Consider the following 66,854-nt stretch of genomic DNA (forward strand, 5'->3'; position numbering starts at 1 on the left):
GAAACACCAATGTAAATCAACTATACTCCAATAAAGTAAAAAAGAAAAAAAAAGGCCAGAGAGTAAATATTTTAGGCTTTGCAGACCACAGGGTCTCTGTCATAATTATGCACCTCCTCTGGTGACATGAAAACAGCCACAGACAAAATGGAAATACACGGACTTGCAAAATCAGGTGGCAGTCGGATTTAGCCCACAGGTCGTAGTTTGCCGACTCCCCATCTGGACAGTGGAAGCACATCAACAGCAGTACCTGGCTACAAACTTCTAAGAACTTACGACACTTGCTGTACAGCACAGGGAACTCTGTCCAATCACCTGTGATGGACATGATGGAGCATAATGTGAGACAAAAGAATGTGTGTGTGTGTGTGTGTGTGTGTGTATGACTGGGTCATTTTGCTGTACAGCAGAAATTGACAGACCACTATAAATCAACTCTAATAAAAAATTAAAAAAAAAAAAAAAAGAATTCACAACACTTTATTCTGACATTTCCTCAGAATCCTATCTACCAGAACCACCCAGATCCTTTTAAGCTGAATGAAGCAGGAGTTCCTCCAGCTGCCTTAGGAGTATAAAATATTCAAAGGCTAAAATGCAGCTCTGGACCACTTACAGCGGGGGAGGAAGATGACCAGACAAAGCTGTGGAGGCCACTTCAAAGGGGGCAGTGTCCCGCCACAACCCTGCAAACCTGCAGGGCAAGGTGTCCCCTCGCCCAACAGAGAGCCTTGCCCACGGCAGGTCCAACCAAGCAGTGCCTTCTGGGGAACTGAAGCAAACAAACAACAGCAAGCGGCCCCTGGCCGCGTCAGATTTGTAAACCAACCTCTGTACAGCAAGTGAGGCAACCTCTGCTTTCAGTGGTGTATTCATCACTCTCAGAATAAATACTGATGATCTCCTCTCCCAGCCCACTCTGCTCCGCAAAGAACAGACATTCACAAGGCTAAAGACCGGAGAGTTCGCACAGAGGAAACAGGCTGCCTTGAGCGGCACAAGCAGAGTGGACGCCAGCACCCACCGTTCAAGCTTTGACAGAAGATGACTCTTGGACACCCAGAACCGTTGAAAATGAAGATGCCTGGTTCACTCTGCGCTCGGCTATTCCATTTGGAAGGGGCAGAAATAAAGTGGTGATAGCAATTTACAAATTAGTGCGTCCCAAAGTCCAACAGAAGGACGGACTTTATCTGGAAGGCACAGCCTACTCGGGCCAGGACACTTCCTGAGGCAGCCGCGCAGGACATAAAAGCTGACTTAGTGGCGAGGCAAAGCCACAGGCCTGCCTTCGGCTCTTGAAGCCTGATACCATGGCTGCAGAGTGAGAGTTATTTGCAAGGATGTGATTGCCTGGAATGTTCAAAACGATGTTACTTCCAAAATTCAAGAGTACAAATCTTCAGCACTCCCCAGACTCAGGCTCCTCAACGGTAGAGGGACCCACAGAGGGGCCAGGCGGAGCTGAGGGCAGTTTCCGAGGGAAGGTTCAAGGCGGCGAAATGGGGTGGGGGAGGAGGCCTGAGACCTTCCCCACCGTCCTTCCCGGCCTGTGTGTTATGATCTGCCAACAAATGGGACTGGACCCTGGGCAGCTACTTGCAGGGTCTGCAAAACAGGTCAAGGTCCACAGGAAGGGACGCCTCTCAGGGCAAAGAGCTGTCAAGACGCAGAGTTTCTTCAAAGAGGTCAGAGGTCCCGACCTGCAAGCCATTTGTTCTCAGTGCTTCTCCTGTCCGACCGGGACTCAATACCCAAGGACACACAGCTCACTGCATCCCCTGGACCAATGCCATCAGCCCTGGGTTACGATGTCAGAAACCTGACCTTGCAAACCATAGGCAGAGCTGCAGCCAGACCCAAAGGTCTGCCATCCAGCGTCGGAGAGAGTCCAGTTTGAACACCTAAGCAGAAAACCATCAGCCGTCACGCATCCTACCCAGGAAAGGGAAAAACCATCTATCCCAAGATGAAGGGAATGAGACCTTTCAGTTAATTTTCAGGCAGAGTGTTGGGAGTTCCTACTGTGCTGCAGAGGAAACCAATCTGAGTAGTTCGATTCCTGGCCTCACTCAGTGGGTTGAGGATCCGGCGTTGCTGTGAGCCATGGTGTAGGCCGGCAGCCGTAGCTCTGATTTGACCCCTAGCCTGGGAATCTCCATATGCCTTGGGTGCAGGCCTGAAAAAGACCAAAAAAAAAAAAAAATTTTTTTCTGACAGTGTTAAATACTAAAAAAAAAAAAAAGTATTTCACTTAGGTCCTTACTTTTTCTTAATTATCCTACACTGTCTTGGTCCACGCCCTCACCTAACCATCAGCAACACTATTCACACAACATACTGTTTTCGGGATGGAGGAACCAGCCGTTATTTCTAACTAATTCAGCATCATGGGTTTTTCTATCAATGACAATTACAGAGAATCAACCCCAAAGCAGTTCAGAAAATTGGAGTGAACAAACCCTCAGCCTAGGATAAGGTCTGAGAGTTGATTTTCAATAAAGCCCTCTCCAATTTAAAAAAAAAAATCCCATTTGCTTCTTTGCGTTCATCAAGAAATACAGCACAGGCTCTGCAGTGGGACTGGGGCTTGTTAGGTTTCAGACCCTGGGCTAGTTCACAACGGAGCCTCTACAAATTTATTTCCCCTCATGATACCTGGGAATGTTTCCCCAAGTTCAGGAAGGGGTCACTGGAAATTAAGAAAGACCAAGAAGGAGTTCCCGTCGTGGCGCAGTGGTTAACGAATCCAACTAGGAACCATGAGGTTGCGGGTTCGGTCCCTGCCCTCGCTCAGTGGGTTGACGATCCGGCGTTGCCGTGAGCTGTGGTGTAGGTTGCAGACGCGGCTCGGATCCCGCATTGCTGTGGCTCTGGTGTAGGCTGGTGGCTAGCCTGGGAATCTCCATATGCCGCGGGAGAGGCCCAAGAAATAGCAAAAAAAAAAGACAAAAAAAAAAGACCAAGAAAGGAAAAGCACAGGAGATGGATGGAAAAGGGATCGAGGAGACCAGGGGCTGTGAAGGGCCAAAAGGACAGAGAGAACCTGCCAGCCGACAGCTGAAGCCCAGGCCACAGTCCCTTTTCTTGTCTCCGTAAATTAACCTAAAGACGCAGATCCTTATCCACAGCAGCTGGTTCCTACTGATTCAGAAACTGATGGCAATGGACCAAGAAGAAAATCAAACGGCGACGGACGGCACGAGCATCTGCGTCGCCGTGGTTCCTTTACGGGCCCATGATGCCAGGGAGAGGACGCCCTCCCTGCTGTCACCGTGGTTCAACGTGGTCAACTCAGAGGGTTAATGGAGAGGTCAAGGCAACGATTAATTCTCCACCTCTGCTAAGAAATAAGATCCTGTTGCCAAAGGAAAATGACACTGGCAGTGACCAGCTGACACCAGCTTTGTTCCAGAGCCCTGACATGCTGCTGCTCCCCCCGACAGTCCACTACCCATCAACGCTGGGCCGGACGTGTCCTCACGCCACCACGCAGTCCACGCCAGAAACTCCTCGACAGAGCCTGCCGCCTCCAATCCTTGCACACCAAAATAGCCACGGCCTTGTGCTGAGCGGTCAGCTTTCAGAGAATTCAAGGTCAGCCCTTCCTTCCCCGCTCACACCGGGCCTGACCAAGAGGCTCTAAGTACCTTGTTAAGGGAGAGACTCACTCATGAGCATTTCCTTAGAGTCGGATGTAAGCGGATGTCACCCGAGCAGTGACAAGAGGAGTCACAACACCGCGGTCAGTTCACGGCCTACCTATTCCTGAGTTGGCGCCCGTCACCACGACCACTTTGCCACTGAAATCCCGGCCCTGGAGTATCTCCATGGCGGTCGTGCTGCTGTCATACCGCTGCCTGGTGGTCGGTTTCGTAGGATTTTCGTCCACGGTAAATGCCAGTCTTGGGTCCAAATAGGTCGTTCTCTTATTTATGTGGCTGCAAAGGAACCCGTGGGAGTGAACACAGGCGTGTCTAACAAGGTAAGCTTCCAGCTAAGGCTACAGGCAAGGCCCATTTTTTCCCATTCTAAGAAAAAGGCTTATTTTTAGCCCCAGAAAGACCTGGGGTCCACTTAGTCCATCCTCTGGTCTCCAGAAGGACGACATTCCTGCCCAGGAAGAAGAGGTCTCAAACCCGTGTCTTTGCATCTGTTCGTAAGATAGGCTGTGACAGACAAGGCCACTGGCCATGTACCCTCAGATCTCAAGAACAGAGACGGCTTTCGAGTTTCATTTTAATTCATGTAAATGTGGCTCTAAGATTAGGTGGGCACTCCTATCGGTGGATTTCAATTAAATCTCTTATGTGCCAGAGCCTAAGAAGATGGGCAGACAAGTAGAAAACTCAGAATGATAAAGGACTTGACAGCATTTACGAGACCAGCCAACCACTAAAACTCTATGAATTTTCCATTTAAGATTGTACTCACACACACACTCTAATCTCGATTCGCAGTTGATCTAAATCTTGTAGAAACAATACTAAAATATATCGGTATGTATAGATTAATATATAATACATAAATATAAATTTTTTTTTTTGGCCATACCTAGAGCATATGGATGTTGCAGCTACTAGCAGGGCAATCCTTATATAATAGAATTTATTTTTTACATTTTTTTGGCTGCACCCATGGCAGGTTCTGCGCCCCCACGGTGACCCAAGCCACTGCAGTGACAACGCTGGATCCTTAACCCGCTGTGCCACCAGGGAACTCCTATTTTTTACATTTTAAATGTCATCTTGGGATTTGAGGTAGACCTCAGAAGATGTTAAAAACTATTAAAAATGCCCCAGAAAGAGATTTCCTGAGTTAAAATGCATTTGTTATGCGAGTGTGTTATAAAATGATATACAGTTTAAAATCTATACACATCACTCCATAAATATTAAGACCCAGGAATAACCCAACTTTCCCTCTGATTTGTAACCAGAGCTGCCAGGGAAGCCTTTTGCCCTCCATTTCAATACAGAGGTCAGAGCAGACCTGGAGCCAGCTCCTCCGTGACTTCACCTCAGGAGTGTGAATAAGCTGTGGCGAAAGTATTTCCACCACAGGAACAAATCTGGGCTTGTTCCCGGAGGGAACTGGTTGCTGAGCATCTCTTGGCATGTCACTCTAGCAGGATTGGGGGACGACTGGCCAGCCAGCCAGCACCCGCCTCCCTTAGGGCACCCTGGGGAATGAGGGAGCGAATATTCCAGGCATAAGGTGGTGAAAATTACATCTGGCTCCTGTTAGGTGCTGGGCAGGCGGTTACTACTATTTTTTGTTATTGGAATTATTCTAAATATAGTTTTATAGACAAGGCTGCTCAAAACATTATTTACCTTTACAGGCACACCCTGCATTGCAGGGTCAGTTCCAGACCAATGCAATAAAGTGAACACAGCAACAAACCGTGTCACACAAAAGCTGTGGTTCCCTAGAGCACGTTACACTTACACCACGCTGCCAGCTATTACGTCTGCAACAGCATCATGTCTAAAAAAAAAAAACTACATACCTTAATTAACAAATGCTTGACTGCTTAAAAAAAACTGCTAACCAGGAGTTCTCTGATGGCCTAGTGGGTTGAGGCTCCTGCCTTCCCACCACTGTGGCTCTGGTTGCTGCTGTGCAGCGTAAGTTCAATCCCTGGCCCAGGAATTCCCACCTATTGGCTATGTGACCAAAAAGGAAAAAAAAAAAAAATACCAAAAAAAAAACAACAACAAAAAGAGAGAACCTGAAATAAACATTGCACCTCTCATTAAAAAAAAAAAAAAAAAAAAAAAACGCTAACCATCATTGGAGGCTTCAGTGAGTCAATCTTTGCTGGTGGGGGGTTTGAAGTATCTCAAAAATTACCAAAATGTGACAGAGACATAAACTGAGCAAATGCTGTTGGAAAAATGGAGCCAACAGACTGACTCGAGGAGAGGCTGCAACAAACCTTCAATTTGTCAAAAAAAAAAAAAAAAAAAAAAAAAAACAGTATCAGGTGTGCCCGCTATGGCTTAAGAATCCAGCTGCACCAGCTAGGGTCACTGCAGAGGATGCGGGTTCAATCTGCGGCCTGAGGCAGTGGGTTAAAGGGTGTAGCATTGCTGCAGTTGTGCCACAGGTCACAGCTGTGGCTCAGATTCAGCCCCTGGCCTGGGAACTTCCATACGTCACAGGTGCGGCCATTAAAAAAAAAAAAATAGTAGTATCTGTCAAGTGCAGTAAAACCACTCCTGCCTGTATGGAGCCTATCACAGGATTTCACAACATCAACGCCCCCAGGAGGAAATGGGATAAATTACACTCTATCACATGAAACAATTCTCTATTGCCATTAAACATCATTTTCTTGAAAAAGTTATAAGGATGTAAGAAAATGCTCACAAGAAAAATGTGGGAAAAAAGGTTTACTAAACAGTGCACACAATATAGTCTTTTGTTTTTAAGCATGTATATACAAAGACTGGAAGGAAAAAAATCCAAAAATTGTTCAAAGCAGTTATTTCTGCTAACAATTAACTTTTAATTATTAAAAGCAGTTATTTCTAAGGAGTTATTTCTGCTAACTACTAAAAGTAGTTATTTTTTCTAAGAACTAAGTAGTTATTTCTGCTAAGAAAACATCCAAAAATTGTTAAAACTAATTATTTCTGCTAAGAAATAATTGCTAAAAAGAAGTTATTTCTGCTATTCTGCTTATTTCTGTTTAAAGTTTTAACAATTTTAAAATTGTTAAAAGCAGTTATTTCCACTATTCCTGTTAAAAGCTATAACTGGACTGCCATTATAAACTACATTATTTTTCTACAAGGTATAATCTTTTCACACAAAAAAAAATTCCTATTAGAAAGCAAAACCGGCTGAGCATCAGTTTCCTTTTGGACACTTACTCGACAAAAAACACTTGTCCTTTCTCATCGGTTTCTTGCTCCCATCCATAGGGCAAATCTGAAACAGAAAAAGAGCAAGGGTCCGTGTGGGGTGAACTGAAGCCCCCGGCCCAGGGCAGGAGAGGCCACGCCCTCCCTGACCCAGCCCAGCAGACCAAAAGGACAGGACACGGGTTCCCGCTGCGACAGACACAGACGGCCCTTCACCCCCACCCGACTCCGCCTTTCTCCCTCTTGCTCCAAAGTAGCCTCTTTCACTCCTAATGACTCTCCAACACTCTATTCAGCTCCTGCTTTGGACAAAACCCCTTCCTGATGGATCCCATCCACATGGATTCTCCCTTGAATGACTTCCCACATTTCCACCCTCGTTTGGGCACCCAATCCCACTCCTGTTGGGACTTGTGATAACTCTTACATGGTATCATAGTTTCCTTTCCTTTTCCTGTGACTGTATGTTGTCCTTTCAAACAGACCCCAAACCTCTTGAAGGTTTTGGACCCTAAACCTCCCTAGACGTCTATTCCATGGATCACTTACTCGGAAGCACCGACCAATCACAACAAGCTTTACAGAATTCTGGTGTATTTCATTCCGAGACGGGAACCAAGAACAATTTCGCCAACAGTGCAACTACAGAAAAACTTACTAAACTGTGAGTTCAAGGCTGCGATTAACTTAATGCCGTTTTATGAAAGGCCAGGAAGAAATCCTCCTTACTACCCCAACCCAAGACCTTACCACTTCCTTCTGCCAAGTTCCCCAAGGTCCCCAGAAGGAGAACTCCGCTCCACCAGGGTTCCCTCTCTGCCTGTGACAGTTCTCCCATCAAGGCTTTCAATGCAAGGTCCTCTCTGCTTTATGACAGCATACAGACCTCCTGCTATTCGCTTTCTTTTCCCAGTCTTCGGATGTTCCCATTGCGTCTTCTCCTCTGTGTGACTGTTTAAAAAAAAAAAAAAATCCACAGAATAGTAAGTCCCCATTAATCAGAAATTAATCAATTGCATTCATTTTCTCTCTCCCAAACAATACTCTCAAGAACAGTCAAGTCAGAGGTTCAGAAAGAAAAATTCAGAATATAAAATTGCTGTTTGCATCAGGTTAGATTTTCTAGGTTGGAAGATGAGATTTTCTAGCAGTCTGTGGAACGCTCCAGCATTTATGCGCTGGAGGAACCGACGCCCACCTCGGCTGGAGGCCAATCCTAGGAACCTCCATCAGACACTCAAACTATCTCGAGAGGAGTTCAGCTTTGCATCTGTTTTAGTTTCATTCCAGGTTAGACTGAAAAACTATAGTCTAATACACAAGGCTGATATGTAGATGTCATTTAGATATAAGCTGCTTCTCCTTAAATATGAATTCTTTTCACAGATACTACTCCGAGTGTTGGGTTTTTAAGGGTTTTGGGGTTTTTTTGCCCCCATCTTACACCTCATTCTTCATCACCTCAGACGCAATTAGAACCGAACTGCATCCGAGGTGATCAGGCACGCAGGAAGGCGACCCCGTAGGTCACCCAGCCGTGTGCCTCTGGGTCAAGTCACTCAACTTGCTCATCTGCAAAACGGAAATAATCCTCATACTGACGTCACGAGACTGTTACGAGGCTACTGTACCTAAAGGGTCGAACCCAGCACTTACTGCATGAAACGCCCTACCACTGTGAACCAATCAGATATGCGCACCCCTCTGATTTCCACGCCGCACCAGCGCGTCACCTCAGAAGCACTAGGTTATCACGAACACCATGAGCCAGTAACTGACCAGTGATGCGTGTCCACAGGTAAGGATCAAGTCCCGAGAAAAACGTAACATTGCTTCTTCACAGAAACAGCTAGATGTTGCGGGAGGCACGCAAAGTTCCCACGCTCAGGCCACAGTAGAAAATACTATTTCATGGAGTTCCCGTCGTGGCACAGTGGTTAACGAGTCCGACTAGGAACCATGAGGTTGCAGGTTCGGGCCCTGCCCTTGCTCAGTGGGTTAACGATCCGGCGTTGCCGTGAGCTGTGGTGTAGGTTGCAGACACGGCTCGGATCCCGCGTTGCTGTGGCTCAGGCATAGGCCAGTGGCTATGGCTCTGATTAGACCCCTAGCCTGGGAACCTCCATATGCCGCGGGAGCGGCCAAAGAAATAGCAACAACAACAACAAAAAAGACAAAAAAAAAGACAAAAAAGAAAATACTATTTCATCACTGGCAGCCAGGTCCTTCCCGACCCCTTACTGTAAAGAGGATAAATACAGGCACGTGCAACCGTGCCTGTGAGATGATGCAAGTCATTTCGGAGCTCCCCGGTGGCCTAGCAGTTGAAGAGTCAGTATCGTCACCACAGCAGCGCGTGCCGGTTTGGTCCCCGGCCCAGGGACGTCCACGGGCGCAACAAAAAAATTTTAAAAATTAAAAAATGTTTTTAAAAGCAGGGTCCTTCCAAACACTGTGGCTTCCGGGGTTCTCGCCAACTTTTAGTGGCCAGCACAGGGACACCATCGACACTGGACACAAAAGGCCAGAGACCTGAGTTCCCACACAGCCTGCACGCAGTCACCAGTCTCCCGGCTCCACACCCACCTGCCGGAGCCGCTGGAAGGTAAGAAACACACACCTGGGACAGCGAGTGGTGAACAACACTGTCACCCTACAAGGAGAGGGTGTCTGCAGTGAGGACCAGCTGCCACCTGTCCACCTACCAGCGTCCAACCCTGCCGGCCCCGGGGAGTCCTGACTCCCCAGAAGGATAACCCTCTCCTGGAGAGCCTGACTCCAGCCCCTGCCCAAGGCACTCCCGAACATGGGCCCAAATCACTCTTTTGCCATGAAGACCAACCCTGGTCTCTACCTGCCAGATGCCAATACAGCTGTGACAACAAGTGTCTCCAGGTTGCCCACCAACCCCACCCCTTACCCGCTAGGTACGGGGTCCCGGGGGAGAGCCTGACGTCTAACCAAACAAAACTGCGTTTGGCAGCGAGGCTTTCAGAGCCTGAGGCCACATTTTCTGCTCCTTCCACCCACTTCCCTGTGCCTCAGTTTCCCCATCAGTGAAAAGGGGATAATGATGGCCCAACAGAGGACTGAGGGTGTTAACACAGGTGCAGAACGAAGAACTGTGCCTTCCCCCCCCCCCCCCCGAAGAAGGAGCCTTTTAAATAAACTTTTATATAAAAATTCATTAAAAGGTGTTCCTTTTTAACTGTAACCTAGAATGACTTTTTAATGAGCCAAAAATTACAATGCATGTCCCCAAATTGTTATCTTATTCTCCCTTAAATGGGAGCCCTCTTTTATTTTCCTTTTCTTTCACTAAGCTCTTTGTCATTTAAAGAGATAATTAACACTGAATTTAATTTAAAGCAAAGGGACCAAAATTAAATTCACAGCACATTACACGGGTATCACTTTCAAATATGCTCTCTTCTAAGGCTTTTTTTTAACCCCCTTTTTGGGACCAGGGGTCAAATCAGACCTACAGCTGCAGGCCTACACCACAGCCATAGCCCCATGGGATCTGAGCCACATCTGTGACCTAGACCCAAGCTCACAGCAACACCTGCCAGATCCCTGACCCACTGAGCCAGGCCACAGATCAAACCCACATCCTCATGGATACTCGGCAGATTCACTTCTGCTGCACCACAACAGGAACGCCTCTGAAGCACCATTTCTTGAAGGTAACTAGGAGATCCAGAGCCAGTGGATAGGGACCAGCCCGCACTGGGACAGGCCAGCTGTCCCTCTGCTGCCAAGAGGCCTGGGCTTCAGAAGAAAAGCAGTGGGGGAGGAGGGGACCCAGGAAGGCCAGGCACCTAACTAGAGCAACAGCCCCAACTTCATCCTCTTGTCCCCAGCCCCTGGTTAAGGAACACAGAAAGGCCCACCTGTGCTCTCTGGTGACAGGTCTGCTCTCAGCAGCAACAACATCCCCTCCCTGGAGCCCAGCCTGGGGGGACCTCGAGCCATGTGACCGGAGTGCCCTTGAGGTCTGACTGCACAGTGGGGCGTGTGCGGAAGCCTGAGGGGCTGACAACCCACAGGAGAGAAGAGGGCCGCGGCTACAAGCGGTGGTTCCCAAAAGACACCAGAGGTCTCCTGGGGAGCTCCGTGCTCCATCCTGGCGAGACCCTGAGGAACTGGGAGGAAGACCACGTGGACTCCGAGGGCAAATCTCCGGACGGCCCCTGAGCCACATCCCCAAACCTCAAGGGCTGAGTGGCCTTCCAGAGTCAGGAGAGAGAAGAAAAACCAGGAGGCTTGCAGGTCAGGAGAGATCCAGGGGGACTTCTGGGAATCCAGGGTCAGGACCAGTCAGAGGTATCCTTCAACCATGAGCCAAAGAAAAGAGGGCCAGAAGGACTCAAGGGACATCTAGAGACAGGTACCTCGCCCCCAGCTGGGAGCCCACCAAGCCTTGTCACCAGTCAGTGTAAACACCGGGACCAGATACTGCTGTGGGGGGGATTTTTCAGACCATATATGCACCACTGACCCCCAGAAGCTGTGGGAGAGCTGGCTGGGGTGCACAGGTCTTATTTAGTGGAAGCAGGGACACCATTCAGAAAGCAAGCAGATGGGCAAGGCCACCCAACATAAGGTGAGGCGCAGGAGAAAAGATGGGGTGAGCACAGGGAAAAGAGCCCCCAGATCTAACTTGAGGCTCTAGGCACCTCGAAAGGAAGCCGGGGAGCTCCCTGGTGGCCGAGCAGTTAAGGATCCAGTGTTGTCACTGCCGTGGCACAGGTTTGATCCCTGGCCCGGGAACTTCTGCATGCCACAGGTGCAGCCAAAAAAAAAAAAAAAAAAAGAAGAAGAAGGAAGCCAGGGAGCAGAGGAGCCCCCAAAAACTGGAGCTGGGAAGCAGGCTGTGTGCCTCTCTGCACTCCTGGGGCCTAAGGCCACCTGGCCAGGGAGACCCGCAGGAAACCCTCGCCAGATGAACTCATGCACTCACTCTTCCCCATGGACTTGTTCCATGGCTCCTGCAAGCAAAGCATGGGGCATAGGGAGGGGAACGAGAAAAGGTCTCTGCCCTCGTGAACTTGACAACTTGGGGACGGCCAGAGAGCAAACGGGGCCAAGTAGAGCACAGAAAACCACATACAAGGGATCGCAAGGTGCCAGGAAGAGGGCACAGACCCCCGTGCCTGTGGATGCTCTCAGGGGGGGAGCAACATTTAAGCTCAGCTTCCAGGGCTGAACATGCCCTTCAGGCAAAAGCTGAGGGAACAGCAAACTCCTGTTCTGGAGCTGCCTGCAGCCCCCACATTCCAAGAATGTCCATTCTAGAGCAGAAGTCCTCCTTCTAAGGACATAAACCCGGAGTTCCCGTCACGGCTCAGCAGAAAGGGATTTGACTTGTATCTGTGAGGACGCAGGTTCAATCCCTGGCCTTGCTGAGTGGGTTAAGGATCCAGCGTTGCTGTGAGCTGTGGTGTAGATCACTGAGGCAGTTCAGATCTGGCACAGCTGTGGCGTAGGACAGCAGCTACAGCTTCTATTCGACCTTTACCCTGGGAACTTCCATACATCGCGAAAGCAGCCCTGAAAAGGAAAAAAAAAAAAAAAGTTTTAAAAAATGAAGACGCAAACCCGAGGTCACCCCCTGGCTCCAAGTCTTCAGTGGACCCTCGAGCCCTGACAATGGAGCCTGGCTCCTTCATAAATAACCTGGGTCCTTCCTGCCTCATTCCTCAAGGTCTTGCAGCAACACAGGCCAGGCCCAGGACCCTGTCTCCCTGGGCTGCCCTCCTGCCCTTGGACTTGACCTCAGCTGCCAATCCCCCCCCCCCCCCCCCCCCAGGCACCTCCTCACCTCCCCCAGCCCTGGAAAGACAGGAGGGCACTCAGGAAAGTGACAGTGGGTCTTATTTCTCTCCATATAACCAGAGCCCAGCAAAGAGCCTGGTGCAGGATATGTTCCCACTGTATCCTGAGTAAACTCACCAAGGGTTTTTTTTTTTTTGGTACCAAACCACCACAGGCAGGAGTGGCCCACAACCTAGGGTAGATCAGAAGCACCTGAGAAAATTTTACAACCTACCAATTAGGGTGGGGGGAGGGGCAAGGAAATTACATGAGGATCTCTGGAGGTGGGAGACAGAAGAAGAGTATTTAAGTTTTCCAAGTGATGAGCTATACTTCAAAAAATTAAAAGAAAAAAAAAAAAGTCTTCCAGGTGTTGAAAATCACTGGTTTACACCTGTGTTCCTCAAAGCCAAGGGGTAACCTGCCTCACCTGGAAAGCTTCAAAGATAAAGATCCCCTATGTTGGGCATTCTGCTGCATGAGGGTCTCCGTGGCGACCCCAAAGCTCTATTTAAGATAGACCCCAGCTGATTCTAATATCGGGCCTAGAAGGTTCACAGCTGCAGAGAGCGGGAAAGAGGAACAGTTATCCAGCACTGAGTATTTTCAGACCCATGCTAAGCGCTTTATGTACAGAAACTCACCTGAAACTCTATCAACATATTTTGCAGATTTGAAAACCATGCCTGAGAGCTCTTCCCAAGACTCAAGGTCACATAGCCAGTGATAGGAAAACGGTGTTTCCAAAACTTTCCTGAGAACTATAATAAATCAGCTATGTGTTTTATACATGTGCATACACGTGTACACACACATACACACATAGGATACTAAGATATTTGCTAAAAATACACACACCTAGGTCCCCACCCCAGACCCCCCAAGGAAGGAGCTAGACATGAGCATTTTTGTAAGGGTAAGGGGATGAGGCCGGTCTGCCATCCTGCACTGTGCAGGCTGCCTACTGGGCAGCACCGCGCGAGCAGGGACGCCAAGTAACCCTCTGCTGGACCAAGAGTCAGAGGGGGCCGGCCGGTCCTCAGGACTCCAGCAGCCCTCTATGTGAAACTCTTCAACCAACACTGCCACTTCGCCCGCCCAGGCCAAGCCGAAGCGCGAGCCCGTGGCCCTCCCGGCGGAGGTGGCGTTCGAGGGTAGCGCGGCGTCCCGGGCAGGTGAGTAGTCAGGGTTCCAGGTGCGCCCCAGGCCCGGCGGCCCCCTTACTTGGCATAGTAAACCCAGCCGTCCTTGGTGGTTCTCTGCTCCCAGCCCGGCGGCAGCTCGTCCTCGCTGTCCGTGTCGTCCAGGCCCGCGTAGCGTAGAGCTGCCATGGCTGCAGAGGAGGCGCCGGGTCACCCGCTCGCTCAACTGCCCACTGCCGGGTCTCTGCGCCCAGGAACTCACTCCTGCTACAACCGAGCGCCGCGCGCCGCGGGTCCCGAACGCTCGCGCCTGCGCACTGCGCCTCCCGGTGCCCCTCAGCCGACACGGCAGCTGTAATCCACGCTCCGCAGTTTCGCAGCTGCCGGAGAGAAAGGGGGCGGGGCCCAGGAAGCCTTGTGGGGAAAGCACGGACGAGCTCGCACGGCCGCTCGGCTGCAAGTAAAAAGCGGTAAACCCTCCGTGGCGCTGGAGATGGAGCCGAGCCTCCAGACCTCCTCTCCGCAGGCAAGGGGCGTGGGCATCCAGTCAAGGTCCAGGACTCCGCCCGTTGCTGGGCGACCCGTAGTCACTTCCGCGTTGTTCTAGCCAATCCTGCACGGGCGCCAGCAATTGGGCATCCTGGGAAATGTAGTCCAGACCTGGTCGGCATAGACAGTGGAGTCTAAAACAAGCAGGCAGAAGCTGCCTCTCTGGGTTCTAGCCTCTCCTTTTAGGACTTTACCAAACGCGAATGAACCCGCTCAAGAACGTTCCAGAACTTCCTATGACCCAGGCTGACTCGCAGACTTTGTTGCAACACTGTAAAACGTGGGAAACATCAGAAACATAAATCCCGGCACCTTCTGCTGCCCTAACTTGGATACGTTTCTTCCAACCCCAGCACGGTTCCATTGATTTCTCCTGACTCGGTTTCAGCCTCCAGCAGAGAAATTACAAATTTGAAAGGAGGGAAAGTGGGGAAAAGGCAGTGTTGCTTTTTCTCTTCTTCATGCCTTGAGACTGATAGTGCTTTGGGATTCCTGCTCTGCGTGTTTTTTAGGGGAGAGACTTGCTTTCCTTGGAAACCTCCCCAACCAAAAGCTAACTTAACAAAAGCGTATTTTAGTTTTAACGAACCCACTATCCCATCTTAGATCTGTCATAACATCACTCTGCAAATCCATGTATGTTTAAGTAAGCTACTATTGACTTGCCGATCTTCTGCTCACCCCACTTTAACTCCTTGCCCCTGTCACCTAAGGCAAATTATTCCTTTGATATGAATAGGCAATTAGGTCACAAAGTCCCCTAATGGGGAGGGGGATGAACACAGTCAAATGGCTCAGCCTCTGTTTCTCCAATCGTTATCTGTAGCCTCTGCTCAGCTTCTCAAGAAACTAGTGCTTAGATTTATTTTGGTTTGCCCTGACCAGGGCCTCTACTAGCACCAATTGCCTGTGACATGACATTATTCCACAGACAATGCTAGAGCACAGCGTCTTCCCCCAACCTGGGTTGTGCCCAAGCAGGATTCTCAACTTCTTCAACCCTCTGCTTTTCCTACCACTTCAACAGTTCCGCCCAGGCTTCTCCTGCCACGGGCACTAGGGTTCCTCAATCTCAACACTACGGACATTTGGGGCCACATGATTCTTTCTGGGGGAAGGGGGGATGTTCTGTAAGATGTTTAACCTCTAGCCTCTGCCCACTAGATCCAGTATCATCCCCTCCCCCACAGCTATAACAACCAGAAATGTCTCCAGGCTTTGTCAATTGTGCCTCTAGTTGAGAACCACTAAGCCACCCTTAATCAGGAAATTGCTAACAAGTGAATCAAATGCTGAGCTTTACCGAGGCATTGAAGAGCCAATTTCGGGCCAGAGATTCACGACGTGGTACTCAGATGCTGCTGGTTCTGAGCGTTGAGTTGTCTGGCATTATCTGAGGGCACCTGCCTTTCCAATTCCTCGGCCATCTTCAGGTGAAAGATGTGGGCTGACAAGGCTGTCTGGTGGCCCAGATACCAGTAATGGTCCCAAATTGTTACAATGACTCATTTTATTCCTCTCTTCCTACCTCTTATATGTGGCCTTTATCAGAAGGTCAAATAAAGACATTCAGACATTTGGGGAATTGGGTAAGCATGCCAGATTTTAGGATTTATAGTCTTTTGTCTTCACTGGCACTAATATGTTTTAATTAGGCTTATTTGATTGCAAACAACAGAGACTCGCTCAAAACCTTATGATGAAGTTGCAAATGAGCTAAATTAGATTGTTGTCAGGACCTGCTGGAGCCCAAGAACAGGCGCTTTTTCTGGGCGACCTTTTTTGTTTCTCTTTCCTTACTGGCTTCCTCTGTATTTTCTGCTCCTCTTTAGCTTTGATGAGACTTTGACTTCGGATCTCTCCAAGGGTGAACGCTATTTAACTGGTAAGATTATTATGGTTTTGCAGAATCTTAAGTTTGTAAATGAGGGAAGATCTCGACATGTGCTTCCGAAAGCCTAAAGAATGTTTTTATAAAACCAACTGCATCACATTGATTATTAGAAGAGGTTAAAAAAGTTCAACATGTGATTATACAATAAAACACCAGATGGCGCTATGCACTAACCTTTTTAAGGCTATAGACCAATTCCTAACAAGGATTTTTTACATTTGAACTTTTTCTTTTCTTTCCTTTTCTTTTCTTTTTTTTTTTTGCCGCGACCATGGCTGGCAGAGTTCAGAAGGTCCCAGGCGAAGGGTCGAACCTGCGCCACAGCAGCAACCTGAGCTGCTGCAGTGACAACACTGGATCCTTAACCTGCTGCACCACAGAACTTGACATTTGAACTTCATGACTGATCACTTCTGCAGTAACTGATGTTATGAACATAAGGTTGATCAGTTTTTTTTGTTGTTTGTTTGTTTGTTGCTTTTTAGGACTGCACCTGCAGCATATGGAGGTTCCCAGGCTAGGGGTCTAATCGGAGCTACAGCTGCCAGCCTACACCACAGCCACAGCAAAGCAGGATCCGAGCTGCATCTGCGACCTACACCACAGCTCACGGCAAGGCCAGATCCTTAACCCACTGAGCAAGGGCAGGGACCCAACCTGTGTCCTCGTGGATGCTAGTCAGATTTGTTTCCACTGAGCCAGGACAGGAACTTCTACGATGACACTTTTCAAACATCCAGAAAAGCTGAGCGATGACTAAGATGAATATCCGTACCACCCCCCCCAGTGCAAACCTAGATGTCGTCATGCTTAGCCTTCCACCATATTTGCTTTAAGGAATCTGCTTGCTTGAGTCCCCACATCCGAGGGACTAAGCACTAAGGCTGATTTTCTCCTGGGCCACAGGCAGGCACCTTCCTCTGGGGAGCTCATCACCTCCAGGGCAATGGCTTCTGGAAATTAGACTCTTAACTCTGGAAACTGCATTCATTCACTTTCTGTGTCAAGGCCTCAAGCTCCCATGTCGCGTTAGCATGTCATTGCTAACCTGCCAACATTCACAAAATTCTATTTCAGCCTCATCTCACTCCTGGCACCTTTCTGTCCTGCAAGGAGACACCCTACAGGGGCCAGTCCTGTTGCCATGAGGAGTGCATTCTGTTTCAAGTTTTTTGCCACCTGTTTAGGGCATCTTATTTTGGCAACCAGAGCTTCCCAGATGTCACTCTAACCCACAGCGGCCACCGTTTTGCGCATGAATTCTTCCAAAGACTCGAGGTCCTGGAGGCCAGGTTTTACCCCAGATCCTGGCTGCCATGCATGCGGAAATACACGAGGGGGGAGCAGGGGGAGCAGCATCAAGAGAAAGAAATGGAGACCACGGCCCAGGGCCAGATGAGTGAACTGTGTTTATTTGCATTTGTGGAAACTTCCACCAGATTCATAGTAAACTCAAGAAAGCAGAGAATACCACACTCTCAACAAGGACCTACGCAAGAGCACAGGTAACTATACTCAGGATTTTGCAATAATCTTTAAGGGGAAAGACTCTGAAAAAGAATCACTGAATCACTTTGCTTTGGAAAGTGTACATCTGAAACTAACACGACGTTGTAAACCAGCAATACTCGAAGAGAAAATTTTAAAGTAGGAGTACTACTCTTTTTTTTTTTTTTTGGCCTTTTTGCCTTTTCTAGAGCCGCTCCTGTAGCATATGGAGGTTCCCAGGCTAGGGGTCTAATCAGAGCTTTAGCCACTGGCCTACACCAGAGCCCAACAACAGGGGATCCAAGCCACGTCTGCAACCTACACCACAGCTCACAGAAACCCCGGATTCTTAACCCACAGAGCAAGGCCAGGGATTGAATCCGCAACCTCATGGTTCCTAGTCGGAATTCGTTAACCACTGAGCCACGACGGGACTCCAAAGTAGGAGTTCTTCTGTGGTGCAGTGGGTTAAGGATCTGGTGTTGTCACTGAAGTGGCTCAGATTGCTGCTGTAGCATGGGTTCGATCCCTTGGCCTGGGAACTTCCACGTGTAGCAGGCACAGCTAAAAAAAATTAATTAAAAAAAGAATACCGGGAGTTCCTGTCGTGGCGCAGTGGTTAACGAATCCGACTAGGAACCATGAGGTTGCGGGTTCGGTCCCTGCCCTTGCTCAGTGGGTTGACGATCCGGCGTTGCCGTGAGCTGTGGTGTAGGTTGCAGACACGGCTGGGATCCCGCGTTGCTGTGGCTCTGGCGTAGGCTGGTGGCTACAGCTCCAATTCAACCCCTAGCCTGGGAACCTCCATATGCCGTGGGAGCGGCCCAAGAAATAGCAACAACAACAAAAAAGACCAAAAAAAAATTAATTAAAAAAAGAATACCATACTTTCCCTAACATTCCGGCATTCTCTCTCACCCTCGCCATTGGCTTCTCCCCGAAGCCTTGCTGTTTAAAATGCCCATCTAAACAGCCACTCCCTTACATGAAAATGTTGTCCTAAGGATATAAAATAAATTGGTAGCATCCATAGTGGCTTCTGTTTTCCCAAACATTCCAGAGTAGTAACAGTGAGAAATGAGAAGAAAGGCTTTCACTATATAAACTGAAATCTGCGTTCATGCATCAATTATGTATTTGTAAAAAAAAACAAAAACAAAAACTTTTAATTACATGCATGAATAAATACATAAAGAAAGAGCAGAAGTTCCCTTTGTGGCTCAGCGGTGAATGAACCTGACTAGGAACCATGAGGTTGCGGGTTCAATCCCTGGCCTCACTCCGTGGGTTAAGGATGCACATTGCCATAAGCTGTGGTGTAGGTCACAGACACAGCTCGGATTCCACATTGCTGTGGCTGTGGTGTAGGCCAGCAGCTGTGCCTCCAATTTCACCCCTAGCCTGGGAACTTCCATATGCCATGGATACAGCCCTAAAAAGCCAAAAAAAAAAGAAGAAGAAAGAAAAGAACACATACTCTTGGCTCCCCACCCCAGTTCTTTCCCACCACAATGGTACTGAGTCCAAGTTTTAAAGTCTCATCTTTTGTGAAATGGTCCTTATTTATTTTTACAGCCTCAGCCACCTCCTTCCCCTTCTTGTTCTCGAGGCTCTTAGTAACATCCGTACCCAAGAGCCTACCTCTCGCCTCCTGTGTTTTCTCTGCCTTTAATGTCCTTCCTTTCTTCGGCTGCCTGATTCCTACTTTCCTCCACCACTCTCTGTCTTACAGACCTGTTTCGCAATCTCGTGACATGTACAGTTTCTTTCTCAGAATAATGTCTTCAAATGTATAAACTTAAATATGTATGGAGTTCCCCATTGTGGCTCAGGGGTGTGAACCCAAGTAGTATCCAGGAGGATGCAGGTTTGATTCCTGGCCTCGCTGAGTGGGTTAAGGATCCGGCATTGCTGTGAGCTGTGATGTAGGTTGCAGATGTGGCTCGCATCAGGCGTTGCTGTGGTGTAGGCCAGTGGCTACAGCTCCAGTTCGCCCCCTAGCCTGGTAACTTCCATATGCCTCGGGTGCAGCCCTGAAAAGACAAAAATAAAATAAAATGTGTAGAATTACAAAGACAAGCATATTTAAAATAGAATTATTAAAATATTAAAAACAGGGGAGTTCCCTTTGTGGCTCAGCTGTTGACGAACCTGACTAGGATCCATGGGGACGTGGGTTTGATTCCTAGCCTTGCTCAGTGGGTTGGGGATCCGGCATTGCCATGGGCTGTGGTGTAGGTTGCAGACAAGTCTCCAACCTCCATTGCTATGGCTGTGGTATAGGATGGTGGCTACAGCTCTGATTCAACCCCTAGCCTGGGAACTTCCATATGCCACAGATGTGACTGAAAAGCAAAAAAAAAAAAAAAAAAAAAAAGAAAAGAAAAAAAATTAAGTACAGGAGTTCCCACTGTGGCAAAGTGGGTTAAGAACCCAGCAGGAGGTTAAAAGAATCTGACAGCAGTGGCTCAGGTTAGATCCCTGGCCTGGCACAGTGGGTTAATATTCTGACATTGCCATGGCTGTAGGTCACAAGTGTGGATTGGATTTAATCTCTGCCCTGGGGAACTTCCATATGACTCGGGTGTGGCCAAAAACATATATGTATATCAAAACCAAATTATAATATGGTAGTGTATTATATAATTATCATATAGTAATACCTGTACTTCATTAATTATACATCAAATATCAAGATCTAGTGGCAGGTCTATCAATCACCATAATTTTGAAGCACAGATTAGCATAAGCAATATTTCAATATAACTGCCACCAAAATCATACAGAGAAGAAAACAGCTGTGATCTTTAATGGTGACAAGGCCACAGGTACTAAAACCACCTGCGTTGCTTTCTTGCACTCATAATTGAGGGAGATACTACATTGAAGTCATAGGTTGTGAAAAATCCAGAAGGAATTTTCCTCCCCCCGAGGACACAGATTCCTCACGTTCTACCCCCAGACCCTTAGGTTAGGAATACTTGTTTCTGACCCAGGTTTCCCAGGCATCACTTCTTCCAGAAAGTCTTCCTTGAATTCCCAGACACGGCTAACCGACCTCAGCGGACGCCAGCCTCCAGGATGGCCCAGTGGCATCCATCACCTGGTGTTCTCACTTATGTATAGTCCCCCCCAGTCCCACACCACATAGGGCTCACCTGTGTAATAGGGAGAATCTCGTGCAGAGGACAGAGTGTGATTTGCAAGGATATGTCATAAAAGACCTGCTGGCTTCCTCCTTGCTCTCCTTTGAGCTCTTTCTGTCGGTAAACCAGCCACCAGGACATGAGGAAGCTCAAGCAGCCCACTGGAGAGAACCCCAGGGTGAGGAGCTGAGACCTCCTCCCAGGATCACCTTGCTCGCCACGAGCGAACCATCTTAGCAACAAGTCCTCCAGCTCTGATCAAACCTTCAGGCGCCTGCAGTCTTGATCAATATCTTTTTTTTTTTTTTTTTGGCTTTTCTAGGGAAGTTCCCGCAGCATATGGAGGTTCCCAGGCTAGCCGCCAGCCTACGCCAGAGCCACAGCAATGTGGGATCCGAGCCACATCTGTGACTCACACCACAGCTCACGGCAACGCCAGATCCTTAACCCACTGAGCGAGGCCAGGGATCGAACCACAACCTCATGGTTCCTAGTTGGATTCCTTAACCACTGCACCACAATGGGAACTCCTCTTGATCAGTATCTTGATGTAACGCCATGACAACCCCCCTGAGCCAGAACCATCCTGCTAAGCCACTCCTGAATTCCTGACCCTCAGAAACTTTGTGAGATGTTAGGTATGTATTATTGTTTTACCTGTTGGGGTCATTTGTTAAACATCAAAACTTATACCATAATCCACACACCCTCCTTTTCCTTTCACGAGAGGAGGAATCACATACTTTCTGCAGAGCATTCAGTAAGTAACCCTGAAATCGTCTGGTTATGTTTCTCTGTCTCCTTGTCTTAAGAACCATCATATTAAACACTGCATCCAACTCCACACATCCTGGAGAGATTATCACCCCGTATGAAGTCCGACACAGAGCTTTGCCCACATAGACATTAGTCAAAGCTAAAAACGGCTCCCAGTCTCCTTAAAAGAAAAGTTCTATTAATCTTTCATCATTGCTTGCCCTTCTCCTAGTCCCAATACTTTCTACCTGTCTGATGATCACTAAAAATAGCCCTACCAGTTGGAAACAGTGTAAGCAGATGCTTCACACTTGTGTTCAAGTCAAGCTCTGCCACTAGCTGGGTAATCACATTAGACCTCAGTTTTCCCATCCAGAAATTGGGGTTAATGTTAATGCCTGCCCCTAGGGGATGAGGTAAAGATTACATGAAAAAATGCACAGAGACTGCCACAGAGTAAACATAAAGTAACAGTGAACAAATAATATTATGTATCAGGCCCTGCGCTAAAACTTTTACATGGATCATTTAATTATCACAAACCCTCATCATATGGGTACTATTTTTTCTGCATTTTACTGGAGAGGTAAGGAAAGGCTAGTAACTTTCCCAGTTTAATCCCATATCCCAAGCGATGGAAACTGGGTTTGATCCGAGGCTCTCTGACCCAACAACCACGATCTTATTCACGATTCATATAGTGTGATTTGAATCCACTAAGGGTTGTTAACTCAATTATTGTACTTTCTTCAGTTTTTTGCTCTTTTTTCACATCAGTGAAAAATTATTAAGAGATTGTTTTCATTTTCTACAGGTTTAAAGAGATGGAAAATAATGACCCAAAATGACTCAGTTTTACCAAGCATTTTAGATGCATTAACTCACTGAATCTGAACAACCCTGGGAAGAATGTACCATTAACAGGCCCATTACAGAGTGGAGGAGACTGAGGTTAAGAGGAAGATGATCTTTACTGCCTACAAAGAGAGGGCCAGGGAATGAGAACCTGGATCTCGGCTTCTGGAAATCCATCACACAACAATTTTTTTTTGGGGGGGGTGGGCAGGGGCTGGCATATGGAGGTTCCCAGGCTGGCAGGCAAACTGGAGCTACAGCTGCTGGCCTATGCCACAGCCACAGCAATGCAGGATCCAAGCTGCATCTGAGACCTACACCACAGATCACAGCAATGCCAGATCCTTAATCCACTGAGAGGCCAGGGATGGAATCTGTGTCCTCATGGACACTAATCAGATTCATTTCCGCTGAGCCACAACAGGAACTCCCAGGCCCCAACTCTTGGTCATAATGCTAAGCTGCCTCCTAAGACATTGTCCCTCCCCTTAAGGAATTTATCATCTGCTGAGAAAGATTTGTTCTACTTGCCTTACTCTTTCCTCCGCAATTCCATTTCCTATCCTACTCCCAGCCCAAGGGAGGTTTCTCTATTGTTATCTCATTCCACCAAAAAATAAAGGCAGATGGATTGTGATTAAATTCAGGTAATGTACTGAGAAGGGTTTAATCTACCTAAGACTCTCTTGGGCAGATCCTAGGCTAAGAGGCATCTAAATGAACTTTTCTGGGAGTTCCCATCATGTTGCAGTGGAAACAAATCCTACTAGTATCCGTGAGAAGCCAGGTTCTATCCCCGGCCTTGCGTGGTGGGTTAAGGATCCGGCACTGCCGTGAGCTGTGGTGTAGGTCACAGATGCGGCTCGGATCCCGAGTTGCTGTGGCTGTGGTGCAGGCCGGCAGCTGTAGCTCCCATTGGACCCCTTGCCTGGGAGCTTCCATAGGCTGCAGGTGTGGCCCGAAAAAGACAAAAACGAACAAGAGAAAGAAAGAAACTTAAGGATAAAGTGAGAACGCATTCTACACTGGCAAGTAAAAGGGACTTCCAAGGTGAAGAGTTTCTGCTGATGAATTAGGATGCGCGCTAGTGCCCACTCGGGAGATCCACCAACAGCTCTCCCCCCTCCTCACCAACTGCTGCATTCAGCTGGCAGCAAAGTATACTGGTCCCAGGAATCCAAGCTTTTTGATCTGAGTCAGTAAAGGCAACCCATTGTCTCTGCTGGCGATTGCCCAGTGGGTAAGCCTGTAACCTAGTTCTGGCCAATGAGGTGTTAGGGGCCATCTGGGAGCTTCTGGAAAGAATTTCCTGAGAAGAGAGAGACTTTGGAAAAGAAAACGTGCTTTCCACTTGGACTCTGTCCTGGAAAGACGGATGCTTAGGAGTTCCTGTCATGGCTCAGTGGAAATGAATCTGACTAGTATCCATAAAGACACAGGTTTGACCCCTGGCCTCACTCAGTGGGTTAAGGATCTGGTGTTGCTGTGAGCTGTGGTGTAGGTCGCAGACACCATAGATCCCGTGTTGCTGTGTCGGTGGCATAGGCCAGCGATTGCAGTTCCCGTTCGACACCTAGCCTGGGATCCTCCACATGCCCTCGGTGTGGCCCTAAAAAGACAAAAGAGAAAGAAAGAAAGAAAAATAGACAGACGTGATGCTTAGAATTAAGGCAGCCATCTTAGGAACATAATGGAGACAGGGCTTACACTAAAGTTAGCAGGACATGGAGTTCCCTGGTGGCACAGGGGGTTAGGGATCCAGCATTGTCACTGCTGCGGCTCTGGTTACTGCTGTGGCGTGTGTTTGATCCTTGGCCCTGGAACTTCAACCCACTGAGCGAGGCCAGGGATTAAACTCGAGTCCTCATGGATACTAGTCAGGTTCATTACGTCTGGGCCACGACAGGCACTCCTAGATTGCTCTCAATGGCCTGGCATAACCAGGGTCTGATGTGCAGTGGCCATAAGCCAGTCAAGGGCTATTTCTTCCATCATAGCTTCTGTGCAACCAACCCTAAGTACATAGTGGGTACTAGGATGAGGGGCAGAGGGGTGGAACTGGGACCCTAACCTTGGCCTCTGGGAGCCAGCATGATTTGACTTCTGCTCCCCTCCCTCCAGGCTCGGCTCTGCCACTCAGTCACTGCTCTTCGTCCTGCAATGATTCATGGCCACTGAACGGCCTTCATACGTGCTGTTCTCTCTGACCAATTGCTCCCCGTTCCTCCTGGCCTCAGTTAAGACCCAAGCCCAGTCCCTCAAGGCTCAGGGCAAACATACTTTTCTCCAGGAAGCCTTCCCAGCTCCATACCTTTCGTTATAGTTAATTAAACACCCCATATGCCTCTTTCCAGTACTTACCTTCAGTGAAAAACGTTATTTTAAGAGTTCCTACTGTGGCTCAGTGGGTTAAAAGCCTGGCATAGCGCCCATGAGGATGCGGGTTTGATCCTCAATGGGTTGGGTATCCCGCGTAGGTTGCAGATCCCTGGGGTTGCTGGGGCTGTGGTGTACGCCGGCAGCTGTAGCTCTGATTTGACCCTTAGCCTGGGAACTTCCAAATGCAGCAGGTGTGGTCTTAAAAAGAGGAAAAAAACTGTATTATTTTAAGTGGGTCAGTCATTTAATGTCTGTTTCACTCAACAGAATGTCAGTGACATGAGGCAGGGACCAGATCTCAGTCACCCCTGTATCCCTAGATCTAGCACAGTGCCTGGCACATAATAGGCACAGGTATTTACGGAGCCAACGACAGCTCGACAAAGAGAAGTTAAAATGACGCAGACCCTTCATCACCGACAAAGTTCTCAGGTGCAATTGATGAGTCGAAATTAGGAGCTGCTTTCGTTAGGACAAAAATATCTCTTGTGACAAGAACATGTGATTTAGAGGGGTTTGGGGCTGGTAATTTAAGGACCCCGGTTCTTTATATCTTTCCATCCTGCTCTTCCTTTCGGAGCATCATCTGTCATCTCGCACCTGTTCCATTCATACCTAGGAGATGCTGCCCCCAATTCCAATGTGCGAGATGATTTCCAGAGGCGGAAAAAAGAAACATCCTTTTCATGCGCCCTTGTTCGAGACGGAGGGAGATCCTTCAGGACACCCTCGTTAGCCAGAACTCCGTGCCAGCCACCTGTCCTAGAGCTGAGCTTGTCGTTAGCAAGGGGAATAGCCCTGTGATTATCAAGTTCAAACAAACAGGATTCGCCCTGAGGCCAGGGAGGGGCCCGATCCATTATTAAATGGCCCTTGAACACAGTCACAACTGCTTTGGCGAGGAAGAAGCTAGGTGCATGTGGAGGTGTGAGCCTGTGTCGTGATGATGCTCAGAGAGCAGTCTTACAAGCATGTAAGGATTCCTGCCACCCTCCTCCTTGTGCATCCACAAGATGAAATTCATTAGAAGAAATATTGGCATCAAAAACACCCTGTGCAGCCGAGGGAGAAAAGTATAATTAAAAAAAAAAAAAAAAAAAGCCCTAGAAGTTCCCTTTGTAACTCAGCAGGTTAAGAACCCAACGAGTATCCATGAGGATATGGGTTCAACCCCCAACCTTGTTCAGTGGGCATAGATCACAGATGCAGCTCTGATCCCAGATGGCTGTGGCTGAGTTGCAAGCGAGCAGCAGCAGCTCTGATCTGAACCCTAGCCTGGGCACTTCCATATGCTGCAGGTGCAACTCTAAAATTTTTTTTAAAAAAGGAAAAAAAATCCTGATATGAAATTATTCAATAATGAATTCAGCACCTATAAAATACCCTTTAATCATCTATTCGTCATTAACAGTAACTTCCAATTTATCTTTGCCCATAGTCAATATCTTTTTGATTGGTCTGACTGGTAATCAACTATAGTCAATTCTAACAATATAATGCAAATAAAATCAATATAAATTGATTAGAAAGTAGAATTGCAAATCTCTCCAAAAGTGTGAGCTTTCAGGAAATCGATGTGAAGGATTTCAGAGAATTGCTTCATTTGCAGGCAAAGGAACTCACAGAAAAACACCCATCAACAGCTGAGTTGGGGAGTTCCCGTTGTGGCTCAGTGGGTTAGGAATCCAACTAGTATCCATGAGGATGGGGGTTCGATCCCTGGCCTTGCTCAGTGGGTTCAGGATCTGGTGTTGCCACAAGCTGTGGTGTAGGTTGCAGTTGCAGCTAGGATCTGGCGTGACTGTGGTGTAGTCAGAAGTTGCAACTCTAATTCAGCCCCTAGCCTGGGGACTTCCATATGCCACAGGTGTGGCCCTAAACAGCAAAATAAATAAATACACAACAAAAATTCTGTTCTGTGTCATTTCAGAGTCTCATACAGACTGGCCTTTTATGGGACTTCTATAAAATATCTCTTGAAGTCAGTGCCCACCTCAAACATTTTAGTTCACATCCTGTTCACACACCATTGAAACATTTACTGAAACCTTAGCTAAGTCTTGGGCCTTGAAGCCCTCAGAAGTGGGCCACGTGCCCTGAACTGGGATGGTTGCTGTTGCGGTCCCTGGTGCAGGTTCAATCCCTGGCCCTGGAACGTCTGCCTGCCACAGGTGTGGCCAAAGAAAAAGAACAAAGTGAAGAAATACGGTAAAATATACACTGTATTGGTTGGCCACCTACTGCTAGCGAGTGGTAGTTCATTATCCTAATGCTTCTGAGAGGTAACAGTGGTTAATTTTCTTGTACAAATGGGGCCATTTGCTCAGAGGAAAGAGAAAACCTTGCCCAAAGATGCACAAGTAAACAAGGGGGGGGAGAGCAAGAGAGAGGAGAGACGGAGAGAGCAAGAGAGGTTGGGAGAACAGGAGAGGGAGGGAGGGAGAAAAATTCAAATTTTCCCAGTTACAACCAACTGAAGAACAGGCGCAAAGAAACGACCAAGCCTTTCTACTCGCCAACCTTTCCCTGCCCTTATTTAACCTGCTGTAAATTAGTATTTCCCTTCTCCGGCCGAACGTCCTTATAGCCATTTGTAAAGGTGTAGTTCACAGTTTCACACTATTATATGCGTCCCCTCCCAGCCTCAACTTCAATTTCCGAGGTTTCAGTTACCTACAGTCAAACTTGGTTGGAAAATATTACATGGAAAATTCCAGACATAAACAATCCATAAGTTTTGAGTGTGGTCTGGGTGGCACAATGAAAGCTCCAGCTAACCTCTTCTGTCCCTGATGGTGAAAAATCCCTTTGTCCAGTGTCCCCTGGTGTACACGCCACCCACCTGTTAGTATCGGAGAAAAACAGCATATACAGTAGGCTCTCCTTATCAAGCTCATGGATTCCTGGGTTCCACATCCTTGGATTCAATCAAACTCAGAAGCAAAATGTTCTGGAAAAAAAAAATTCCAGAAAGTTCCAGGGTAACACTTGAATTTGCCTGGCACCAGCAACTGTTTACAAAGCAGTTACACTGTTGCATCTCCAACTACTTACATAGCATTTACATCACCATTAGGTACTAAAAGTAATCAAGGGATGGTTTAAAATATACAGATGGAGTTCCTGTCATGGCTCAGTAGGAAATGAACCTGACTAGTATCCATGGGCATCGGTTCAATCCCTGGCCTCGCTCAGTGGGTTAAGGATCTGGTGCTGCCGTGAGCTGTGGTGTGGGTCACAGACGTGGCTCAGATCTTGCGTTGCTGTGGCTGTGGTGTAGGCTGTCATCTGAGCTCTGATTCAACCCCTAGCTTTGGGAACCTCCATATGCTGTATGTGTGGCCCTAAAAAGACTATATATATATATACACACACACACACACACACACACACACACGTATGTAATATATAACCCACAGATTATGTGAGTTGGCTATATGCAAACACTGCACCATTTTATATGAGGGACTTGAGCATCGGTTGATATTGGTATTGGGGGTTTGGGGGTCCTGGAACCAATCCCTCATGGACACTATATGCGGTTTCAGGCATCCACTGGAGGGCTTGGAATGTCCTCTACTTGTATAAGGGGGGACAAGTGAATTTCCTTCACACTATTCAAAAATCAGGTGTCTTCTCCCAGATTTCGGGAATCACTTGGAGGCGTTCCAGTAAAGTACCCACTCCAACCCCCTCCTTTCTATTTAGAGTTGTATAGAGCAATTGCCTGTAAATTACCTTGTATACATCCAAGGCTTGAGGGCAGGGAGAATCCTTTTCTCAGCTGATTTGCAGTTAAGTACCTTGTAAGGTAAGAGCCCTTTTTCTATTTCTCAGACCCTCCTCAGAGATTCTGAGCCCTCCCAAGTGGAGTGGAGCCTGAAATCTGTGCACACCCTCCCCCCTCCCCCATGTGATCGTTGCGCTCCAGCAATTTGGGAATCACACCGTTTCTTTAAAGCATCAGCTTAATTCCTTAAAAACAGAAACAGCTACAAACTGCATGTAGCCTATTCACCAATATCATATTGTAATTTGCCCATCAGAAGCCCACCTGATGACATCTGATTTCAGTCTTGGGCTCCCGGGGTGGCCTTTGGTCAACAGGTCGCATTCCAGCAGGGTCTGCTGCCAGGGCCGGATCCCAGCTCGGATAATTACTATCTGTGTGACCTCCGTTATTTGCTTTATTAGCCTCTTTGTGCCTCTGTATCTCCTGTAAAAGGGTGGGAACCAGTCCTACTGTAGAAATGAACAAAGACCCCTCCCAGCGAGAGCCAGCAGACCCATTTATTCAGAGCGTGCTATTATGGGAGACTAGCTAGCACCATTTGCGTTGGCCAGAGATTCAAAGTTGGCAGGGGAGCAGGAAAACTTTCTTAAGAAAAGAAAATCAGGGCAGTAGCGGGGAGGGATGGCTTGAGGGTTGGGGTTGGCACACTATTGTATATGGAATGGGATGGTCAACTGGGACCTGCTGTATAGCACAGGGACCTCTACCCCATTACGCTGTGATAACCTGCATGGAAAAGAATCTGAAAGAATGGATGTGTGTATACGTATAACTGAATCACTTTGTTGTACAGCAGAAAGTATCATGGCCTTGTACATCAGCTATACTTCAATAGGACTTTTAAAAAATGAAAAAAAAAAAAAAGTCACCTGGGGGAAAAACGCGGAGAATCCGATGTGCCCTGAATGGAGTTTATTGGTTGGGAAATTGGAGTTGGGCTGACTAGAATCAGGGCATACTTTGCCATGGGTTTGGGGGTCATATTTGGCTTTCTCTGGTTGGTCCTGAGTTGGATGTAGGGACAAAACATAGGGAATGCGGCTGTCACTCATCAAGTCCTGACTATTCTGGGCCAATGGCTGCAGACACTGGTTGACTTTGTAGACAGGCTACTACAGAGATTGTGGGTCAGGGTTCTGATGTCACATATAGTTTGGCTCTTGTCTATTTGTATATCCAACATCTCACCCCCTACTTCATGAGTGTTTTTCCCAGAATTAAATGAGCCAGAGCTAGTGCATATTCTAGAGGGCTAGGTACAGAGCTGGGAAAATGGCAAAGCCTCAAAAATATTAGTCATTATTTTTCCCATTTTACCACTACCTTTCCAGGTCTGAAATGTCTCAGAAAAGAGCCTTCAGAAAAGAAAAGAGCCTCTCTAGAGATATGACTGCAAGAATTCTTTCCAGCAAAGGAATGTTTTTCTGCAGACTAGTATAATTAACATTCTCTCTATTGTCAAGTTTAAAGGGACTCAAGAATAACCTGAGTTATTTAAATCTAGAATAAACCCAAGTCCTTACCCACAATTATATTCAGTCCTTGTCCTCATCATTTTTTTTCCCCTAAAGTGAGTAAAGTAGAATATAAAAAGTACTCAAGGTGGGAGTTCCCGTCATGGCTCAATGGTTAACGAATCCGACTAGGAACCATGAGGTTGTGGGTTCGATCCCTGGCTTCGCTCAGTGGGTTAAGGATCCAGCATTGCCGTGAGCTGTGGTGTAGGTCGCAGACGTGGCTTGGATCCTGTGTGGCTGTGGCTGTGGTGTAGGCCTGTGGCTGCAGCTCTGATTAGATCCCTAGCCTGGGAAACTTCATATGCCGTGGGTGCAGCCCTAGAAAAGGCACATAAAATAAAATTTATATGTTGTTTCTTTCTGGAATTTTCCATTTCGTATTTTCAGACAGCAACCAACTGGGAAAGCAAAACCAAGGCTTAGGAGGGACTACTGTATTGACGATTGGATCTGAAAGTCAAACAGTGGAAGAAAATGCTGTAGGACAGTGGTTCTTAAACAGGGGATGATGGTACCCCAGGGACATTTGGCAACATCTAGTTTCACTGTGGGGTGTCACACCTGGAGGAGAATGTGCTCCTGGCATCTAGAGGGTAGAGGCCAGAGATTTCTGCTAAACATCCTAAGATACACAGAACAGTACTGACCAGAACTAACCTTTACCCCTAAAGGATTATCCGGGCTCTGAGGTTGGTAGTCCCTGAGGCTGAGAAACTTTGGTTATTTCGGTGGTTTTCAAAGCATCCTTCCTAGACGAGCAGCATCAGCATGACCAGGAACTAGTTGAGAGGCCAATTCTCAGGGTCCTTCCAGAACTCCACAATCAGGTGCTAAGTGGGCAGGATACCAATCTGTGCTCCAATAAACCCTTTGGGGGAGGCTTGTGCTTGGTAGAATTTGAGAAGCTCCATTGCACAGAGCGCAGGACATGGCCTGAGTATAGAAATTCCACTAACTCATTAATCTGTTTATGAAGGACTGGATTCCTTCCAACCCAAATTCAATCTGCTGCTTTTACTCAAGGCTCATTTTTTTCCAAAAATAGTTTGGAATAATTTAGAGAAGAAAACCCCTGACTTTATTAATTGCTTAGAAAAAATTATCATAGATTGCTAAGTGGTGGGTTAAACATACACCCACAGATCATTTAAAACATTGGAAGAGATACCATAATTGGTACATTTGAGTAAGAAAGGCAGTCTGTTCAATTTTAACACTATCAAAACAAGCATTAAGGAGTTCCTTCTGAGATGCAATGGGTTAAGAATCCGACTGCAGGAGTTGCCACTGTGGCTCAGCGGGTTAAGAACCAGACATAGTCTCCATGAGGATACAGGTTCGATTCCTGAACTCACTCACTGGGTTAAGGATCCAGCACTGCTCCAAGCTCCAGGGGAAGTCGAAGGTATACCTGGATCCCTCGTGCTGTGGCTGGGAAGTAGGCCTGCAGCTGCAGCTCCGATTCCACCCCTAGTCCAGGAACTTCCATATGCTGCAGGTACAGCTATAAAGAGAAAGGAAAAAAAAAAAAGAGAGAAATCCAACTGCAGTGGTTCTGGTCACTGCAGAGGTGCCGAGGTAGGAGTTTGATCCCAGTCATGGTACAGTGGGTTACAGGGTCCATTGTCATTGCAGCTGTAGCTGTGATTCAATCCCTGGCCTGGGAACTTCCATCTACTATGGGTGTGGCCATAAAAAAAACACAACACAATCTTTGAAATGATTAGGTTATAGTTGAGGCACATGAGTGTTGTTGATTATGACTCACTACTTGTACTATTATTTTATGTATATTTATAAGCATCCATCCACTCACTGAGCTTTTACTGAGTGCCTACTATTTCCTACATACTACTCTAAGCAGGGGGGATGGGAAGATACTCTATCTCCAGCCTCCAGAGCAGTGGTTTGACGTCCTTACGGCCTTCGTCAGTGACGGCATGATCTGGAGAGAAGTGTGTATTGTGGATTTCACACTTATTTTCATCTGTGGATTTTCTCCCTGCTGGACTATAGGACTGCTTTTCTTCTTTTCTTTCCTTTTTTTTGGGGGGGGGCAGGGGGCCCCCCCCGCACCTGCAGCATATGGAAGTTCCCAGACTAAGAGTTGAATTGGAGATGTATCCGTGACCTATACCACAGCTCATGGCAATGCTGGGTTCCCAACCCACTGAGCGAGGCCAGGGATCAAACCTGCATCCTCATGGATACTAGTTGGGTTCATAACCCACTGAGTCATGACGGGAATTCCTTTTCTTTTCTTTTCTTTTTTTTTCTTTTTAATGGCTGCACCTATAGCATATGGAAGTTCCCAGACTAGGAGTCGAATTGGAGCTGCAGCTGCTGGTCTACAACACAGCCACAGCAATGTGGGATCAGAGCCACATCTTCAATCTATATACCTAAGCTTATGGCAATGCTGGGTCCCATACCCACCGAGTGAGGCCAGGGATGGAACCCACATCCTCATGGATACTAGTCAGGTTCGTAACCCACTGAGCCATGATGGGAACTCCTTTTCTCTCTCTCTCTTTTTTTTAATGGCCTCACCTATAGCATATGGAAGTTCCCAGGCCAGGGGTTGACTTGGAGCTGCAGCTGGGGCCTACGCCACAGCCACGACAACAATGGATTCAAGCCGAGCAGCATCTGTGACCCATGCTGCAGCTTGTGGCAATGCCAGATCCTTAACCCACTAAGAGAGACCAGGGATTGAACCTGTAGCCTCACAGAGACAATGTCAGGTCTTTAACTCGCTGAGCCACAATGGGAACTCTTTATTTGTCATTTGAGAACTGCTATGCCAATAAACTCAAATAGCGAATGATGGAGGAATTTTTTTTTTTTTGTGCCAATGTACACATTCTACAATAAAGCAAACAGACAAACAGACATATAGGAGAAAAACAGAATTCATGCAGTAGAGTTTTAACTGAGCAGTATGAACAAGGCACGTTCAGTTAAATTAAGTAAGTGGAAGAAGCCCCAGACACCTCTTCCAGTACTCAGACAGAATGGCACATCACCTGGGCTTCTGTGCAGATCCCACACTGGCTGTCTTCAGTCTGCAGGTCAAATCTGCCAGCTGCCTGTTTTGTTTAAAAAAAAAAGAAAAAAACAAAAGGTTTTACTGGAACTTAGTCATGGCCATTTGTTTATATGTTGCCTCTGGCCACTTTAGCCAACTCTTTTTTTGGAAGGAGATAGTAGCCTCTATTGCTTGACAAAGGCCAGGTCATCAGACTCTGCAGTGTGAGGATTTAAAAAGGAAAAGCTGGGAGTTCCCGGTGTGGTGCAGCGGAAAGGAATCTGACTGGTATCCAGTATCGACTCACTGGGTTGGGGATCTGGCATTGCCCTGAGCTGTGGTGTAGGTCACAAACATGGCTTGGATCCTACGTGGCTGTGGCTGTGGTATTGGCTGGCAGTTGCAGCTCCAATTCAACCCCTAGCCTGGCAAATTCCATCTCATATGCCCATATGCTGTAAGTGCAGCCCTAAAAGGTAAAAATTAAAAAAAAATTAAAAAGGAAGAGCTGCCCAATTCCTAGGTCCACTGGGAAGAAGAGGGCTGGAACCTGCCTTAAGGAGCTGGATATTAAAACCAGCCCACCTCCAAGCTGGCAGTCTCCTTGTGGGCAGTACTGAAGGGGGACTAAGAGAACTGAGGACCAGAGGGGCAAGCTGTGCTTGGACAGCCTCAGGCATATGGAATGGACATCCCCCGCAACCCCTGCCATCTCCCCACAGAAGCACCCCTGCAGAGTCTGCCCAGGCTACTCAATCTTGTTACTGAAATATCGGCTGCCTCTGTACACTGAGATGCCAAATAAAAAAGCAGAGACAGAGTTGAAGGAAACAGAAAAAGTACCTTTCATTGCAGGCAAAGAGGAGAACACAGCAAGCTAGTTAGTGCCTCGAGGACTGTGCCCCCCCGCCCCTTGGATGGGTTGGTGGGGAGTCTTATGGTGTTTGGGGAGCAAGGTGTGATCAGCTCATGGACATTTTCCTGATTGGCGGGTGGTGAGGTCATTAGGTGTCCGTGTCTTCAACCCTCTGTTTCCAACCCATCTGGGGTCCATGTGCTTGTGGGCAGCATCCAGTTGACCTCTTCCACCTTGTGGGGACTTCAGCACCTGCAGCAAGGATCTGGCTCAGAATATTGTCTACAGTCTTTGAAGAACTGAAGGTCCTTGACTTTGTTGAATGGCTCAATTATTATTACTGTTTTCGTTTATCTCTGTATTTTCTCACTTCTCTGATTAAATTGATTCTTTGACTAAAGTTTTTCTATAGATAAAAAGGCAGGTGGAAGGCTATGAATTGGGGTCCATTCTGGGAAGGCCTCAAGGGGTCCTGCTCGATTACAAACTCACACTCTGTGGCTGCAGATAACCCCCTCTGCCTTGCGGGCTCTGCACACGTCATGGCCACAGCAACCTCCCAGGCCCACATGAGAGAGTCCACGTGCCCAGTCCTCCCCCTGCTTCGGGTTGTATCAGTTCAGGGAATCACTTTCTATTCCCAAGGTGAAGCTAGAAAGATTCTTTTTCCTGTACAATGAGTGAAGCTCAGAGAACTAAGCTTTGTGTGGGCACACACATGCCATCTGGAATGCCGCCAATCTTCCTCCTGAGACCCAGCAGAGAAGGAAAGGAAGTGCTTTAGACAAAGATGAGAACTCCAGACAAGGAATGGTGCGTGGCTGAAGACGGGGAGGAGGGCTGGATGGCTCTGACAGCTGTGGGCTCCTCTCTGAAGCATTTCCAACACCAAACGAATGACCAGCAACTGAACTCAACTCTGATACTAACTACCCAGGATTCACCCAGTAATTTGAGGGCTCAATCCCACCGAGACAGCCCCCACTTCAGACACCAGCCACAAGTTGGGTACACAGACTCCCCCCACTTCTTCCTAACCAACTACAGATTTGGGGGTTCCCATGACCCCCTTTCAAGTTCAATATTTGCTAGAATGACTCACAGATCTTCAGAAAACCCTCCTGTTTACTAGAGTTAAGTTAAACGAGGAGGCCAAGAGTCTGATCTGGCTGCCTTGAGCAATTCCAGCTCTACGCGAGCCAACGCTTCAAGGGAATGAAATCTACACAGTCTGGACAACCAATCAGAAACAGCCAACTAGGCCAACCAATCACCGTGGCCTTACTTTGATGTTCTCTCCCCAGCTCCTCTATGCGCAGGGCTGTGGTCCACTTGTGAGCGGGTGCTTCAGTGGTTCCAATTGTTTTTTTGCTCGAACAGACTCTTAGAATTTTGAATACGTGTCGCTTTATCTTTAGTAGTTCTGGTGTCAGAGGGGGACCGGAAGGAGACCTCACAGCTCCCAGGAGCCCGAGCCACCAGGGAAGGTACCTGCTGAGTCACTCGTCCTCGCTGTTCTCTCGCTGTCTCTGGAGGTGCCGGGAAGGTCTCTCGGTCCTGGTTCCTGGGTCCGAAGCTTTTGCTTCATGAGCTTTACGACCCCATGAGATTTGCTTTTTCTGGCCTGGACCAGAAACTACCTGCAGTCAGAAACTGGATTGGGAGTCACTTGTCCTCGCTGTTCTCCCGCTGCCTCTGGACGACCCCATGAGAAGTGCTTTTTCTGGACTGGACCAGAAACTACCTGCAGTCAGAAACTGGACTGGGGTTGGGACTGGATTGTGTCCATTTAGAAACCAGGCTGGATCTGACTTAAGCTGGAGGCAAGCCATTGTGAAGCTCTCAGGTGAATCAAATTTTGTTTTCTGTTTTCGACTGCATGCATGGCCTGTGGAAGCTCCCGGGCCAAGGGTTGAAACCGCGCCACAGCAGTGATTCCTAACCCGCTGAGCCACCGAGGAAGTCCACAATTTTGTGAGTCTTTTCTTTTTTCTTATTACCTCTGCACCTGTGCAGCATGACCAGGGCTAGGGGTCCAGTCGGGGCTGAAGCTGCCATCCTACACCATAGCCACAACAACACCAGATCTGATCTGTATCTGTGACCTCCATCACAGCTCACAGCAACACCTGATCCTTAACCCACTGAGTGCGGCCAGGGATTGAACCTGCATCCTCACGGACACTAGTCGAATTCATTACAACTGAACCACAACAAGAACTCCCAAAATTTTGTTTTAAGGCTGAACAAGTAGATTAAAATAACCAAAGATAATTTTGAAATACAGTGGCCTTTGTGGGTTGACTTAACCATCTTAGATAAGCTTTACCCATTTATGAGGTGCCCTAGAGAAAAAGGGGTACTCAGCCAGGCACTCACTGTAAAGGGCAGAGGAAAAATTAATTTTCCTCCTCTACAGTTTGTGGTGATCAGCGTGGGACCCACAGGGATAGACATTCCCTCCAGAGCCTGCAAACAGCACCTTGGAAAAACTGGCAGAAGTCAGCAAATGGTAAGAATTGTTATTAGAGGCAACTAGTTCTCTGTCTGTGATGTTTGTTCAAAAGGAGGTAGGAGTCCCCTGGTGGCTCCACTGGTTAAAAGAGCTGGTGTCACTGCTGTGGCTTAGGGTTAGTCCCTGTTCCTGGAACTTCTGCATGCCACAGGCATGGCCCAGCGCCTCCCCCCGCCTCCAAAGAAATGAAAGTAAAACTTCACATGGTCTTTTCCAAATCCAGATTGGCAGGAAAAACATTAGTTATCAATCCTTTCTCTTCTAGGATGGCTGTTGCCTTCTGGTTTGTCTCCTTTAGTGTCCTGAGAACTTGGCTTGGCAACCATCAGTTTTGGGGGCCCCCAAATGTGGCCAGAGATCAGGGTTGCACCCTCTTTGTGGCTAGATATGGCTGGACGGTGCTGTGGGTTGTAACCATTTGGGGCTCAGAAGTCTACTGACTGACCATTGCCCCCCTCAGGGGACTTGTCTAAGTCTGTCCCTTTTGGCTATCTTTCGGAGTGACTCTGGATCTTGGGAGGGCAGCATCTTTTGCATCTTTTGCATGAACCTCTGCTGTGTCCATGTCCACTGTGGAGTCCTGCAGGGAATATTTCCTGTTCGTCCCAGCTGAAACCTCACAACACATTGGAAAGGATTTGTTTAAAAGTGACTCTAGGGTTATGTAGGGGTAGAACATTTTCACTTTCTTCCCTGTGAGGTTCTTTGTCTGGTCTAGTAATTTAATTTACCTAAGACACATTAATAGGAGAAAATCAAATTTTGTACATATGGGAGCCCCATAAAGGTAGGAGATTCCTGGGCAGTCAGGTGGTTGAAGCTTAAAGGGGGAGGAGGTCCAGGGCTTCAAGGGAAGGTGAGAAGAGCGAATGCAAACAAATGTTTGCCTTGCCTTGCAGATAAGGCTTTCTGGTAGAAAAAGTTATCTTTTTCTATATAACTCTTTCTGTGTAAGGATAATAGCTCTTCCTGGTACAGGCCCCCGACCTAAATTCTTTTCAGCAGTTAAGAGGAAGAGGAACAGCTCTTCCTGGGTCTGCTGGGTCCTGAATGTCTTAGCTCAAAATCACCCACATGGCAAAGCGGCACATTCCAGTGTAGAGTATTCTGGGCTCCCTTCAGTCGGAAGCTGACCAACCTGGACGTTGATGTTCAGAGCCTGATAGAAATTCTTTTGAGGCCTTCTCCCCCAAACTAAGGTGAAACTGTAATGCTGACAGTGAAAAACACTCTGCAGCCTTTGTGGAAAGATATCCTCAAATATTCCAAGGACACACAGCTCTAAATCTGCAACACAGGCCTCTTCTGGTGTCCATCCTAGCTGAAGATCTTCTTCCTGATAGGAAAAAGCAACTTGAGGATAACGGGATACTGTCGTTGAAGGGCTGGGTTAGTACCTTGCTGTGAGTCGCTCAGGTTGCGACCCAGTGCTTTGAGTTAAAAACACCTGTACTTACTGCACAGCTTGAGGCTTTACAAGAAGAAAACTGTAGCTGTAGGAACAAATTCGAAGCCCATCTATCCTTTTACCAAAACCTTCCCTGTTCATCTCAAGACTATTGCGAGTGTTGAAAGATCTGGGGAAACAAAAAGCCCTTCCTGGAGAAACTTATATTCTTTCTCTGTTTCTTCAAGCTGTAAATCTCCTACCTGGTCCTCTCTAGGGACCCAGAGCCATCTCTTGAAATGCATACTTCAGAGAGGTATTTTTTATCGGAAGCACAAAAAACCTGTTTGGAAATTAGGTGAATGAAACATCTAAAAAGTCCTTCACACAAATATTAGTGGAAGATTGAGTCCTCTGAGCAGATAAGTGTAAGTTATTCTATCTGCTAGTAAGAGAATTTGGATCCAGTGTTCTTTCCATAAACCGCTGAGTTTTTCATTATCACAGCTGTTTCATGACTAGGATTTCAAAACGAAAGCTTAAGATTTTTGTGTCTGGAGCTCCTTTTGTGGTTCAACGGTTAAGGACCCCATTGATATCCATGAGGATGCAGGTTTGATCCCCAGTCTTGCTCAGTGGGTTAAGGATCTGGCATTGCCATGAGCTGAAGCGTAGGCCGCAGGTGCGGCTCTGACCTGGGAACTTCCATGTGCTGCAGGTACGGTCCTAAAAAGAAAAAAATAAAAGATCTCTGTGTCTGTGTGTTTTATGTATGTTATAGATGTGTGATTTTTTTGGTACCTCCAGGTGCTATTGCCAAAACTAACTGGTGAAGAGCTCTGTTTAATTTAGTTGGCTTACAGACAGACTAGCATTTGTATAAATCAAGTATATGCTCAAAAACATAGAAACTAGACCAGATATTTTTCAACTTGACATGATCTAGATAATCTCCAGTAAATAACAGCTAGTTTAAGTTTGCTGGTTTAGTGAAACCAGGCATGTCTTTAGAGTATCGGCATTAAATGCAACATTTATATTCCAAGTTTACTACAAGTCAAATAAGATTATGTTACCTCTGTCACAAAATTTGTCAGCAGAAAGATAACTTCAGGTGATGCTTAGTTGTTTAATGTCTCATACAATTTTCATGATCAGTCTAAACATAATTTTTAAGAACAAGTAAATTAAATAGATGTAAAGAGAAAAAAGTTTGTAAACAAACATTTCAGTAATAATTATGCTTTATGGTATGTCTACCGAAAAATAGTTTCTGAAGTTCCCATTGTGGCTCAGCGGAAACAAATCTATCATCTGTGAGGATGCAGGTTCGATCCCAGGTCTTGTTCAGTGGATTAAGGATCCGGCATTGCTGTGAGCTATGGTGTAGGTTGCAGATGTGGCTCGAACCTGGTATTTCTGTGCCTGTGGTATAGGCTGGCTGGTGCAGCTCTGATTTGACCCCTAACCTGGGAACCTCCATATGCTGCAGGTATGGCCCTAAAAAAAAAAAAAAAAAAAAAAGAAGTTTCCAAGGGAATTCTCTGGTCTAGTGGTTTAAGGCTCCTGTGTTTTCACTGCTGTGGCTCGGGTTGCTGCTCTGGCCCAGATTCCACCCGGACCCAGGAACTTCCACAAGTTGTGGGTGTGGCAAACAAACAAAGAAAAGGAGAGAGAGAGAGAGAGAACTTGAACTAAATGTTGCAACTCTTATTTACAAAAAAATAGTTTCCAAAATTTTTGGTAACTTGAAACCTTAAAGTTAAGTAAATGCTGGATATTCAAATTTACTATCCAAATTATTTCCAAATAAGACAAAAACTTGAAACATAATTATGTAATTACCAAACATAAGTTTATCCACTTTTGCCTTGATTGTAAAAGTAACAAAAGATATCCAGGTCATTAGTAAACATGTTCTGTGCCACACTGAAAATTTACTATCAAGGAGTTCCCGTCGTGGCGCAGTGGTTAACGAATCCGACTAGGAAACAGGAGGTTGCGGGTTCGGTCCCTGCCCTTGCTCAGTGGGTTAACGATCCGGCGTTGCCGAGAGCTGTGGTGTAGGTTGCAGACGCGGCTCGGATCCCGAGTTGCTGTGGCTCTGGCGTAGGCCGGTGGCTATAGCTCCAATTAGACCCCTAGCCTGGGAACCTCCATATGCCGAGGGAGCGGCCCAAGAAATAGCAACAACAACAACAACAACAACAAAAAAGACAAAAAGACAAAAAAAAAGAAAGAAAATTTAATATCAACAAGGAAGTGTGTCGGAGTTCCCGTCGTGGCTCAGTGGTTAACGAATCCGACTAGGAATCATGAGGTTGCGGGTTCGATTCCTGGCCTTGCTCAGTGGGTTAAGGATCTGGCTCCATGAGCTGTGGTGTAGGCCGCAGATGTGGCTCGGATCCTGCGTTGCTGTGGCTCTGGCTTAGGCCGGTGGCTACAGCTCCGATTAGACCCCTAGCCTGGGAACCTCCATATGCCGTAGGAAGCAGCCCTAGAAAAAGTGAAAAGACAAAAAAAAAAGAAGTGTGAAGGGTATTTATAAATCATCAGTCCACAGAATCCTAGTGTAACCCAGTCCACCACTGTTTACTTCTTAGTTTTCCTTAGGAAATTCAGGATTCTACGTATTACATTTCTAAGTGTTAAATTTCCTTAAAATTCTTGAGGAATTCAGGATTCTAAGTATTAAGTACACTTATTAACATATGTATCTCAAATTTCTTAGAAATAATAAGGGTGAAAGGAAACAACTGTATGAAAAGTAAGTAAAGTGGAATAACTCATTTTTGCAGAATAAGAAAGAGAAAAAAAAAAATAGGACAAAACCTGAATGGGTATAAAAAAAGTTGTGGAAGCTTGTGGAAAAGGAGTCTTGGGAAAAGAATTTTTATGTATGTGGCCAAGCTTGCTAAGGTCAGAATGGATTTATTTAGGTTTTTAAGGAAGGAGTTCTGATATCAAAAGTGCTTTAATGCGAAAATAGAATTTGATTTTCTGTTAAAAGTCAAGGTTCATTGGACTGGTGCACTCTTAAAACACAAATGTTACTGAACTATAGTTGATTTACTGTGTTGTGTTAATTCCTGGGGTCTTGCAAAGTGTTCAGTTATACATAATTCTTTTTCATATCCTTTTCCATTATGGTTTATCACAGGATATTGACTATAGTTCACTGTGCTATAGAGTATGTTTATCCATTCTATGTAGAATAGTTTGCATCTGCTGACCCCAGATTCCCAAACCTTTCCTCTCCCTACCTCATCCATTCTCTCTGTCTGAGTCTATTTTTTTTTTTTTTTGCTGCACCCATGGTGTATGGAGGTTCCCAGGCTAGGGATCGGATCGGAGCTACAGCTGCCAGCCTACACCAGAGCCACAGCAATGCAGGATCCGAGCCGTGTCTTCGACCCACACCACAGCTCACGGCAATGCCGGATCCTTAACCCACTGAGCAAGGCCAGGGATTGAACCCGCAACCTCATGGGTCCTAGTTGGATTCGTTTCCACTGCTCCATGATGGGAACTCCAATGTCTGAGTCTATTTGTGTTTCATAGGTAGGTTCATCTGCATCATATTTTAGGTTCCACATATAAATGATAACGATATTTGTCTTTCTCTGACTGACTGATAAGGATCTGGCAGTTCTTATCTTGGCTGGAGGCTTTTCGAATTTTATTTCCTTGGACAAGCCTTGAAGTCCCACAATTGTGTCATATGTGGATGGTTACGTTATTTACACAGGTAATGCAGAAATTAAAGTTTCTTGAGGAGTTGCCGTCATGGCGCAGTGGTTAACGAATCCGACTAGGAACCATGAGGTTGCGGGTTCGGTCCCTGCCCTTGCTCAGTGGGTTAACGATCCGGCGTTGCCGAGAGCTGTGGTACAGGTTGCAGACGCGGCTCGGATCCCGAGTTGCTGTGGCTCTGGCGTAGGCCGGTGGCTACAGCTCCGATTCAACCCCTAGCCTGGGAACCTCCATATGCCGCGGGAGCGGCCCAAGAAATAGCAACAACAGCAACAACAACAACAACAACAAAAGACAAAAAGAGAAAAAAAAATAAAAAAAAATTAAAAAAAGAATAAAGTTTCTTGAAAGTTGTCAATACTCTCATAGTCCAAGTATTATCCTAAATTATTGTATACCATAGAAATAACTACATTTCCTTTTCAAATGAACTTGCATCACATTTTTAACTGTGGCCATTTAAAAAAATCTTTTGATATTTACAGACTATTATTGTTTTACTTCGATGCTTGTGCAAAAGGGGTTCATCTTCAGAGAGATTCACAGAAAGGACTCTTAACAAGTACTCTAGAATATAGGTTTCTGAAAACTTTAAGGTCATAAAATTCAACTGGGTAAGAACTTGCACAGTGAATGGAAAAAGTGGATTGAAGCCGAAACACAAGTTAATAATATGGGATTGAATGAACCGATGAGGATGATTATAATTTTTTTTTACCACTTTTTCTTTGAAATTTTGTTAGTTCCTCAACGTTTTATTTTTATAGAGACCAAAGGAAGTCTGGTTAGTAAGGTGCTTTTGTTTGGGGTGATTGAGATCCCCAAACAATTGACTCAAGGACTTCTATTAAGGCAAATACAGAAGCGAGACTGACGCATCCGCCTTGGACTGTGTAAACTTCTGTGATACCTAGAAAATTGTGAGGTTAAATTGTGAAAAGGGAGGCGTCACGAGGGAGACTTTGACATGAGGCAGGTGGGTCCAAGTAACTCCTTTCTGCGATGGAACCTTGGCTCTCTTTTTATCCTGTTGGTGATTGGCTCGTGTGCCCCGTGTCTCAGTTTGGACCCCTCTGTGTTGCCTGCTGTGTGTAGGATGACTAAGCAGTTCCTAGGGAAGAGGGTAATGGGTTCTCTGACCAATATTATTTGAGATGATCCGTGTTTTGCCCAGAGACTCAGCATCCTCGGTTGATGCCAGGGCACGTTCAGTGCCTCATTAGCACAGATTGATTAGAGGAGACACAGTCCCCAACGCTTCCCATGCTGATGATGGTGTCTGTGGAGTTGCCATCGTGCAGTCAGGTGGGAAGATCACCTGGGCACTGTATCCTGGAGCCACCAGTTGAGTGCTCATTGTAAACAGGCTTCCAGAGGCAGTACAGACTGGTCTGCAAACCATATATGAGCTGATAGTCAAACTTGTGGTTGAGAATGAAGTGAGTGGGAAAAACAGATGGTGAAAGACCCTCCGTGGCTTACGTATCTCTAATCTAGTCTCAAGATAATTAGCTCCATAAGCGTGGCAGGATTCCAGCACACAGTGTGGACTAAGCCCCAGCACAGGGCGGCTCCCCATGGGAGCCATCAGCCACCGCAATGATTTTGGACCAATGTGGCACTACCATCTTTTTTATAATGTCATCTGTAAAGTCAGACCCAAAGGTACACTGATGATGAACAGAGCAGTCATTGGCAGGAATAATGATATGTACTGATTGAGGCAGTGATGAGCAAGCACACTTGCTGTTCTGTTATTGCTGCTACTCTTATTAACAAGAATGTTATTGTGGCGCAGTGGAAGTGAATCTGACTAGTATCCATGAGGTCGCAGGTTCAATTCCTGGCCTTGCTCAGTGGGTTAAGGATCCACTCCAATTTGACTCTGAGCTTGGGAACTAGGGCTACAGGTGTGGCCCTAAAAAGAAAAAAAAAAAAGCAGGAGTTCCCATCGTGGCGCAGTGGTTAAAGAATCCGACTAGGAACCATGAGGTTGCGGGTTCGGTCCCTGCCCTTGCTCAGTGGGTTAACGATCCGGCGTTGCCGTGAGCTGTGGTGTAGGTTGCAGACGCGGCTCAGATCCCGCGTTGCTGTGGCTCTGGCGTAGGCCGGTGGCTGCAGCTCCGATTCGACCCCTAGCCTGGGAACCTCCATATGCCTCGGGAGTGGCCCAAGAAATAGCTAAAAAGACAAAAGAAAAAAAAAAGCAAACATATCATATGGTTATTGAGAGATAAAAATATGTTCAAAGGAAAAAAAATCACTAAATGTATTTGAGTTCTCACACAGTGGGATTCAGAAAAAAAAAAAAGTTAAAAATCATGCCTTATCATGCTATATAAGTTTTTATAAGTGAAAAAGCTATACTGCTGTAAGGTTAAATAGTACCCTGTTTTTTTCTCCCCCAAATGATATCATGCTAAAGACAACAAATACTAAAATTGAGTGTTCGCTTTTCAAAGGGAAACCTTAGGGCTAGTTGTGGTTGCTGTTCTGCCTGAATATACACCTTGGGGGAAAAATAATCTGTCATTTTCATCTTCTCATTGCTGTCTGAATACTCTGGCAATTTCTTTGCTCAGAGCCACCTGATATTTGATTTTTGAGCGCTTGCTTCTAAAAGATGAGGGCCCTTCTCTCCCCAGTTCTTGGAACTCAAGTTTGCAGCTGGTGATAATCATTTTCATTTTCAAAGCATCTCCTATGAGCAGCAGGCTGTTTAATGCCCTTGTGCTGGTGCTGTCTTGTCAAATCGTCACAAAAATTTTAATGAAGTGGGAACATTATTCCACTTTCCAGATGTTCTTGAATATGACCCACATTTTACCGGTGAGGAAACCGCGTCAGCTTATGCGTCGCTTGCTCGCGGTCAAAGATCTGTTTTGATAATTCGCTTTGACATTACAGGGCAAGGAAAGAAAACAGCCATGGCCCTCAGTTGTCACGGGACCCCTGCCGTCGTCTCGTGTTGGGGGTCAAGAGAAGAAGACAGGTGGCGGTCTGTTTTCCCAGACCCCTCCCCGTCTTGGTGCCCAGAAGAAGGCGGAAGCCAGAGCGCTGCCCCTTTCTCTCCAGGTGGCTGGGCAGCTGCTGACCCAGCTGGAAAAGCGGCCGTTGCGTCAGCAGCCCTCCTTGTTATTCAAGTTCACTGCCAGGGACCCGAGGAAGCAGACACCGTGCTCATTCTGGGGTGCGTGCGCATGCGTCCCGCAGGGTCCGTGTCAGCTTCAGCACCCGGCCTCGGCCTCGTGAATTCAGACTTTGGTCAGAGCCCTAAATTCACTCTGTCCCAATTTAGGGTCTCCAGCAGAAAAAGAGCATCATTACTCCCAGTGTCCGTTGGCCACCGCTGGAAAAGATCCTGATTGGCTTTGCCTGGCTTTATATGCCTCATGGCACCAGCGGAAGTGTCAGCTATGCTTATTTGTGTGTGAACACTTTCTAAAAGCAAATTATTAGCGTGTATTCAATTTGGTGTTTCTCTTCAGGAATTTATTTAAATCAGTACTCATTTTTTTGGGTTTCAAGCATAGGTTGAACTAGATAATAATATTTTGTAAATTCACAACTTTCATATGTAGTTAGAGCTACTAATATTTTCTTTTTAGAGCTCCAGGGTTCTTGGAGTTCCCGCTGTGGCACAAGGGGTTAAGGTTCCGACTGTAGCAGTTCGGGTTGCTGTTGAGGCACAGGTTTCATCTGTGGCCCAGCCAGTGCAGTGGGTTAAGGATCCCACATTGCTGCAGCTGTAGCTTGGATTCAATCCCTTGCCTGAGATCTTCCATATGCCATGTGTGCGGCCCCCCAAAAAAGGCAAAAAGAGAATCTTGTTCTCCTCCTGCGGGCTAGGTTGTAATATCTTTGAACGTGGCTACCGTAACTTAACTTCCTTTCCGTTGTTTCATGTTACTTACATGGTGCTTTATAATTATTAGGTACCCTTTGATTTTCTTTTTTAAAAGATCTTACCGAAGTATAGTTGATTTACAGTTTTGGGCTAATTTCTGCTGTACAGCAAAGTGGTTCATATATATATATATTCTTTTCCATTATAGTTTTATCATACGATATTGAATATAGTTTTCCCTGTGCTATACAGTAGGATCTTGGTGTGTATTCATCTGATATATGGTACCCTTGCATCATGTTAAATTACTTAAGAGCTACAATTGGTCGGCTGCTTCTTATGTTCGATGTGCTTTATTTGGTGAGGGTGTGCAGGTTCTCGGTAATGTCAGAGTAGGAAGGACTTTCCATCTTTTTTTTTTCCGTTTCAGAAAACACTATTTAGCAATGTTACAGAAGAAAAAGGGCCCATCGAGCCTTGAGAAATGTTCATCTTCAAATCATTCATTTGAGTCTCAATTATTGATATTTCCTGTAACGAGTTGATTTTTACTTTGTACCGCATTTCCTGATACGGCTGGAAGCACCTGTGATGGTTAGAAAAATTGCTCTCACTTTTGTTCCACAGATGAACTATAGATCGTATTCTCGACATGTGAGTTAAAGTGAAACGCAACTGAAGAATCAAAGACACCATCTCTGGGCAAGGAGCTACTGCTTTAGTTCCTTGCTGTCAGACTGTGATGTGTGGCCCAGCTCTGTTGGCTTCCCCTAGATGCTTTTAGAAATGCCCAACCTGGGGTCTCAGACCAGATCTTCAGGATCTGCAATTTGTTAAGATTCCCAGATGATCTGTAAGGCCAAAAATGTTTGAAAAACACTTTTCTAGAAATCAGAATTCGTTTTCAGGTAAACCTTGTAGGGACTTGACTGTAGGGCTTTGAAGGCAGTGGCTGTCGGCAGGAAGCCAGGTGTTTATCTTAGGGATGACAATTATGTGGTGTAAATGCTGCCATCTTCCTCCTTGACTTGTGAGAAACATTGCCAATTGCTCACGAGCCTCTTCCCACCAAGCCTCAGGATGCTTCTCAACAGTACAGTCTGGGTAGCTTTCACAGAGAAAGTCGTGTTGGTTGAAGAGTTAAGACCTGGAGTTCCCATTCTGACTCAGCGGGTTAAGTATCCAGGACTCAGTGGACTAGTATCCAGGAGGATGCGGGTTCAATCCCTGGCCTCATTTTGCTGGCTTAATTTGAGGTGTAGGTTGCAGATGCAGCTTGAATCCCGTGTCACTTTGGCTGTGGTGTAGGCCAGCAGCTGCAGCTCTGATTTGACCCCTAGCCTGGGAACTTAGATATGCCACAGGTGTGGCCATGAAAAAAAAAAAAAAAGTTAAAATTTATTTATTCATTTTGCCCCAAAACCAATTGTTTGTTAAACATTGCCCAAGAGGCAAAATAGACCAAAGAGGAGTCTAGTTTAATGAATCCTATTGTGACTTTTGGCTGAGCAGTAAGGTCAAGGTCATGCATTTGACCCTGGGCAAGCTAGACAAGCTCTTTTTTTTTTTTGGCTTTTTGCCTTTTCTTGAGCTGTTCCCCCGCGGCATATGGAGGTTCCCAGGCTAGGGGTCTAATCAGAGCCATAGCCACTGGCCTATGCCTGAGCCACAGCAACGCGGGATCCGAGCCGCGTCTGCAACCTGCACCACAGCTCACGGCAACGCCGGATCGTTAACCCACTGAGCAAGGGCAGGGATCGAACCTGCAACCTCATGGTTCCTAGTTGGATTCGTTAACCACTGCGCCACGACGGGAACTCCTAGACAAGCTCTTAATCCACTCTTTTCAGTCTTGGTTTTCTTCGTCTCCTATCCCTCTTACCTTTAATCTTGTTAATTCAGCCTGATTTCCCCTCAGGAACCTTCCTCTATTCCTTTGAAATGAGTGTCTGGTCCTGAGTTTCTGGTTGGAGCTTTATTTAATGCCACCTCCTAGGGACACACACTCTGCCTTGTCTCTGTTCAGCCCTTCTGAAGCAGCCTCCCACTGAATATCTCTCTCTCTCTCTCTCTTTTTTTTTTTTTTTTGTCTTTTTAAGGTTGCACCCATGGCATATAGAAGTTCCCAGGCTAAGCACTGAATTGGAGCTATAGCTGCCAGCCTACACCACAGCCACAGCAAAGCCAAATCCGAGCTGCGTCTGCAACCTGCAGCACAGCTCACAGCAACGCTGGATCCTTAACCCACTGAGCGAGGCCAGGGATCGAACCTGTGTCCTCATGGATACTCGTCGGGTTCGTTACACTGAACCACGATGAGAACTCCCTGAACGTCTCCTTAAGATCAGCTCTTTGCCTAAATTGTTACCCCAAATGGAGGACCTGGGAGAATGGGTGAGAGTCTGCTTCCATTGCCTGCTGGAACAGCCTTGACCCTGTCACAGCTCCTTCAGAGTTGCCAAGGATGTAGCATCTGAGTCTTGAGAGTTCTGGTCAAGACTCCACTACTTCCTTTTATGTGATTTGGGACAAGTTACCACATCTCTCTTCTCAGTTTATTCTTCTTTGAATTGAAACAGTTCTAGAATCGAATTCCCTGGATTGTTCTGAAGATAAATGAGCGTTACGTAAAACTTAAAACAGTATCTGCAATATGATGAGAACATACTATTAACTAATATCTATGGGTTTCATTACTGTCCTAATCTTTAAGGAGTCTGTGGTTGTGTTGGAGCAGGGAGTTGGCTAGGGGTGCAGGTGCAGTTTTAAAAAAAATCTCCTCTTCCCGCTGGACTTGACCCATTATTGTCAAGTAAAACAATCTTCCGGAGTTCCCTTTGTGGCGCAGCGGAAACAAAGCCGAGTGATATCCCTGAGGATGCGGGTTTGATCCCTGGCCTCACTCCGTGGGTCAGGGGTCCCGCATTGCCATGAGCTGTGGTGTAGGTCACAGACACGGCTCAGATCCTGCATTGCTGTGGCTGTGGTGTAAGCTGGCAGCTGTAGCTCTGATTTGATCCCTAGCTTGTAACTTCCATATGCCTCTAGTGGGGTCCTAAAAAGCAAAAACTCCGATTCTACCCCTAGCCCAGGAACCTCCATATGCTGCAGGTTCGGCCCTAGAAAAGACCAAAAAAAAAAAAAAAAAAAAAAAGCAAAAACCACCAAAAACCAAAAAAAAAAAACCAAACAAAACCCCACCAACATTTTCTCAGTACATCCAAATCATCACTTTATCAAATTCAGGATATTTCCCCCTTGAATTTCATCAACTTTGATAAAAGCCAGTGTAGTCTGAATAACTAATCAGTACCCATGCATGTTGATCAGAATTCAGGCTTTATTATTGTGCAATGAAAGAACTAAAACTTCATTCCAAGCATATGAAATTAAAGTTTGTAGAAAAAGATTTTGTTCTCAAAACACCTTCGATGTTTAAAGAAAAAAAAAAAGACATTTTTTTTAGAAACAGAATATACCTAGAATTATTTTCTTCCAAAAACCCATTTCCCCCAAGTCTTAACTTTGTAACTTCATCTTAAGCAATGACATGACTTTGTACAATCTAGGTCAACAATTGAGTGGGAACAGCATTTGGCAGAAAAAAATAGCATAGATGTGTGACTCCAAAATTAGATGGTTTAGATCCCCCTTCAACCTCCAAATGCAGATTGCTCTTGAGAGACTTAAATATACGATTGTTGAAATGTAGATAAGTATGTAACATAGGTTTTTAAAAGAAGGAAACTAACATATGTGATATCTAGCCTTGATTCATAAAGGAAGGTAGAGATGCGGAAGCAGGGGAACAGACTTTTAATATTTTTCTATACAGTCTGCTCCTCTGTTCTGCCTCATGGTTTACCCACTTAAGTTGGAAATGGTAGCGTCATTGCAGGGCGTGAAAAGTGACCAGATATGCTGCCTTAATATTTCCTTTCAGATCTTTCCCAGGCACTTGCAAAATACGGAGATGTGTCTGTGGCTGGGGAGTGGGAGTGGGATGGGTTTGAAGAAGACAGTCAAACCAGAACGTCTCTGAGCCATTCCTGTTTTAATGTGACAGAGCAGATACACGTCCCACCAGGGGACCCAGCAACTTAAAGAAAGGATAATGGAGTCATAAGATCTCATCACTAGGATGGAAGAGATTGAGCCTCAGACGGAAAAGACTGTGGCTTATGCAGCACCTAGAGTCTCTGCTTTGGAGAAGTCTCATCAGTCAAATGTATACTAAACTTTTAAGAGAGACTCTTCCAGGCAGCCCAAGCTTGCTTTCCGGGCTGTTGGATTTTTAACCCGCACGTGGTCCGTAAGAGCGAGAGCGTCTAGGAAGGAGGAAGGTCTGAGCCCATCTTGCGGAAGCCACTTTCCCAGCGTACGCATAGCTGGCTGACTATTTTCTCATGCCCCCAGACCCTGCGGAGGGCAAGATCACAGCACACCGTGGTGGCACCATTGGCTGACTCTCATATTCCGATGGACACAGCCTCCTGTGGGACCATGTTGACTTCTTCACGGAAACCATCAGCCTATCATTCATGACCGGACGCGCGTGGAAGAGATCTTTCCGAAGGGTCTGTTAAGGGATGGTGAACTCACATATGTACCTCTTGCTGCTACGACAGACCTCATCGCTCCATTTGCCCTGAGATGACTGGGACAGGAAGACGCAGTTTTCCCGCTTGCCGCCGTTCGGCTGGGCCTGGTCCCAGCTGAGGAAGGAGATGGCGAGTCCATTGACGTCGACGAACTTGCCTTCCGTGACCATGTCGTTGATGCCCAGCCAGAAGTCGCTGACCCCCGGCAGGCTCCTTTTCCCGTAGTCTCGGAGGGCGTTGCTTTCATCGGAGCTTCTGGGCACCGCCAGGGTGCCTCCCTTGGAAATGCAGTCTTCGTTGGCTTCGTGGAAGGGCTTCGAAGCTTCTGAAGCAAGGTAGCACTTCTTGTGGACTTTGGTGCCCCGCAGACAGACTGTGAGGATGTAAAAGTCAACACACTGAGATGCTTTTGGAGGCTAAGAATCTAGCACTGGGAGTTTCCATTGTGGCTCAGTGGTAAACACACCTGACTAGCATCCATGGGAACGCGGGTTTGATCCCTGGCCCCCCAACCAGTGTCGCCGTGAGCTGTGGTGTAGGTCACAGACGCGGCTCTGATCCCACATTGCTAAACCTCCATGTGCCAAGGGTGCAGCCCTAAAAAGACGAAAAAAAAAAAAAAAAAAAGAATCTAGCACTGGTCCTGGCCGACAGCAGTAAGGGGTTGTGGCCAAGAGCAACAATGAGCAGTGACCATAATGCGTTCACATGAAGATTTTGTATGAGTCTGGCACTGTGCCAGGCACATTACATACATGACCTGGTACAATAATCACAGCCAGCCCAGGAAGTGGGTTTTTTTTTTACGCCTGTGTCTACACACAGGATCGTGAAGCTTTAAGAAGTTGTTACTTGTAACACCTTAGCGTAGAAAATGATGACTTAGCTTATAAGAAACCCAGGATTGTCCCACCCTTAAACCGTGTCCTTTAATATTTATGCCACTTCGATATTCACATGCTTGCTGGTTTGTGGAGCTCCATGATGTGCTGAATTTCCCTGGGCCTTTTGGAACTGGATGGCATGCCACAGTTGTTAAAAAACAAACAAACTGGAGTTCCCGTCGTGGCGCAGTGGTTAACGAATCCGACTAGGAACCATGAGGTTGCGGGTTCCGTCCCTGCCCTTGCTCAGTGGGTTAACGATCCGGCGTTGCCGTGAGCTGTGGTGTAGGTTGCAGATGCGGCTCGGATCCCGAGTTGCTGTGGCTCTGGCGTAGGCCGGTGGCTACAGCTCCGATTCCACCCCTAGCCTGGGAACCTCCATATGCCGTGGGAGCGGCCCAAGAAATAGCAACAACAACAATAACAACAACAACAAAAGACAAAAAAATAAAAAATAAAAAAAATAAAAAACAAACAAACAAACAGGAGTTCCCGTCGTGGGTCAGTGGTTAACCAACCCAACCAGCATCCATGAGGTTGCAGGTCGATCCCTGGCCTCCATCAGTGGGTTAAGGATCCATCCGGCGTTGCCGTGAGCTGTGGTGTAGGTCACAGACATGGCTTGGATCTGGCGTTGCTGTGGCTGTGGTGTAGGCGGGCAGCTGCAGCTCTAATTCGACCCCTAGCCTGGAAACTTCCATATGCCGCGGGTGCGACCCGAAAACGACAAAGGACAAAACAAAACAAAAAAAACAAAACAAAAAAAACCCCAAAACAAAAAACCCAGAAACAAAAGTCTGAGAGAGTCGTCTGATGGCCTAGTGGGTTAAGGCTCCTGTGTTTTCACCACTGGCTCTAGTCCCTGCTGTGTGGTGCAGGTTCCATCCCTGGCCCAGGAACTTTGATGTGCTGCCAGTGTGGCAAAAAAAGAAAAAGAAAAAAACCCAAAAAAACAAAGAACAGAAAACCTGAAATAAACATTGCAACTTTTATTAAAAAGTCTGAATTTGTGTGTGAAAAGATAGTGCTTTTCTTATGCAGATAACTGAGTATTGGTTCTTTTGTTTGGATTATCCTGGATTCATCTGATGCAAAGTTAGTTTTAAGGCATATGCTTTAGAGAACGCAGGGCCAGAGTGCCGGCTCTCAAGGCCGGCTCTGACATTTATTAGCAGTGTAAACTATGAACACATGATTGAATTTCTCTGGGCCTCAGTTTCCTCATCTGTACAATGAGGAGAATCATAAGTCACCTTGCTCGTAAGTTGCTGGAGGATTAATGTGTTCATATTGTACAGTATTGTTAGTCCCCAGCTGAAGGGTTAACAACTCTTTCCCTTCTGCAAATGCATCTGACCTTCCTTTAACTTTCTAGTTCTGTTCCCCTGGAAACCTGATAAAGAGACCTGTCACCAGTGTTGCCAGGCAACAGAGCTTACCGTAAAAATGACACAGGATCTGTAACATACAGCTGGCCTGGGAGTTCTAAAGACTCGATGGGTCTTTCTTGAAGGCAGTAACTCTTGTAATTGGGCGGTTCCCTTGAGGGACCCTCATAGCTCTGCTTTTGGAGTTGCTGTGAGAGTTTTCGTTCCTGAGGGTGTGAACTTTGCAATCCAGCGATGTTTCTGAACCTACCAGTGTGGCTCTCATTTCCTGGCTGCTGGGAAACCCCGCCCAGTGGCTCTTGGACAGCGGTGGGTACGGCTGCATTGGGCGCTGGGAGCTCTACTCTGGGGGAGAAGGAACGCTGGATGCTGCCCTCTGCTGGCAAGCCGTGGTTCTAACCACTGCTCTTCTGCAGGCGTTTGACAGCCAGTGTGGCTGGAGCCAGTCGTGGGAACCCTCCCTCTGTGCTCATTTTAACCTCGGCAGATCTCCCCGTGGGCACTTAATAAAAATCTAATGAATGCTGACTATTTTAATATTTAATTATTTCATACTTGCTTTGATTTCATTTCATTGCCCGTTAAAAAATAATTGTGGATAGACTTTTCATTTTTTTAATTTTTTTTCAGCAGACAAACTTTCTACATGCGTTATTGAAATGCCTGATTTTATTTCTGTGCCACCCATTTACAGGAGAAGGGAGTGGGAAAATCAAGCTGATTTTTCAAAACACCTGTCTCTCTAGCTTTTGGATCCTTTCATCTGGTTTGCCAGGGTCTCTTAAAAAAAAAAAAAAAGTTACCGAGAACTTGACGTGTACTCTCCATATGGTTTGAATTGATGGCAAATCACAACATCTCTTCCTTTCTCATCTGAGATGCTATGGGGGTCTCACCTGTCTGCAGGGCTTGCATTTCCTTCAGGGCGTTGACCTCTCTCCAGAGCTTTTCCACTTGAGTCTTCAGGTCTCCATCATTTTCTGGTGATAGTTTAGGTCAGGGTCGGGGAGGAGGAATGAAAAGCACAGGATTGAAGTAAGAGACAAGCGAAGCAAACAAAAAATAAAGCTCTGGAATCCAGAATCTAAGGTGAGGGTGACTTTGACAAAACTGAATGCAATGTACATGAAAAATGATGCGTAAAGAGGAGTTCCCTTCAAGGCTCCGCGGTTAACAAACCTGACTAGGATCCATGAGGATGTGGGTTTGACCCCTGGCCTCGCTCAGTGGATTAAGAATCTGGTGTTGCCATGAGCTGTGGTGTTGGTTGCAGACGTGGCTTGGATCTGGAATTGCTATGGCTGTGGCGGAGGCCGGTGGCTACAGCTCTGATTAGACTCCTGGCCTGGGAACCTCCATATGCCTTGTGTGTGGCCCTAAAATAGCAAAAAAAAAAAAAAAAAAGCATGAAGATAAGTTGGCCAGGAAGATTCATAAGGACCTGGCAGGGTCATGGTCCTAGGAAGTCCTTCGTGAGATGGAGCTCATGTCTGTCTCTCCAGGTCCATCCCGTGGGAGTCTCCTGTTACTAGACTTCAGACCTGGGGACTCTGCAGTGCATCTGAGAACAAACGGTCTCTTCTCAGAACCCGTCCTTTGCCTTCCTTCTGCTTGGAACGCTGTGGCTCTGGTCTTGTCCCTCTCCTTATCAGGCTTAAACATCTCTCTTCTAAGAAGACTTTCTGATTATCCTCTCTGCATTAGCATCCTTCTGGCTCATCTCTTTCTTCCAGTCTATCATCCTCTTCCTTCACTGAGTTTCATCTCCCCTGTTGTCCATGGTACTCCTGATGTTTAACTTGGTGCTTGGCACCTAATAGGTCTCCGAGTGTTGGTTGAGTTAATAAACACCTCGTGGCATGCAAAATACTTTTATGTTATTTCATTCATTCTTCAAAAACAGTCATGAATCGGAGTTCACCCATCGTGGCTCAGTGGTTAACGAATCTGACCAGGAACCATGAGATTGCGGGTTCCATCGCTGGCCTCGATCAGTGGGTTAAGGATCCGGCATTGCTATGAGCTGTGGTGTAGGTCGCAGACGTGGCTCGGATCCCATGTTGCAGTGGCTCTGGAGTAGGCTGGTGGCTACCGCTCCGATTGGACCCCTAGCCTGGGAACCTCCATATGCCTCCAGGGGGGCCCTAGAAATGGCAAAAAGACAAAAGACACACACAAAAAAAATAGTCATGAGTGGAGGAAAATAAGATTCCCATTGAAGAAGGAGCATGAACTCAATGAGATAAAAGGCTTGGCAGATAAGTGGCAGAACTATCTAGGTCCCTAAGTCCGCTGTCCCCAGTATCCTTACTCAGTTGATACTCCAGGATGAGGGCTCCTAGTGGGGTTAAGTGATTTTCATAGAGAAGCAGGGACAGACGGTCATAAAGAACCACATAAAAATACTTCTCTATCAGGAATTAGCAGTTTATTTAGTCTTGAATGTCGCTGCCTGAGGCTTATCTTTGTGGCTGTTCTGACCAAGCTTGGGTGTAAGTAAATAGCAGAAAATGAGCAACCTCGGCTCAGTCAGAATTGCAGGCCTGATGGGGACTTAGACCTTGACAGCTTGTGAGTACTTCAAAGGCAAGAATTGTACTAGATCTTAATAAACATTTAAAAATATTAAAAGCCACCATATCCAGTGTGCCAGGAACTTAATTCTTTCAACATGACTATGAAATAGATAAGGTGATTTCACAAAAGAAGAAAAGGAGACACAGAAAACGGATCTGACCCATCGACGTTCACCCAGTGAGGTGCAGAGGAGGGTTTTGAGTCCCACTGACTCCAGGGGTGTCCTCCCAGCTGCTTCTGCGCAGTGCTCGCCCTTGCCTGATTGGTCCCTGGTACATGGCCTTGGGCAGTGAAGATGCTTCCAGCAGGATATGGCTGTTCCCAGCTGCCTCTCTTGTGGGAATACCGTGTAGAGAATCTGTGTTTTGTTCCTGGGTTTTTCAGGACAGTCTCCAGCCCAAACATGCTGATTCACTGTCCCCTTGAACACGGACTTTGCAAGGCAGGTGTTTCCACATTTGGGCTTAGAAAATGCCTTCTGGGGTGTCTAGGGGTGGTCCCCACCTGTTTTACTTCCTGCTGCACACCAGTTCTCGAAGCATCCAATAGCTCAGCTCAGAAGTACAATAACCCAAGGATTTTCTCAGTGGGACTATTGAGTCCAGGATGCAAAACCACTGGCTGTTGGGGGCCAGCCTAGCAAAGACTGCTCAAGTTTCTTCCAGGTTACAAGTTGTAAACAGTGCAGATGGATTCCCCAGGCCCCCCAGCTTCCTGCTTCATTCTGTTCAATTAAGTGGCTTTCATAGGGAAGCAGTAAACGTTGTGATTAACACGAAGGCACTGGAATTAATATTAGGCTCCTGGGAGATTCTGGGAGATTGTTATCCAGGTGTTTTGTTTTTGGTTTTTTTTTTTAATTTTTAGGGCCATACCCTGGGGCATATGTAAGTTCTCAGGCTAGGGGTCAAATCAGAGCTGCAGCTGCCAGTCTACACTGCAGCCATAGCAACATGGGGATCCGAGCCATGTCTGCAACCTACACCACAGCTCATGGCAACACCAGATGCTTAACCCCCTGAGCGAGGCCACGGATTGAACCCGAATCTTCATGGGTGCTAGTTGGGTTCATTACTGCTGAGCCACTCAGGAGCTCCCAGATGGCTTGATTTTTGTTTCCATCTTTTGTGAGAAATGTCGAGATGTTTCGTCGACAGTGAATGCAGGGGACAACCATTGCACTACAAACATATTTTATTCACTACTGCAACATAGTTTGCGTTACTCAACGTAACTGGTTGGCACCTCTGAAGTAAAATTAGAGGGAAAACTTGTTTAGGGGGCTTAATCACTCAACTGCTAATTTTAAGTTTTTAAAGAAGGCTCCCTTTCATTTTATTATTGTTATTCTACAAAAGTAGTTACAGGAGTTCCTGTCGTGGCGCAGTGGTTAACGAATCTGACTAGGAACCATGAGGTTGTGGGTTCAATCCCTGGCCTTGCTCAGTGGGTTAAGGGTTGGATGTTTCCGTGAGCTGTGGTGTAGGTCGCAGACGCAGCTCGGATCCCACGTTGCTGTGGCTCTGGCGTAGGCTGGCAGCTACAGCTCCGATTAGACCCCTAGCCTGGGAACCTCCATAGGCCGCAGGAGCCACCCAAGAAAAGGCAAAAAGACAAAAAAAAAAAAGAAAAGTAGTTACAGAGTAGGAATGCAAAAATAATTCCTGGAAGAAATGACCAGAAAACATGAAAATACCTCAATCTCATTAACATTCAAAGAGATGCAAATTAAAAGAAGTTTTTCATTTATTTTTTGTTTTTTTTTTTTTAGGGCTACACTCGCCATATATGGAAGTTCCTAGGCTAGGGGTCAAACTGAAGCTACAGCTTGGGACATACATGGACATGGGCAAAAAGAAAAAAAAAAGAACAGGATGCTTTTGATATACACAAAAGGTCACCAAGAGAGAAGAGATGAAATAAGTCATGACCCAGAAACACAATGAAATATTATACAGCTGTAAAAAGGGTGGAGCTATGCTTTACATTGATGGTTATCTAAGATTTAATAGATAAAATCAATCCACTTGTCTGCTGGATACTGTATTTTTTATTTTTTATTTATTTTTTTGGTCTTTTTGTCTTTTTAGAGCCACACCTATGGCATATGGAGGTTCCCAGGCTAGCAGGCCAATTGGAGCTGTAGCTGCCTGCCTACACCACAGCCACAGCAACATGGGATCTGAGCTGCATCTTTGACCTATGACACAGTTCATGGCAATGGCAGATCCTTAACCCACTGAGTGAGGCCAGGGATCAAACCTGCATCCTCATAAATGCTAGTCGGGTGCACTAACTGCTGAGCCACAATGGGAACTCCGATACTTTATTTTTTTTTTTAATAACATGCTTTGTTTTCTTTCTTTTTATTGCAAAGTTATTTATTTATTTGCTATTATAGTTGATTTAAAATGTTGTTATCATGCCAGATACTTTAGATAACCAACTCTAGTTTTGTTAAAAACATCCATTTTTAATTGAGCCTTAAAGAAAACTGAGAATATTGTCTCCTAACAGTTGATAGTGGCTAATTCTGTAGAAAGGATGGAGAGAGGAAAAAAAAACGGCTTTTGCTTTTGATCTCGTAAACTTTGGTATTTTTTCCAAGTACTTAAAATATTTTTAAAATGTATAGCTTGGGGGAGAGAACCATTTGGCAAGTTTAGATTAGTGGATTCACTTACTCTAGAATCTACTTTCTTGGACCAAATGGCACAAAGGCGCACAACTGCTTTGGGAGGATGATACCTAAGATGTGTACCCAGTTAAAAAACAATCACAAGCATGTGTGTGCTCCCGAAACACTCCCATAGCACTCGTGTGCACACACACACACACACACCCCCACATAGTCATCCCCCTCCCCATATCCCCACTGGGTGGGCTCCACTTTGCTGCTCCCTCCCCGTGGTGAAAAAAGACGCAACAAAAATATGCCACATCATATTCTCTCTTTCTCCTTCCTCTGACCTCATCTTCCACCATATGCTGCGTCACTCGTAAGAAATATTCTGAGCTTTCATTAAAAGAGATAACCAAGAAGTGTCATATTTTATAAGAAAAAAAGATTACCGTTAAGAAACCTTGCATCAGACCTAAAGTGTATAAATACATACTCCTGGAAAAAGGGCCCCTTTTAATTTTAAAAACACGACCTAATAAGATAACCCCCCTTTTTATCCACCAGCTGTTTGTATTGCGTTCAATCAAGACATTAACTGTGTTTTTTGGTGTGTTTTCTTACTAATGAAGAGCAGTTGATGAGGAAATAGTGTCTTCTCATGTACCTTGAAATATCCAGGTATGCAAATGACTCAGGAGGAGATAAAACATCACCCCATGCCTCTCTTGATGCTTTTCCCTTTTGATTTGGTCTGAGCATATTGCAAATATGTTGCCGTCATCTTTCTTCTTGGCAAGATTTTTTTTTTTCTTTTCTAAGTCCCTTAACCCAGTTCAAGCCACTCCAAGTGTGGGATGGCTTGGAGATGGTTTGGCGTTAAAATGTCTTCGCAAGTACATGACCTCGCGTGCTGAAATATTTTGAAGTGAAAGAGAGGTTCACCTTCTCTATGACATGAAAACACTTAAATGTATAGACTGTCCTTATATTGCCCGGGATTTGAAAATCTACCCACGTGACACCCAGGGACGGAATGGAGGTCACATTACCAATAGCTCTATCCTGCACTACAGATTTATTAAGACTGTAGTTACCTTACAAATACATTTGGACAGTTGATACAGTACCTGTGAGTTAATATGCCCTTTTAATCAGTCTTTTCTACGCGATCCCTCATTCCCAACCCCAGATACTGCATCCAGGTCAACACCCTCTGAAGACCATTCTCATGTCCAAGTTCACCTGACAAAGGACAGGCAGGACAGGAAATTTTTTATGCAAGAGCCTTTTTGGTCCTACAGAAACAAAACCCTACCCTATGATTCATTTAACTATCAAACTGTCCCGGAGAATTAGAAGGTCCCCTGAAAATGCCATAGGCACAGGAGGGCATGGTACAGTCACACAGTCTCCTGGAAGCGTTTGGAAATGGACAGCCCCTCCCCACACCGAGCAAGCCTCGAGCTTTGCCGGACAAAGAAGCCCCGTTACCTTTTACTCGGCGTTTGCTGTGCTTCTTGGCTTTGAATTTGGCCGCGTGGCTGGTGGTCTGGTCCAGGAGTAAGGTGATAACCAGGATGGAAATTACAAGTCCACTCTTTGCCATGGCTCTCGGGCACGTCTGCCAGCCCCTGTGCCAGCTCCTCTCAAATACTCAGGGATAAGGAGACTTCACAGCCACATCTTGCTCTGAAATGCCTGGGGCCAGCTTTATAAAAGTGCGCCCAGCAGGTTGGCTGGAATCCCGCTGACGGAATGTTTCAGTGCCTCTGCTGCTCGCCACACAAGGTGGCCCCTGTTCTCATGTCTCACTTAGACTTGAAAAAATTTTCCTAGTGCATTTTCTACCTGGCTTCACTTTTCAGGGCACATCAGTTCACTAAGGGTTTTGCCCCCCTTTTTTCTTTTTTAAATTTAAAGTTCGGGAAGCTTGGGGGTCTCTCCGTGAGGACCCCAGTATTTAAATCTGGCTTGAAGCTCTGCAGTTCACTTCACGTTCAATGCCACACACACAAATCTAGAATTACCCTGTGTGTGTGTGTGTGTGTGTGTGTGTGTGTGATGCCAGAGCATCATCTGTGTGTCTGAGCACACTTATATGTCTATGCAGCTCAAGTTGAACTTGGGAAGGGTTTTCTCACAGGGAGTAACAGAGACGGTCAGAGTGGCTAGTCCATGGTCAAGTACAAGGCCCCCTGTTAGGATTGTGTGGCTTCATCAAGAATTAGATTCTCAGGGAAAACATGCCTTAGAATGAGAAGAAAATAAAGTCAGTGAATTTTTACCATAAGAATTTGGAGTTCTTGGGTGACCTAGCAGTTAAGGATTCAGCTTTGTCACTGCTGTGGCTCGGGTTCGATCCCTGCCCATGGAACTTCCACATGCTGCAGATGTGGCCAAAAAAAAGGGGGGGGGGGGTTTGGAGTTCCCTTCGTGGCTCAGTGGAAACGAACCTGACTAGTATCCATGAGGACGCAGGTTTGATCCCTGGCCTTGCTCAGTGGGTTAAGGATCTGGCATTGCCGTGAACTGTGGTGTAGGTCACAGATGAGGCTCGGATCTGGCATTGCTGTGGCTGTGGTACACCACAGAGTAGCCAGTGGCTACAGCTCCAATTCAACCCTTAGCCTGGAAACCTCCATATGCTGCAGGTGCAGCCCTAAAAAGACAAAAAAAAAAAAAAAAAGCATGTAAAACAGTGACTACTACTGTTATCTTGTAGGTCTCCACCAACCAACACTTTTCTCTTTGATATTATCCCAAACACTAGATGCTTTGAAGGAAATAGAGACATAATGGAGAAATTGAACGAAAGAGTTGGTATAATTATTCTTACCTCAACAGTGGGCTTTAAAGGAAAAGTACTGAGAACCAGGTAGGCTTTTGTGACAAAAGCAAGGAACTTGCATGGGTGTGAGCAAGATGGAGTGAGTTAAACCCTGGGGAAAGGCCCCTATGGGCTGCCTGCACCTCCACTGCTGTCTGGATGACCAGGTGCAGATGGAGCGCAGGGTTTGCAGATTTGGAAGGTCTGGAGGACCAAACCCACCCTCCCTCCCTCCATCCTTCCTTCCTTCCTTCCTTCCTCCTTCCTTCCATCCATCCATCCATCCATCCATCCATCCATCCATCTTTCTTGATAATGTAGAAAGAATCAAAGGGTGATTGATTCCTTCCAAATCTTAGGAAAACCAGTCTAATCCATCTTTATTTTCCTCCTGCTAATGCCACTCTGCAGCCTACTCCCATAGTGACATCCAAGAACACTGATGTTGCAAAGTCTAAGATAATTTAGCCATGTAAGTGTGAAATAAATAAAGATTTTGCTTCTAATAATGTAAATTCCCTGTCCCCATGTGTGTGATCTACATGTAGGCATTTGAGAGCATTTTGGAAACATATTGAACTGCCTTCACATCCTGCTTTCATCTGTGCAGCAGCTGTGTGATCTTGGGCAAGTCACTGAACCCCTCTGAGTCTTTTCTCATTTTAACAAAGGCATGCAGAATGCTTATTTTCCAGGACTGTTGGAAGGATTAAATGAGGTAGTGACTTCAGCACTTAGCACAATGTCCAGTGCGTAATAATAATAGCGATAGCAGTAATAGTAATCATATCTAAAATATCTGGGAATTCCTATTGTGGCTCAGTGGGTTAAGGACCCAACATGGTGTCCGTAAGGATGCAGATTCGATCCCTGGCCTCACTCAGGGGGATAAGGACCCAGCATTGATGCAAGCTGTGGTGTAGGTCACAGATGCAGCTCGGATCCCCTGTTGCTGTGGCTGTGGTATAGGCTGGCAGCTGGAGCTCCTATTCAGCCCCTAGCCCAGGAACGTTCAGGTGCCACAGGTGCAACTGTAAAAAAAAAAAAAAAATGGAATATATTTACAATAAATTATAACAGTATGGTAATGCCAGGTGTTTTTAGCCTTCACAGCAAGCCTCAGGGATACACATTCTCTCCATTTTATAGATGATTGAAACTAAGCCTCAGAAAAATTAATTGAATTTGTTCAGTGCCTCTCAAATCCCAAGGGCGAGAGTGGAATTTAAAATCTAGCTCTGCTTGACCCTGGAAGATCTCTCCTTTGACCTGGGCTGTGAAACATGTGCTTCGATTTGAAAGGGGAAAGGATCAATATTTTACAATTATCTTACGATTGATCCAGAAAGCTTCCTGCCAGCTTCTCAAATCCTTCTCTCTGATAAGAGGTTTCAGCTCATGAGTCCTCCTGGATCTTTGATCTGCGCTGCATTCAAACCAGGCTTACAAGGGCACAAAGTCTTTTTGCTTCAAAATAAATCTATATTGTTTTAAGCTCTTTCTCCTTTCCAGGAAAGCCTTTGACATGTTTTTGATTTGTTTTCTTTTAACCAAATCCTAAAGCCCATGCTCTCTTCTCTTTAGATGAATAAGCTTTATTTTTAAGAGCTGTTTTATTTTTTAATTATTTTCTGTAAGTCAGTCCAGGTTTTATGTTATTATTATTATTTTTTTTGGCTGCTTGGAAGCATGTGGAGTTCCCAGGCCAGGGATCAGATCAGAGCCGCAGTTGCGACCTGTGTTACAGCTGTGGCAATGCCGGATCCCTTAACCCACTGTGCCCGGTTAGGGATCAAACCTGTGGCCTGGTGCTGCAGAGATACCGCTGATCCCTGTGTGCCACAGTGGGAACTCACCGGGTTTATTTTTTTGTCATCGATTTTTTTTCTTCCCTTTTTTAGGGCCAAACCTTGTCATACGGAAATTCCCAGGCTAGGGGTCGAATCGGCGCTGCACCTGTGGCCTATGCCACAGCCAGGACAACACGAGAATGGAGTGGAGTCTGCAGTCTGTACCACAGCTCATGGCAACGCCGGATCCTCAACCCACTGAGCAAGGCCAGCCGTCAAACTTGCGTCCTCATGGATACTGGTCAGACCCTTAGCCTGCTGAGCCACAACGGGAGCTCTCTTGAGGTTCCCTTTTTGTGTTGGCTAGCTCTATGGGTTTTGGCAAATCACCACATAATGTCACGTATGCACCATTACAGTAGCATATGGAATAGTTTCACCAACCCGAGTGGGGTTTTTTTTCTAATTAAATATTTGAGCATTTGCCTCGTCCTCACTGTTACTGCCTGCTACTGCTGAGGGCTCCCTCGTGGCTGCTTCAACCTCCTACTCTCTCCTCAGATGGCCTCAATCCTTCACAAGCTTCACCTTCCCTGGCTGGGCCTCTCCCACAGTCACCTCCGGCTAGGGTCTCCCTCAGACACACAGTTTCAGTTGCCCACCTGATGCGTCCAGATGGCCGTCTCAGAGCCATCTCAAACTCACACGATGGTTTCTGGATCCCTCCCCTATTAATGTCCCATGAGTTCTACACAACCCTCTTTGGGAGCTCCCACTGTGGCTTAGCGGTAATGAACCTGACTAGTATCCATGAGGATGTGGGTTCGATTCCTGGCCTCACTCATTGGGAGAAGGATCCAGCATTGCTGTGGCTGTGGTGTAAGCCAGCAGCTGTAGCTCCCATTCGACCCCTAGTCTGGTAGGTTCCATATCCTGCAGGTATGGCTCTAAAGAGGAAAAAAAGGCTCTATTCATCCCAAGTCTTCCCATGACAGTTAATGTCCCCATCATCCCATTCAGGGGACCAGCTTCAAAACCCGGGGGTCATCTCTGCGCCCGCCTCTGCCCTTCCCGCCCTCTCCACGGCCTTGTCAGCAGCCAATGCTGTGGTTTCCGCCTCCGCCTACGTGCTCCCTCTCTCCTGACTTCACCGCGTCTTGGGTCGCCAAGAGCTCTTGTCCTCGCCCACCTCTTTGCTGAGCTGGAGCTGGGCTCTGCCCCAGCTCACCTGAAGGATCCATGTGTCTCTGAGGCAATTGTCACTCTCCTGTTCAAACCCTGGTCTTCCCCTTGTGCTGAAAACGAAGCCCAGACTTGCCTCTCATAGTTTCCAAGGCTCCTACCGGGTGAGACCTTGCCTGGTTCTTCCTGGTGGCTTTCTCTCGTCCTGGAGACCTGTCTTCACTTCTCTCCATCCACCCCCACTATGCCTTCCCACATGCTCTTTCTGTCACCCCTTCCCAAACTTGGCATGTGCCCGAATTAGTGTCTATGGCTGGCGCCTTCTAATAACCTAGGTCTAAACTGGCAATCACTTTCGCAGACACGCCTTCCGTAACTGCATAGTCTAGGAGGGTCCTACTCTGTTTTCTTCATCAGTGGCCTTGCTTCCTTTATAGCCCTGTTGCAGTTTGGTTCTTCTTTCTTTCTTTCTTTACTTACCTATGTATTTGTCTTTTTAGGCCCACACCCGCAGCATATGGAGGTTCGAAGGCTAGGGGTGGAATCAGAGCTGTCGCTTCCGGCCTACACCACAGCTCATAGCAACACCGGATCCTTAACCCACTGAGTGAGGCCAGGGATGGAACCCCGCGTCCTCATGGCTACTAGTCCAGTTCATTACCGCTGAGCCACCACGGGAACTCCTTGGTTGTTATTAAAATGTATTTGCTTAATGGACTTACTTGGTGCACGGCTGTCTCTCTGCCTGGGCTGTGAGCTCCCAGAGGGCGAGGACTATGTCAGATGACCCTGACTTTGCATGGAGTGCTTGGCACATAGCATGTGCTCAGTAAAATACTCACCATTTTGCTCTTTGCTTCCCTCCCTCCCACCTCCACATGAGGGTCCAGGAACAAGGCACTTGATCCAGGACACGGCATCTCCACTCGCGGAAGAATTAAGAGCCCGAGACTCATTTGGTAGAATAATATTTGCCTCACGCTAAGTCATCACTCTGCCCTGGGGAAGAAGCTGTAGGTGCTTGGCCCCGAGGCCAGACAGGGGTGGGACCCTTCCTTTCCCCTGGAAGGAGTCCCAGTCCAGGTCATCCTCCTTGAGGGAAAAACAGTGGAAACGTCTCCGTCTCCGTGATCACAGAAGAGGCGGAGGGGGCCCAAGGCAGGGGTGGAGTTGGATCTGAGAATATTCTCGAGGTAAGGATTTTTGTCCATGTCCCAGAGGCTGATCGACATCAGACATGCCCTTGCCCTTTGGGTCCCCCCCCCCCAAAAAAAAAAACCTCAAAAGGAAAAGCAGGCAAAGAAGTGCCAGTGATCTGAAAAAAAAAAAAAACACATCGAGACCCACACACACATCACAGATAACGGGGACAGCTGGCCCTTTTCCCATCCTGTCCCTGGAGAAGGCAGGCCTCACTGGATTTTCTCGGAGGCTGAACAGTTCCTTTTTGGCGGAACAGGGTGATGTCACCGGCTGTCTCCTGGGCCAGACCTGGGTTTCTGAAAGGGCTATTTAGGAAGAAGCCCACATTTATAGCCAGGGAACAGGAGCTCTAAAAATGTTGCCTTTAGTCAAAAAGTGTTTGCAGAAGATTTTAAAACTGTCACCAGGGTTTTGTTTTCCTTAATGAATTGCTGTTTACACCACCACATCCCCTGACCACCTGGGGTAACGGGTGTGTTTCTTCTAGCCCGTTGCTATTTTCAAGTCACTCCAGGCTGTTTGCCGGAGCGTCACATTCTAACAAACAAGCCCATGTGGCCTTGTGGCTGCTTGTCTGTGAACACTCAGGGCGGAACACGTCTGCAGGCTGTGTTTGGGGGTTCCAGGACAGCGTTCAGGGGCGCAGTGGGAATGAACTTAATAATTGTGAAATGGCACAGGCAAGTTGACATGTTTGCAGGGAAGGTTGATGACCGTGTATAGGCACGTTGTCTTCTTTCTACTCAGGGCTCTTACTGGGGCCTGGGGCTGGTGGACGTGGAGTTTGAATAGAGGGCTGGGGACCTGTAGGAGGGCCAGCAAAGACTCCGCTAAGATGGGGCAGCAGCGAATAGGCATAAAGACTCTGATACGCTGGGGTTAAAACTTCAGATCTGTCCCTTACTAGTTTTATGCCAATGGCCAGTCAGCCCTCTGAACCTCGGTCGCTCCATCTGTCTTGCAGAATGCTGGAGAAAACCAGAGCGTGGTGCCTAGAACACGCAAGCCACATCCTGTCACAGTAGGTGACCCGTCAGAGGGCTGCCTCGCTACACGATCCACATGCATGAGGCATCTGCCCGTGTAAGGTCCTCAGCCTCGTCCCTGCCCTGCCTCCAACCCCCTAGATTTGTCCCCATTTATATGTGCACCGAAAATACTTTTTTTTTTAAAGGGCCACCCCCACAGCATATGGAAGTTTCCAGACTAGGGGTTGAATGGGATCTGCAGCTGCTGGCCTACACCACAGCCACAGCAACACCAAATCTGAGCCTCATCTGCAACCCACACCATAGCTCACAGCAATGCTGATCCTTAAACCCACTGAGCAAGGGTGGGGATTGAACCTGCGTCCTCATGGATTCAAGTCGGGGTCCCTATGCTGAGCCACAATGGGAAATCTGAACACGCTTCTGTCTTAGACCTTCTTCTGCACACTTGGTACTAGTTTTGTGTCTGTCTCCCCCACATTTATTTCCTTGGGCGTGGATCTTGCCCTGTACTCTGATTTCCTAGAGCAGTGTTAACTGGTGGAAATGTCCCATAACCACGTGTGGCTGGTGACTGCCCTGTTGGATGGTACAATTTGGGGGCCTGAAATCTGGCTAGTGCTTCGTGGACACTTATACATGCATATTACACAAAATGGTACAATCAAGAGGATTTGGAGTAAAAAGATGAGTAATTTAGATTCATTTAATCTTAACTGTGCTAAGATTTTTTAAAATCTGAATATGGTGAGGAAGGCATTATTATCCCCATTTTATGGAAGATGAGACCTCGCCTTAGAGAGTCAAGTGGTTTTCCTTAGAATCCTCAATGTCTAAGCATCGGCAAACTGGGGTCTTGCACTCGGGGCTCAGCTGAGGTGCACCTGAAAGTGAAGGGGGCTTGGGGGCTTTGTCGGCTTACCTAGGAGGTCAGTGTGGAAATTTCTGGTAAAGTCAGGGCAGTGGACTCTCAAATTTGGCAGGGACGTGCAGCCATCCCTTTGAACTTGATGCTCAAGTCTCTGAGGCCATTTCCCTGTCAAACTGCTGTGAACCCGTCTCACTGCCTAGCCAGGTAGCCACTTCACTGCTAGAAGGTTCTACTCTGCCTTCCTTCTCCTCCATCTCTTCTCCCATCCTCCTGTGACCAGCTCTCTTTCTTGGAAACTCGTAAGGAATGGTTCCAACCCCTA

General features: G+C 46.7%; 2 protein-coding genes across 2 annotated transcripts in view; both read right to left on the minus strand.

The window, feature by feature from the left end:
- Positions 1 to 14,290, minus strand: part of WWOX (WW domain containing oxidoreductase) — a 957,466-nt gene extending 943,176 nt beyond the window's left edge. Inside the window, exons 1-4 of the mRNA XM_047790837.1 lie at positions 13,917 to 14,290; positions 7,762 to 7,826; positions 6,885 to 6,942; positions 3,766 to 3,944 (exon numbers count right to left, since the gene is read on the minus strand). Of these exons, the coding sequence (XP_047646793.1) occupies positions 3,766 to 3,944; positions 6,885 to 6,942; positions 7,762 to 7,826; positions 13,917 to 14,023 (409 nt within the window). The 5' untranslated portion in view covers positions 14,024 to 14,290. The remainder of the gene's footprint in view (positions 1 to 3,765; positions 3,945 to 6,884; positions 6,943 to 7,761; positions 7,827 to 13,916) is intronic.
- A 35,342-nt stretch (positions 14,291 to 49,632) lies between these two features.
- CLEC3A (C-type lectin domain family 3 member A) lies at positions 49,633 to 59,282 on the minus strand. The gene is made up of 3 exons (XM_047792372.1): positions 59,162 to 59,282; positions 53,367 to 53,450; positions 49,633 to 50,571 (listed from the first exon to the last, which is right to left on the minus strand). The coding sequence occupies exons 1-3, from the start codon at positions 59,274 to 59,276 to the stop codon at positions 50,180 to 50,182; spliced, it is 591 nt and encodes a 196-aa protein (XP_047648328.1). The 5' UTR covers positions 59,277 to 59,282; the 3' UTR covers positions 49,633 to 50,179.
- Between the last annotated feature and the right edge of the window lie 7,572 nt (positions 59,283 to 66,854).

Source organism: Phacochoerus africanus, chromosome 8, assembly GCF_016906955.1.
Source record: "Phacochoerus africanus isolate WHEZ1 chromosome 8, ROS_Pafr_v1, whole genome shotgun sequence".
Lineage (NCBI taxonomy): Eukaryota > Metazoa > Chordata > Mammalia > Artiodactyla > Suidae > Phacochoerus > Phacochoerus africanus.

Bases quoted from the DNA above. Each gene is read 5' to 3' on its own strand.
- CLEC3A (XM_047792372.1), bottom strand. From the start codon at position 59,276: ATGGCAAAGAGTGGACTTGTAATTTCCATCCTGGTTATCACCTTACTC. The intron at 53,451-59,161 runs GTAACGGGGCTT...AACTATCACCAG, and splicing joins CAGCAAACGCCGAGTAAAAG to AAAATGATGGAGACCTGAAG. The intron at 50,572-53,366 runs GTGAGACCCCCA...ACATCCTCACAG, and splicing joins AATGCAAGCCCTGCAGACAG to TCTGTCTGCGGGGCACCAAA.